Source organism: Peromyscus californicus, unplaced genomic scaffold (assembly GCF_007827085.1).
Source record: "Peromyscus californicus insignis strain IS unplaced genomic scaffold, ASM782708v3 Scaffold_4__1_contigs__length_199733344, whole genome shotgun sequence".
Taxonomy (NCBI): Eukaryota; Metazoa; Chordata; class Mammalia; order Rodentia; family Cricetidae; genus Peromyscus; species Peromyscus californicus.
The window spans coordinates 76224240-76294984 of record NW_026294562.1 but is presented as its reverse complement, the minus strand read 5'-3'; the positions used below and the strand labels follow the sequence as shown (position 1 = coordinate 76294984).

The following is a 70745-nucleotide window of genomic DNA, read 5'->3' as shown; positions in this document are numbered from 1 at the left end:
CCAATCAAATCTGATCTTCATTAATTTTGAAGGAATCCATAGCTTTTTGTTTTCCTATGGAAACAAAGGCACAACCTCTCCCCCAATGCAACACATTTTCTGACTTCCATTCTGAAGTTAAGACATCCTTAAAATACATAGGTTGGTTTAATTTAGTAGTTTCCATAATCCAGTGTCTCTCAGAAGTTACTGGTTTTTTTTTTTTTTACATTAGCATTTAAAAAATTCAAAGTCAACAAAGCACCATACAGGATCCAGACACCTTTGTGTTTCCCATCCTTATGTGGCTTATTCTTTTTATATTATTTTACTCTTTCTTTAAAGACTTTGTTATTTTTAAACTATTTTTTCTATGACTGTCTGTACTCCTTTTTTTACTGTATCTATTTAAAGGTTTTCTTGGTCTGGACCACTTTGCTGCATGCCTGCAGTCTTCTCTTACCACATGAGCCAAGCCTTAAACCCCCTGCATGACTCCGCACATGGCACTAGCTGGCTCAAGCCCACAGGCAGTGGCCGTGGCCGGGAGCCATGCCTCTGTACACTGAAGTCCACCTGAGAGACTGTGGTACTAGGAAACTGTGTTTGGTTCTGTGTTTTCAGTTTGGGAACTTTTTAAAAAACTTTCTCAGGTCCTATGTGGAAATAGGTGCTCCCACGCTGGCTGCCAAGTGTCAGTGTGTTTTTGTAGTCTTTCAGATGGGATTTTGCAATACTAAATAAACAAAAATCAAAACAAAACAAAACCAACCAAACTATTGAGATGCGTTGGGATAGCAAATGGCTCAGTAGGTGAGTGTACTTGCTGTCAAGCCTGAGGGACCTGAGTTATATCCTAGGATCCATATGGTAGAAGTCAAGAATTGACTTTCCCAAGGTGTCCTCTGACCTCCGAATGTGCATGGTGGCATGTGTGCGTACACGTGTACACATACACACAATAAAGAACTTTTGTTTGTTTGTTTTTGGAGACAGGGTTTCTCTGTGTAGCCCTGGCTGTCCTAGAATTCACTCTGTAGACCAGGCTGGCCTTAAACTCAGAAATCTCTGCCTCTCGAGTGCTGGGATTAAAGGTGTGCCACTACCACCTGACTTACTAAATAACTTTTTTTTTTTTTTTTTTTTTGGATTTTTCGAGACAGGGTTTCTCTGTGTAGCTTTTTGCCTTTCCTGGAACTCACTTGGTAGTCCAGGCTGGCCTCGAACTCATGGAGATCCTCCTGGCTCTGCCTCCCGAGTGCTGGGATTAAAGGCGTGCGCCACCACCGCCCAGCAAATAAGTTTTTAATGTGAGTAAAAAGTGAAAGGCTGTAGGTGTAGTGACACAACCCTGTAACCCCAGCACCAGGGAGGCAGCTGGAAGACTGCTACAATTTCGAGGCCAACACAGAGCATTTCAGGCTAGAAGTGATACATAGTGAGACCCTGTCTTGAAACAAATGGATAAGACTTGTGTTGAAATGCTGGTGGTGTGGAGCTGTGGTAAAGTGCTTGCTTAGCATGAGCACCACCCATAAACAAACATACAAACCAACACCCTCCTTCCCCCCAAAAAGAAAGACGTGAAGAAAGAGGAGGGGAAGGGAGGCCGATGACTCCATCGAAGTGCTGGTCGACAAGCACGTGGACCTGAGTTCAGGCCTTAGTGTCCACTTTAAAAAGCTGGGCACAGCACCGTGCACCTGTGATCTCAAGCTGGGGAAGCAGAGAAGATCTTTGGTGCTCACTAGGCAACCATTTTTGAAGAATCAGTGAGCTCAGTGTTGAGAGAGAGAGGGGGGGGGGGAGGAGAGAGAGAGAGAGAGAGAGAGAGAGAGAGAGAGAGACCCTGCCTTTAAAAGTTGGAGCCTGGCAGCAGGGACACATGCCTTTAATCCCAGCACTCAGGAGGCAGAGCCAGGCGGATCTCTGTGAGTTCAAGGCCAGTCTGGGCTACCAAGTGAGTTCCAGGAAAGGCACAAAACTACACAGAGAAACCCTGTCTTGAAAAAACAAAACAAAAAAGGTAAGTTGGAAGCTGGAAAGATGGTTCAGCGGTTAAGAGCATTTGATACTCTTGCAGAGGACCTGGGTTCAATTCCTAGCACCTACAAAGTGGCTCACAACCGTCTGTCATTCAACTTCTAAGAGATCTGATCTGATGTCTTCTTCCGGCCTCCTTGAACACCAGGCATGCTTATGGTGCACATACATACATGCGAGCCAAACCCCCGAACACATAAAATAAAAACTAGGGTGAAAATCAGTTAAGTAGGCATGACACGGACCCAGAGGTCCTCACACACACGTGCAAGCACTACATACCCAAACGCAAAGGTGGCCTAAACAATGCCGTGACAGTTATTCTCGTAGTCGTTACACTGTATTGGGCATCAGAGGTAATGGAGACATGAGACCAGCATGGTGGCTCGGCCAGCACTCCGAAGGCTGGAATGGGAGGATTCAAGGCCAACCTGGGCTACATCTTGAGTCCCTGTCTCAGACAAAACAAAATGAGAAGTACGAGGGCAGCTGGATGAAGTAAGAGCGGTGCAGGGGGCTAGATTGGCGGCACAGGCTTGCAGAGGCCCCGCTCGGGACAAGGACTGTGCACCCTCCAAGGAGCAGGCGGGAGGATGCCCCAGAGCGCTCTGGGAGCTGCTGAGCCAGTCCTCTCCACCTCTGGGTGAAAGCGCTGGGTCTGGGGCTTGGCTACGGGGCGAGCCGAACTTTAGTCCAGCGAGCGGCTGCTCGTTCCGGCTCCACCTTACTCAGGAAGCGCTTCTTCACCACACTGACCACATCCCCAGGTTGCCTTGGAGACACTCTATGGGGGCAGGAAGAGTTGGGGCACAGTCACCCAGCAACAGGTGGTAGCCTCCCTTCCGCCTTCTGAGGCCAGCCCCTCTAGAGCCTTTCAGATAGCTACACACACCCTCCCGGCATGCATTGGGAAGAACAGCTCTGAAGACAGAGAAATCCAAGATTAACTCCAGGTGAGAGGTGAGGTGAGGGGTTCAGAAGCAACTGCAAATGGGGGCGGGGGGCTTGTGGCAGAGACGTGGGCAAACACCAACAGGGGGGCAGACAGGCCGGTGACTGGGCAGAACTGCACAAACTGGATAGGAGCCCACAGTCCCAGTACAGCCAAAACCACAATGGGGGTTGGGGATTTAGCTCAGTGGTAGAGCGCTTGCCTAGCAAGCACAGGGCCCTGAGTTCGGTCCTCAGCTCCAAAAAATAATTAATTAATTAATTAAAAAACCAAACCAAACAAAACACAACAAGGCCAACAGCTGGGTCACCTCCGAGGAGAGTGATGAGGTGGCTGAAAGAGAGGGGACACAGACGGGACCGGGCCAGCAGGGAGGTTTTCCCTCATCCATGTCTGTCTCCCCACTTCTTCTGGGGCTGAAGCAAAACTTGAGAGCCCTAGACCGTGATCTGTCACCCCGGGGGCCTGGGAGGGGAAGTGAGGCCTGTGGCTGTGCAGAGGCGCTTCAGCAGCTCGGCTGCTCGTTCTCCAGGCTCCCCCCCTCCCGCTTGCTCTTGTCCTCTCTGGGTCCCCTTTGTTCCTCTCTATTTTTGCCACATCCTCGATTAGAAGAGCCAGATTCTCACACACACACACACACACACACACACACACACACACACACACACACACAGTCTGTCTCTGAGGCCCTGAAGTGAAATTACAGATTAAATAGAAGGCCAGTGATTCGCAGCTCCAGTCAAGATGCGGTCCCCGCCACTGTCCCATCCTGTGAGGCGGTCAAGTTGTTAGAACGGGGCTGAATCTCTTTCCAGGACACAGGATCCCCTCTCACTGGTTCCCTTTCCTTCTCTTAGCGGAGGCACACCCTGTCTCTCCTCATCACTGTGTCTCCCAGATGCCTTCAACCCCGGAGCAGCCCTCAGGGCAGACGGAGGGGCTCCCAGAGCCTACAGCGGAGTCGGCCATGTGGGCAGTACTCCCGTGTGGCCCCTGTATTCCCATCATGCTGGGCCTGGCCTCTCTTGCAGCTTTCTTCATTGTGACTACTGCGGTACTGGCCGAACGCCTGTTCCGCCGCCCGCACCCGGACCCCAGCCAGCAGGCACCCACCCTAGTATGGCGCCCCGGAGGAGAGCTGTGGATTGAGCCCACAAGCAGCGCCCGGGAGCGCTCTGAGGACTGGTATGGGTCCTCCATACCCCTGCTAATGGACAGGGCTCCAGATCCCCCGACTCCTGGGGGAACTTTGGAGGGCAGAGCAACGGCTCCACCAGCCCCTTCAATCCCTCACTCTTCTCCCTGCTCCTTTGCTCCCCAGACCCCACCAGAAGTCCCAACCCAGAGCACCTTCTGGAGACCTCAAACCCAAGAGGAGAGGCTCCATGCCACAGGCCTAGTGAGTTGGGTTGAGCCTGAGACCAGGCTAGAGGTTGGAATGCAGATTGGGAGCCCCAGGGCCTGGAGGATGAGGCAAGGGAGCCCTGAACCTGACTGGGGTCTCCAGCCTCGGGTCACCATGGAGCAGATCTCAGCGTTCTGGAAGAGGGAAGGCCGGACCAGTGTGGGCTTCTGAGTCTTCAGAGCCTCTTAAGACTAGCCTCCCACCTCAGGGGCTGAAAGGGGTCAGCTCCAACCTCAGGCCTGGACCTCACTCTAGATGTTTCTCTGGGCCCTGCCTAGAGCCTAGGGCCTTTTGTATGAAAATTTCTACCTTTGGCACCTGGCTGGTGGGCAGGCTGAGAGTATGGACAGCTCAGCTTTGGTTAAACTGCCCAGGTTGTGACTCTGAGAACTGGAGGCAAGGCTAGTTGGCTGTGAGCCAGAAGGCTTCAAGATGTCATGTCAGGGTACAAATTTACCTAAGCCACCATATCAGAACGAAGAGGTCCTGTATGGGATGCTGACCAATGACCCAGAACTGGCGATTGTGTGTCAATCACGTGGGCAGGAGAGGGCAGGAATCTTGCTCTCCAGAGACACAGGCTTTATCTGTGCCCAGCCATTCTCATCAACCACTGCAAGGCCCTCCAGCAAAAGAGAGGCCAAGTCCAGGCGGAGTCTTTGACAACATACAAACCTTGGCTTTGTCCACTAAATGGCAACATGGAATTTGCTGAGCCAAGCTGGAGAGGCCACCTCTTGCCTAGAATTGAGACATAGACTCAAAAGGCTCAACAGGCCCCTCTGTCCATTCATTGGCTTATTTATGGCTGCACACATCCTAGAACACGGAGTTCTATTATTCCATGGTAAAGCAAGCCTGGACTAGAAAGAATTGAGTTTGTTCCAATATGGAAATGAAGATTGTCCCAGAGAAGGGAAACTCCCCAAACACAGCCTCCGCCATTGTGCCCTCCAGCTTGCTGGAGTGGTCCAGAGAGGCAGATTTGCTACAAGACAGACTCACTTATAATGATCCATCCCATGGAAACAGAGCCCCAAATATCCATGGGCTCTCTAGCTGCCTTCCCCTTTTGGAGAGGGGACAGCAGTGGGGATAGCAATGGAGTTTCCATTCCCCAGAAATCTGAGTTCCCAAACTTCAGTCAAGAATATGAAGATCCTGCCATATCAGTTTACCTCTTGCTTTATTATTTACTTTATATTTTTACTTAAATTGGTTCACTATTTGCTTAATAAATTTGTTTTAAAAGGAATCTTTTTTTTTGGTATGGCCTCCATAAATGGAAAATCAGTATTACTCTCCAGAAGTAAAAGATGCCATGAAAATAAACCAGGCATGCTAGTGCACGCCTTTAATCCCAGCACACGGGAAGCTGAGGCAGGTGATCTCTGTGATTTCCAGGCTAGCCAACACTACATTGGAACCTGACTTGGAAAAACAAAAAACAAAAACATGAAAATAAATACAATGTAGACAATGAATTTCTTTTTTTTTTTTTTTTTTTTTAAAAGATTTATTTATTATGTATACAGCATGTGTGCCTGCAGGCCAGAAGAGGGCACCAGATCTCGTTACAGATGGTTGTGAGCCACCATGTGGTTGCTGGGAATTGAACTCAGGACCTTTGGAAGAGCAGTCAGTGCTCTTAACCTCTGAGCCATCTCTCCAGCCCCGACAATGAATTTCTAAGGAGACAATGTTGCTTACTGGATCCATTGACCTCAAATTCTGCTCCTAGTTAAAAGAGGTGGCCCATACCTGAAATCCCAGCACTCTGGAAGCTGAGGCAGGAGGACCCCAAGTTCAAGGCCAGTCTGGGTTAATTAGTAAGCCCCTGTCTCAAAGGAAAGAAAGGACAAGTGGGAGGGACAGAGGACGGAAGGGAGGGGTTCCTGCTCATCTCTGACTCATGAGCTGGAGGAATAGTCATTTCTCATTCGCCCTCCGCTAACAGGGCCGACTGAGCTTTGGGTTCTGTCTGTAAGGAGTGAACAGTTCCGGGTAAACAGAAGGTGCAAGGTTTGGAGCTTGTCCATCGACATCACAAGAACCCAGGAGAGGCATTGTGGTGTCGAAGGCAAACCTAGGCAGGGCTCCTGAATCCTGACCTGACCCTGTTACCATCCACTTGGAGACGTCAGAAAAGTGGTTTCTGGTTTTTTTTTTGGTCTCATACTCGCTATACAATAAGAGAGTCCAGAGGTGAACAGGTGCTTTATTAGGAGTCTCCAGGTGTGAAACTGGAGGGGAAGGTACTATAAATGAAGGATGGAAAGATGGATAGATGGATGGATGCAAGGAGGAATGGATAAATGGAAAGATGGATGGATGGAGAGAAGAGTGAGTCTTAGGGTTTCTGTTGCTGTGATAAAACACCATGACTGAAAAGCAGCTTGGGGTGGAAAGGGCTTGTTTTGTTTATACTTCCATATCACTGTTCATCAAACATCAAAGGAAGCCAGGGAAAGAACTCAAACAGGGCAGGAATCTGGAGGCAGGAGCTGATGCAGAGGCCATGGATGAGTGCTGCTCCCCACAGCTTGCTCAGCCTGCTTTCTTAAAGCACCTAGGACCGCCTACCCAGGGGTGGCACCACCCAACAATGGGCTGGGCCCTGCCCACAGCTATCCCTTATTAAGAAAATCCACCACAAGCAGAGCGGTGGTGGCGCACACCTTTCTTTAATCACAGTACTTGGGAGGCAGAGGCAGGTGGATCTCTGAGTTCAAGGCTAGCCTGGGCTACACAGAGAAGCCTTGTCTCGAACCGCACCCCCACCAAAAAAAAAAAAAACAAAAACAAACCAAAGAGTTGAGTGAAGGAGACATGAATGAGAGCACAGATCACTAGACACATCAGCTGGGATAGAGACAAGGCTCAGCAGTGATGAGCCCGTGTTACTCTAGCAGATGCTGTTGCCTCTAAGTCAGTTCCAGGGGTTCTGGGGCCCTCTTCTGTCTTCCATGGCGCGCGCGCGCGCACACACACACACACACACACACACACACACACACACACACACACACACACACACACAGAGTTAATAAAGAAAAAGAGCCCCACACAGTCTTGTTAGGAGTGAAAACGTTGATGGAGATGGGGCTCTGAACAGGCTCCCGATTATACTTCTAGTCCCTTCGACTTCAGTGTTCGGCTTTCACTGGTAACATCCCAGCAGAGCTCTGGGATGGCACCTGGTGAGGCCACCACACTGTCCTCTTACCACAAAGTGGCCTAGTTGGGCCTCAGCTCAGGTTAAGTCCTTTCCTCTTTTTCACATGAATGCACAAACCAACACACAGACACACAGAGAATTAAAACAAACCTTTGACAGTATAGATGCGCTGCTGTGGAATAATCTTTTTGTACCCTGGGAAGACTTGTCACTCGGATTGGTTTAATAAAGAAACTGACTGGCCAGTAGCTGAACAGGATAAGGTCAGGCAGGAGAGCCAGACTGAGAATGCTGGGAGGAAGAAGGGCGGAGCCGGGCAGTCGCCAGGCGACTCAGAGGCAGCAAGTCTCGCTGGAGGACAGGGAAAGCCATGAGCCACGTGGCAATACGTGGATTAGTAGAAATGGGTCGATTTAAGCCTGAGCTATTGAGTGAGCTTTTGCAATTAATATTAAGTCTCCATGTCGGTTATTTGAGAGCTAGTGGGACAGAAACTTCCACCTACAATGTGCTTTATACTCTTTCCTTCACTTTAAACGTTTTCATTGTTTTAAAAGATTTATTTATTTTTATTTTCTGTGTGTGAGTGTCTTGTCTAAATGTATGTATATCATGTGCCTGGTGCCCACAGAGACCAGAAGAGGTCATTAGATCTCCTGGAACTGGAGTTACTGATGGTTGTGTGTAGCAGGAATCTTAAAAGTTCTTATTAATAAAATCAAACCCAGTGCCAATTATTGGGATGAATGCTGGACAATCAGAGAAGCAGAACAAGCCACAGCCACCTACCTTGCCAATTCCTCAGCTGATCCTGTTTCCTCAGACTGGAAGCCTCTGTGTCCTCATCCAAATGGATCTCTGCTGAACTGCTGCTCAAAAGCCTAAAAGCTTTACCACCTCTAGTTCCCAGTCCTCACACCTTAAATACCTTTCTGCTTCCAGTCATCACTTCCTGGGATTAAAGACGTGAGTCACCATGCCTGGCTGTTTCCAGTGTGGCTTTGAACTCACAGAGATCCAAACGGATCTCTGCCTCTGGAATGCTAGGATTAAAGGCGTGTGCTACCACTGCCTAACCTCTATGTTTAATATTACGGCTGTTCTGTTCTCTGACCCCCAGATAAATTTATTGGGGTGCACAATATATCAACCACAGTTGTGAGCTGCTATGTGGGTGCTGGGAATCGAACCCAGGTCCTCAGAAGGAGCAGTCAGTGTTCTTAACACTTAAGCCATCTCTCCAACCCCCGTCCGCTCTTTTTTGTTGTGTTTTTGGAGGCCTGGAACTCACAATCCTGTGTGCTGGGATTGGTATAACAGGCATGCCCAGCACACCTTCTTCTCCTCTCTCTTTCGTTTTAATTGTGAATTTTGATTATTTTCTCTTGATGATTCCCTCTTGAAAGGCTTTAGGAATTGAAAACACAGTAAACAAACACAGCAATGAAGTGTCCATCCTGCGCCCCTATCCAGCAGCTTTGCCCTCTGGAATTCTAGATCAAAGCTAATCTTGTATGTTCACACTCCTAGGTGAAACAGACCACCCTCAAGCTTTGGAATTGGGGGCTGTGATTCAGCTTCATCAGGGCTGAATCAGAGGGAGGACTACAAAGGCCAAGCTTGGGGGCACTCTAATTTGGATCTTAAATGTCTGGAAAAGGCTCAAGTGTTACAGGTGTGGTCTTCAGGGTTGGGAGGACCTAGCTGAAGGTCGCCGGGGATGTCCCTCAGGAGGTATTAGTAACCTGGCCCACCCACTCTCTCTCTACTCTCTGGTTCCCACTCTATGAATTTGCTCTGCAAGCCCCCCTAGCAGGCTGTGTGGCTGCCCAGATGCAAGCCTAAAGCAACTAGTGATATGCAACTATTTCCTCTCAGTGGAAACTTTCCCTCCTGGAAGCTCAAGAACACCCTCCACAAGTAAATACAGATGAGTGATGAGCAATGGCGGGAAGAGGAGACTCCTCCCTGGAGCTGCTGGTCCACGAGGCTGCTCTCCTGAGTTATCCCCCGTGCTGAGGTGGGTCTTCCATTGACTGTAGCTGTTTTTTGGGTCATCCATGCTTCAGTGAGTAACCCTAGTAATCTATTAGGTTCACGCTGGACGCGGGTGGGTATTTTGTTTATTTGTTCTGTATTCTGTATATTATCTGGGGGTGAATAGACATTTGCTCACATCTCTTCAGGAAAACATGTGATAGAGAGCAACTGACCAATGGATTTAAACCAGCAGCCCTGAGACCAGGTATACTCCCATGTCTGCAGTTCCAGCTAGCCAGGCTAGTTACCAGGCTGGGCTGAGGGGACAGTTTGAACCTTTAAGTCTAGTTTGAGCAGCATAATGAAATTCCTTCTCAAAAGAGAAAAAAACAGGGCTGGAGAGATGGCTCAGAGGTTAAGAGCACTGGTTGCTCTTCCAGAGGTCCTGAGTTCAATTCCCAGCAACCACATGGTGGCTCACAACCATCTATGAGATCTGGTGCCCCCTTCAGGCCTGCAGGCAACATGCAGGCAGAACATCCTAGACATAATAAAATAAATCTCAAAAGAAAAAAAAAAAGAGAGAAAAAAACTATGAACTGAAAGGATTTTTCTTTCAAGCGGACCAAGGATTATGTTAGAGCTTTCTTTGTTTTTCACCACAGTGAATGGAGATTTACTAAAATAAAAATGAGGAAAAAACTCCCAAGATTGAGAGAGGTTCCAGGGGAGGAATGCCAGTTTTTTTTAATTGATTTCTTTTTTAGATTTATCTGTTTTATGTTGTGTATGAGAGGTTTGCCTGTATGTATGTATGTGCACCACATGTGTGCCAACAGACAGTTATGAGCCACCATGTGGGTACTGAGAACTAAACCTGATTTCTCTGCAAGAACAGAAAGTGCTCTTACCTGCTGGGCTATCTCTATAGCCCTTGTTTGTTTTTAAGATGAAGTCATGCTATGTAGCTCAGGCTGACCTGTAACTACCAATGCTCCTGCCTCATTCTCCCAAATGTTGGAGTTACAGACACACATGTAATGTGTGGAGGCCAGAAGTTAATGTAAACTATTTTCTTAGACTACTCTCCACATTATTAACACACACACACACACACACACACACACACACACACACACACACACACACTCATACACACATATGTGAAGGTCACAGGACAGCTTGAAGGAATTGGTTATCTCTTTCTACCTTGTAAGTCCTTGGAATTGAACTCAGGGTATCAGGCTGGCAGCAGGCTCCCTTACCCACTGATCCATCTCATTGGCCCTCCCCACTTTATTTATTTTTTTAAGTTTTATTTTATGTGTATGAGTGTTCTCTGCATATATGTGTGTGTACCACTTGTGTGCAGTGCCTGAGGAGGCCAGAAGAGGGTGTCAGATCCCCTAGGACTTCAAGTTAGAGATACAGTGATCCACTATGTAGGTGCTAGAGACGGACCCTGGGCCCTCTGGAAGAACACCCAGTGCTCTTAATGACTGAGTCATCATCCCTCAAATACCTTTGGTATTTGAACGTGTTGAGCTTACAATCTTCTCCCATCTTCCTCATTGAGCCCTCTCTCCAGCCTGGCATTAGATGTGTTGACCCCCGACGTGAGACCTTCTCTTCCCTCAGCTTCTGTGACCCTATGGTGCCAGTCCCTCCCTCGACCCCCCTCCCTTGTCTGCTTTCTTAGAGATTCATCTTGAAGAGCCCTTCCCTGTCTCCACATACTCGTCCTGGGCAATTTCACCCATGACTTCAACTTCAGCTGCCTCTTGCCTGAATAATCCCAGAGTTCCTACCTATAGCCACAGCAGATACAGCCCCTCTGAATCTATTCTCCCGTTATTCTGCAGAAACAATATGACAGTTTGTAATAGGTTTCATGGCCACCCCAAAGAAAGCACTTCCCAGAATCCATTGCAGCTAAGAATGGCTATGTAACTGCTCTAGAATCCAGGCATGGTATGAAACATCACAGATGAGGACAATATCTTAGGGACAGCTGAACACTGAGAAAGAACCAGAGGGCCTATGGAACACCACATCAGCCCCGAATTGCCTACTTGGTGCGATTGTAGTTAAAAACTAATGTTTTATTTTATATAAACTGTGGGGTTTTATAACCTGAAGTGAAAACCATGCCTTGACTAAAATGCTTCATGTTCCCACAGCCACTTTCCCTTCCATGAGTGACCTCACCCTTGGGTCTCTCTTGAACTCAAGAGCCACCTAGATAACACCTAGTCGCTCCCTCACAATTATCTCGGGTGCACTGCTATTCCACACACACTCAGGGAAGCTTCCTTCATGCCCACCTCCCCCAACCATCCCAAACATCCCGTACTCTGCCCACTTCCTTCCCTACCGGCCTCCCGGTTACCTTCCTGTATCCATTTGTCACATTGTATCTCGTGTTAGTTATTTGTCTTATTGCCGTGACAAATACCAGACAGAAATTACTTAAGGGAGGAAGGATTCACTTTGGCTCCAAGTTTGAGGGCGTGGTCCCTCGTGGAAGGGAAAGTGTGGCCTCGGGCCTCAAGAACTGGAAGCAGCTGCTCCCATTCAACCCACAGTCATATATTTGAATGCTCCGTTCCGGGAGGTGGACTGTTTAGGAAGGATTAGGAGGTGTGGCCTTGGAGGAGGTGTGTAACTGGGGCTGGATGGTAAGATTTCAAAAGCCTGTGCTTTTCCCGGTTGTCTCTCTCTGCCTCCATTTTTTGGATCAGGTGTAAGTTCTCAGCTGCTCTCCAGCCCATGCCTGCCAGCCTGCCTGCAGCCATGCTCCCTGCCATCAGGGTCATGGCTCACCCTCTGAAACTGTGAGCAAGCCCCCAATTAGATGCTTTCTTTTATAGGTTGCCTTGGATATGATGTCTCCTCAGTGACCGAGACAGACAGGAAGCAGGGATCGGTGAAAGCTAGCACGCAGTTCCCTTTCCCCTCTTTATTTAGCCCAGGTGCTGTCCGCAGCTAGGGTGTGTCTTCCTGCCTCACCTAACCCAATCAGAAACTCCACTACAGACATGCCCAGATGTTTATCTTCCAGGTGGTTCTAGGTCCTGTCACATGATCAGTGTTCACCACTGCCTATCTAAACTGAGCTTGCTAAAAAGGTTGTGTAGCAGGAAATCCTGCAGAGCATTGCTTGAATTTCCATGTGTTAGCAGCTGGGCTTTGAACTGCCTTTCGTGGTGCTGCCACCTTTTGAGTTCTTCCTGAAGGGTTCAGAGCCTTTGCAAAACTTGGTTATGAGAGAGCTTGGAAATCCAAGAGGTCTTGTGACTGGAGTTGCTTGGGCAAATAGTTCCTTCAAAAAACTCCTGATAAGAGGTTGTGGTAAGTGATAAATTGCTTGCTAAAAGTATAAATTGTGTAACAATGAAAAACTTCTTGTGAAGCAAGGGGCAGTCAGTTCACCAGAAGATGGCTCCCCTGCTGTTTTGGCTAAACCTGAAATTCATCTTGGAGGGACCGCTTACTTTCATGGACCCTCAAAAAACAGGATACCACAGTGTTCAACCCTAAATCTCAACAAACACTCCTCTCACTTGTTTTTTGTTGTGTGTTCATGTTTGTGTGAGTGTGTACACATGTGTGCACAGATGCAAGTGTGTTCATGTTTGTGTGAGTGTGTGCACATGTGTGCACAGATGCAAGTGTGTTCATGTTTGTGTGAGTGTGTACACATGTGTGCACAGATGCAAGTATGTTCATGTTTATGTGTGTGTGTGTACACATGTGTGCACAGATGCAAGTATGTTCATGTTTGTGTGAGTGTGTGCACATGTGTGCACAGATGCAAGTATGTTCATGTTTTTGTGATGTGTACACATGTGTGCACAGATGCAAGTATGTTCATGTTTGTGTGAGTGTGTACACATGTGCACAGATGCAAGTATGTTCATGTTTGTGTGAGTATGCACACATGTACACAGATGCAAGTATGTTCATGTTTGTGTGTGTACACATGTGTGCACAGATGCAAGTATGTTCATGTTTGTGTGAGTGTGTACACATGTGTGCACAGATGCAAGGACTCGTGTGTGTCTGTAGGCCAGAGGTTGATGTGTTTCTCAATCATTTCCACCTTATTTTTTGAGACAGGATCCCTCACTGAACCTGGAAATCGCCAATTTGGCTAGGCTGGCTGGCCAATGAGCTCCTGGGCTCCATCTGTCTCCACCTTCCCAGTGCTAGGGTTATAGACTCATGCCTTCATGTCTGGCTTTTATGTGGATGTTAGGGATCTGAACTCAGGTCCTACATTTGTACAGAATGTATGTTACTGAGTATCTCTGAACCCTTCTCCTGCTTCTCACAATGTAGCCCAGACTGGCCTCAAACTCTTGACTCTCCTGCCTCCATCTCCTGAGTGCTGGAATTATAAACAGGCACCAGCTCATGTTTCTGATTTTTTTGTTCATTTGTTCTTTCGTTTGTTTGTTTGAGACAAAGTTTCTCTATGTAGCCTTGGCTGTCCTGGATCTCACTCTGTAGACTAGGCTGGCCTCAAACTCAGAAATCCGCCTGCCTCTGCCTCCCAAGTGCTGGGATTAAAGGCATGTGCTACCACATCCCAGATGATTTTCTAGGAGAAAGACAGAAGTAGATTTTTAGGTAAAATCAGATTAAACAATAATTTCTTAATGTATATAAATTCTTTCCTCTAAGATCCAAATGAAATATATCTAGGACATATGGATCATGTCAACCATCAACCCGAAGTCTGTTCCATACAAAACTGAACAATTTGTCTGGAGAGGCTTCCCCAGTGGGTTGTGGGGTCCCCTGTCTTGGCCTTTGGTGTAGAGTGGGGGCAGCGGCTCTAAGGTCACCGCCCAACTCTTTTGCACTATTGACATGTTGAAACAGATTATTCTTCCTTGTGGCAGGCTTTCTTGGTGTTTCAAAGCCAGTAGCATCCTCTTAGCTGTGACAATGTGACACTGCCAAATGTCGCCCTGGCAGGGGAGGGAGCAAGAGACACTGACCTAAGTGGAATATTTTAACCAGTTCACAAAACTTCCTGGACGGCATGCAACCTGCTCAGATGCCAAGATAAGGAAGGTTCTGGAAACTACAATGACTGCAATAATAATCTTCTTTTTTTTTTTTTTTTTTTTTTGGTTTTTCGAGACAGGGTTTCTCTGTGTAGCTTTGCGCCTTTCCTGGAACTCGCTTTGGAGACCAGGATGGCCTCGAACTCACAGAGATTCACTTGCCTCTGCCTCCCGAGTGCTGGGATTAAAGGAGTGCGCCACCACCGCCCGGCTAATAATCTTAATAGTAATATTGGTACTGGGGATTGAATCCAAAAAGGAATATTTTTCAACACTTTTTATTATATAAAACAAAATGATTTAAAAAATGAGAAGCATCCAAGCATGGTGGCACACACCTTTAATCCCAGCACATAGGAGACAGAGACTGGCAGATCTCTGTGAGTCCAAGGCCAGCCTGGTCTACAGAGTAAGTTCCAGGACAGCCAGGACTACATAGTTGTTGGAGCCATGCAGCCTGATTTCAGACCAATATGTGAGTGCTTGTCCAACGAGTCTCCAGATGAGGCAAAAGCCCATGGGGACAGTCTCACTCAGCAAGGACCAGTGGACTTCAGGACAGCGCAGAATACTGCTGGGACCGTGCGGCCTGCACGCTCTGTTCTCTATAGTAATAGTGATGATTCTCGTGGCGGTTTTAGTGCCATTTTGTCAATCATGCATGGGACAGATGTGATCATTCCTGGAAACCCCATTTTTTTCTTGAACAGTTTCCCCTAAAATTCTTTGGGAGCTGCTGCTTCTCAGGATCCTTGTCTGGGGATGCCAGCTGTCGCTCCAGACCCCGGGAGCTGTTCTGATTCAGTGCTGACAGGATCAGAGGTGGATCACCCCTATTTCTGTAAATATGCTTTGAACGATATTGCTGTCAATCACCTTTTAGTTCTGTAAAGACAGGATGTACCTGGCTCGATATTTGGCCACGCTAGCAAAATGGCAAGTGTTGTTTTGGTTTAAAAATGTTTTGGTGTAAAAGTTGGGAAAAAACATATTTGATGCCCCTTCCCAGTCTCAGGACCTGAACCCAGGCTGCAGTGTGACTGAGGCACAGAGCAAGACCCTGCCTCAAAACAAAGACAAAAAGCTGATAGAAGATCAAGTCATTCAATATATATCTGACAGAATTTCCAAAAAGCAAAACCAGAGGAAATGGCGATGGGGAGAAAACCAAACAGGTGTCTATTCAGTGGAGGAAAGCTTCTGAGGCAGGAAAGATGGTGTGTGTTTGTGGTGTTCACCCAAGAGCACACTGGTATCATCTGGGATTTCACTCCCGGATTCTGGGACTCCGGCCTCCCGGCAGAATGGAGCATCAGTGGCTGGATTTCTGTTACCACCTCAGTGAAGACACAAGAATTCAGGAAGCAACAGACCATCAGCATTGACCAGGGCAAGGAAATTCCAGGAAGAAAGTGAACCGCCCGAGGACTTTCTCAGCTGGGGAGACAGAACAGATAGTCGGGGACAGCACCAGAGGCTTCAAGATGGTTCCCCAGAGGCCAGAGCTGAGCAGCCTGGAGCCCCGATCTTTATAGGACTCTTCTCAAGTGCTCAGCAAGGAATCAATAAGTATGTGTATGGAGCAAGCCACTCAAGGCCAGGGAAAGAGGCACCTGCAGGGTTAGCCAGACCAGTTCCAGGACTGACAGGGAGCCAGGGCAGCTCCAGCCAGGTTAGACACACTCAGAATTCACGAGACACTGGGTGGACTGTTGAGGAAGGCCTTGCCTCCCTGGTGGGGATGACTAACCCATGGCCGAATACTCCTTATCATAAAGATGATCATAATCATTCGGATTATGCAAAGGTCTGCTGTTTATCTGACCAGCAATAAAAGATTAACAGGCATAAAGAGCAGAGTGAAGAGATGATCTAGAGTTGGGAGAAAATATCTGCAAACAACGATTGATAAGGGGTCAATATTTGCAAAGCATAAGGAACTTAGGCAGAGGAGTGGAAACTACGCTCTGTTTACACAGAGTAAAACCCACCAGAAACAATCTGACTCAGAACCATCCTGACTGACTCACAGAGGCAGAAGGGAGAAGGGAGACCTTCGGGCTGGGGGTTAGGGAGAGGCGGGAGATAGAGTTAAGGCTGGAAGATTGGCGTGAGAAAGGAGAAGTCAATATTTAAGGTGGTGTGTATGTAACTTAATTCAATTATTGGCATTGTGTACACTGAGGCAAAATAGACAAAAGTTCTGGGGACGTGGGAAGGAAAAGAGGCCCCGGAGTCTGGGTAAAATTAGTCACAGAGATGTCTGTCTTCCTACAGGTCTCCAGTGGGGATGTAAAGAGCAACAAGCTAAGCAGGCCTGGTGACACACATCTTTAGTCCCAGCACTCCAGAGGCAGAGGCGGGCAGATCACTGTGAGTCTGCGGCCAGCCTGGTCTAAATAGTGGGTTTGGGGTCAGCCAGGGCTACATAGTGAGAATTTGTCTCAAACAAAAGAAAATGAAAAAACAAGCTGAGGACCAGTGAATTCACTCGGCTGGGTACTGTACTGCCACCAGGCCTGACAATTAGAGTTTGACCCTTGGAACCCACATGTTGGAAAATTTTAATTCTTGTTTGAAATGACAACCTTTGAATAATTGTAATTTAGAAAAATCACAAAACTCTGTTGAGTCACCACAGAGACACCAAAGTGAAATTCTCTCAGGGTCTCAAGACTTAAATGTCTACTGTCCTTTCTCAAGTCTCCCAGTCTCTCTCTCAATCCTGTTTCTCTGCACGCTGGCTCTCATTCCCAACACTCATGCTTAAACACAAAATGCATGTATATTCCTTACTTTTTTTTTTTTAGACAAAGTCTTACCATATATATAGCCCAGGCTGGCCTCAAACTCACAGAGATCCTCCTGCCTCTGCCTCCTGAGTGCTGGAATAGATGTGGGCCACCACACTCACCCTATCACTTATCTTAGCAAATTTGATAACGTAACTCCATTCTAACTTCATGAAATTCATTTCTGTGTTGTAGTCAAGAATCCAGCTTTAGGGACTGGAGAGATGGCTCAGCAGTTAAGCGCACTGGGTGCTCTTCAGAGGACCTGGGTTCAGTTCCCGGCCCCATGTGGTTCCTCACAACTGTCTGTACCTACAGCTCCAGGGGGCCCTGATGTCCTCATCTGGCCTCCACAGGCACCAGGCATGCACATGGATCACAGACACACATGCAGGCAAAACACTCATTTTTTTGTTTTGTTTTGAATTATTTTATTTTATGTGTATGGATGTTTTGTACATATGTCTGTGCATGTCACTCAGGATGCACTCTGTCACAGAGCTACAGCCCCAGCCCTTGGTTTTTTTTTTTTTTTTGGTTTGGTTTTTCGAGACAGGGTTTCTCTGTGTAACTTTGGAGCCTGTCCTGGAACTCACTTTGTAGACCAGGCTGGCCTCGAACTCACAGAGATTCACTTGCCTCTGCCTCCCAAGTGCTGGGATTAAAGGTGTGCGCCACCACCACCACCACCCAGTGGGATAGGTGCAAATTTACCAACAGTCTAATGATCAGATTGTAGTTCACAGTTTGGACTCACAGCGCTTCACTACTGGGGGCCTCCGAAGGTAAAGCTGCCCAAATGACCGATGTTCGGGGCACCGTGAGAACAAAGCCAGGAGACGCTGAAACGTTTGCAGATTTTCCCTCTGGCGAGAGCTCATGCTGTGTGTTCATATCATCGCACGATAGCGAGATCTTTTCAAGTGCAAAATTGTTTCCAGAAACATGGGTTTGCTAAAGGGTATTGCTGGTTTTAAACACCTCCACCCTTCATTGGCCTTGGCACATAAAAACTCCTGCGAAGACTCATGTGTGTGGAGAGGATCCTTCTCAACTAAGTTTGATCCTTTGTTGCCTCCCACCGAAGGCCTCCCGCTCTGGCCCAACGTAGCTTTAGTTGGTGACTGGGTTGAATGGTAGGACCAGAGCTGAGTAGATGAAAGTGTAAGTGGGTGGGTAGGGTAGATGGGTGGGTAGGGTAGATGGGTGGGTAGAAGCTGACTGGTTGGGGGAGAGGCAAAACAATGGAAGCCAGTGTGCAGGTGAGTAAATGGAAGGGAATGTTGATGAACTTGTGAGTGAATCAGTTTTAGCTGAACTTGGGCTTTGCATGTCACTGGGACAGTTGCATGAAGATCTGGACAAGCCGGCAAGTGGGTGGAAGAATTCCCCCAGCTTTCTTCTCCTTTCTGCCCAAGGTCTTTTTTGTTCTGTTTTGTTCTCAGGTTTTGGTTTTTTTTTTTGTTTTTTTTTTGTTGTTGTTGTTTGTTTTGAGACAAGGTCTATGCAGCCCATTTTGGCCTCCAAAATGTGATTCTCCTGCCTCAGTTTTTCAAGTGCCTGGATTCAAGGCTTCTTTCTTCTATCTCTTCTCCTCTGAAAGGGGTTCTCAGTCAGCAGCCCAGCTGGACTAGAACTGGCTATGTAGATTTGACTGGCCTGGAACAGGCAGTCCTCCTGGCTCTGTCTGGTGAATGCTGGGAACACAGGCATACGCCACCACCACCAACCCAGTCTTGGGAAACAGATAGATGCTGTATTTGGTGTCCCTAGCCAACTGGCCTATTGTCTTTTTGAGTCCCCGAGCTGTGTGGCTGCATTGCCCTCTGGTGGTCATAAGGGCATTTGTAAGAATGTTTCCTTTTCATTGTTCTTCCCGACTCCACCCTACCCCACCCCCTCAGATACAGTCTCCGTGAGGACAAATGGTTCTGTCTGCTTGCTCATTGTTTTATATGCAGCATCTACAATACTGTCTGGCATCCATTGAAAGGAAGGAAGAATGCTTTCAAATTCTACCCCGCCACTGTGTTATAGACTCCACAGTAATGCTCTTAACCTCACAGGCCTCAGTTTCTTTGTGGGTAACATGGAAATGTTGACACCCCACACCTCCCCATCATTAACTGAAGGATGGGACCTACACATTTGGGGCCAGAGCACTCAGTCCCTGCCTCTTCCCTTCTCATCCTGCAGTCCGCCCTGATGACGCCATAGGCGGACAGCAGTAGTCATCTTCACTTAGCAAGTCAATTTGGCCATTTGTCAAAGGCTTCGCACTGGGCATGGGCCAGCCTGGAGACGTGCTGTAGCCCTAGCCCCAGGCTGGCCAGGAAACCAACCACCAAGCGGGAAGGGAGACTCCTGCCATCTCCTCCCTCCAGCCCCCTGAGCCACACCCAGCCTCTCTCTGCCCCCTGAGCCCTCTAAGAGGTTCTAGCCTCTACTCCAGCATTTCTCAACCTGTGGGTCTTGACCCCTTTGGGGTTGCATATCAGATATTTACATGACGATTCATAACGGTAGCAAAATTACAGTTATGAAGTAGCAATGAACATGTTATGGTTGGGGGGTCACCACAACGTGAGGAGCTGTATTAAAGGGTCAGAGCATTAGGGAAGGCTGAGAACCACTGCTCTACCCACACTGGAGCCTGTTCCACTGGCAAGGCCCACATTCAAGCCTCCCCAGACCGCTTCCTTCCAACTCCCTGTAGCCGCCCTGCCCCTCTCCAAACGCATCTTCCTTCAGAGGACTGACTGCCCTGAAAATAGGCTTATCTCATTTTTCTAGCTTGAATCTGATTGTCGTTGGGACAGAGTCCAAAGCCTCATCTGACCTACTATTTTGTGGTCTGGAGGCAGCCTATCCCCTAGTCATCTTGCTTTCCAGAGCCCAGCTGCAACTATTTCAACACGCACTGCAAGCCATTACCTACCTCTGGGCCTCTGCCCATGCAGTCGCCTCTGCCCGGAAACCAACACCCTCCTCTCTCCTTCGAGGAGTGTGTGTGCTGCGTTGGCTTTCCTGGGATCTATTTGCTTTCCTCTGGTAATGGAATCCCTTCCCAGTTCACAGATTCAGAGAATCCTGGAGGGGCTACTCATTTCTGAGTTCAAAATTGAGCTTAAAATTCAGCCTGACGGAGTTCATTAAAAATAATAAGTGCCAGGTGGTGGTGGCACACACCTTAATCCCAGCACTCGGGAGGCAGAGCCAAGCAGATCTCTGTGAGTTTGAGGCCAGCCTGGGCTACAGAGTGAGATCCAGGAAAGGCACCAAAGCTACACAGAGAAACCCTGTCTCAAAAAACCAATAATAATAATAATAATAATAATAATTGGGGCTGGAGAGATGGTTCAGGGGTTAAGAGCACTGGCTGTTCTTTCAAAGGACCTGAGTTCAATTCCCAGCACCCACGTTGCAGGTCACAAATATCTGTAACTCCAGTTCCAGGGATCCGACACCCTCACATAGACATACAGGCAGGCAAAATACCAATGCACATAAAAATATATAAAAATAACAATAATTGCAACATTAGCCAAGCAGAGTGGCTTATGCTGGTATCTGAACACTTGGGAGGTGAAGGCTTAGGAATCAGTAGCTCAAGACAAGCCTTGGCTACATCGTGAGTCCTGGGAGAGCCTGGGCTACATGAGCTATATAAGTAAGCTACATGAGCTTGAGTCTTAAAGGAAAAACAGAACAGCAATGCTGTAGATGTGACATGTGCGGGATGCAATGTACTGCCACTGGGTACAGCCCACCCCCTCTGTTCCAGCCTCACTCGCTAATTTTAGATTCTGGAGCATGAGTTTGGGTCTCCTAACACACATTCCCCACTGTGGCCCCTCTCAGGCTCTGATACCACCCAGAATTCTAGATTTGGGGCTTGCTGACTACTGGAGCATCCCTGGGCCCATATTTCCTGCACTGGGCCCAGCAGTGCCCAGTTCTGTGGGGACTCGGTTCTCCTTCTTCAGAGGGAGGAAGGAGTTGGGGCTCTCAAAGACCTAAGGTCTCTGGAGTTGGACCACCTTGCTAAGAGTGTGGCCGTGCTGCCCCTGGAGAAAGGACAGGACCCAGGCGGGGTCAGAGAGGATGGGGGCAGTGTCATGTAGCACATCCAGATCATGATGTCCATGAGAACGGCCCCTTCCATTCAGAACAGCAGCCAGCTCTGTCCAGTATCTCTGCCAAGAAACTCTGGGCCTCCTGACGCACAGTCTGCCAAGAGCAGGGGTCTGGATGATGTGGGCCTCGTCTGTGGGGCTTCTGACTGAAGTAAGCTGAGTGTTTGCCTCTACACGCCCCCAAGGGACACCAGGCAGGAAATATTTCTCAGTCAACCTAGGGCCCTTTGGATAGGGACTTTGTGGGAAAGAGCTGAATTTTTCCTCTCCTTGTGGCAAGGCGTGAGAAGCATGGGCTCTAAGAGGCAGAGGGAGCCCTTGGGAAGAGTCACCTCATGGGCCACCAGCACCTAGGGCCGCTCATGGCCATGTTCCTCCTAGAACTGCCTTAGAAACTCCAGGCTTAGGTGAGGTCATGGTAGTGCCTCAGGCACCAGCCAGGGGTAATGTCCCAGCTAAAGGGCAAACCTGATGCCACACACCTTCAAATATAAGATATTGCTCCCGGTATAAGAAGAGAACCGCCATGCATTTCTACCCAGCGCCTTCCTAATGCTCACAATTTCTAATCTACACATGCAGAAAGAGCTGTTTTAAGTCAGGTGTGGAGGCGTGGGTTGAGCGGCAACACACAGGATCGCATTGAAAGCCAGAAGTACAAGGCCAGCCTAGGCTACATGATGAGGCAGAGGGGGGAGGGGAAGGAGGAGGGAGCAAGAGAGAAGGAGGAAGGGAGGGAGGACGAGGGCTGAGGACAGAGCTGTGTTCGAGCTCTTGCCTGGGGCCCTGGCCCCATCCCCAACACTGCAGGAAGAAAAGAGAGCTTTGGGCTGTGCTAGCCAGTGGCGGTCTCCTGCCAAATGTCCCTAGCTGCACATGAGGCCATGTGGTGTCAGCTGCCGCCTGCCAGAGGCTTGCTATGAGACACCATTCGTTAAGGGGGCCACCCTTCGAGAAGGCAGTGTTTGAACAAGTTTATGTCTTAAAATAGTTGAGCGGCGCTGACTTCTAGCATTTACTGACCACTCGTTATATGGTAGCTGGTATCAACAGCCCAGCAAGGCTGAACAGTTTATGAGACCTATTTTACAGATTAGAAAACTGAGGCAAGCAAAATCAAAATCAGTCCCGGCAGGTCACACAAGCTGGTGGCAGGCCCCAGTGTCAGGTGTATCTTGTTGACCTTTGAACCTAAAAATGTGGGACCTGAGGGGGCCAACAAGCCAGAGTAATGCATACTGGTGGTGTCTTCTTCAGCTTTAGGACCTGCGGGCATAAGGCACTGGAGTATCCCCTTCAGCAAACAGCTTGAGAGAGAAATCCAGGGCCGGAGCAGCCTGGGTCAGCATCCCCAACGAGATGACATCAATGTGGGTCCCACAGAACTGGGGGAGGTTGCCCAGTGTGACGCCCCCACTGGCTTCCACCGCCACGCTGGGGAACTTGGCTTTAAGTGCTGCCGCTGTGGGGTGCAGCTCCTGTAAGATACAGGTCAAGGGGAGGTGAGAGCGCCTCACCCCACCCCTCCCTCACCCCCCACCCTCCCACCCCCGCCACAGGCCCTGTCCTGGAGTCGGATCCATCTCACCTCAGGCTTGAAGTTGTCCAGCAGTACCAGATCAGCGCCAGCCTCTGCTGCCTGCAAGGCCTCCTTCAGGCTGCTGCATTCCACCTCTACTTTCAGAGCGAAATCAGCTGCCTGCCGGGCCCTCCGCACGGCCTGCCAGGCCAATAGAGAGAGGGTGAGGTTGGGTCGCCTGGCACTGGACCCTGGAGAGCCCAGAGAGCTGGGCTTTGAATCACAGGCAAAAAGGAAGTCGGCCTCCCGCATTTACAGATGCCATCCCTGACCCTGGGATCCCTTGTCACCAAGCAGTGGCTGGTAGACTCTGGTGGAGGGACTGGAATGAGGGTCAGAAGCGGACCAGAGTGAGAACAGCGTCTCATCCAGGCTCTCACCTTTTCCACGCCGCCGGCTGCCACCACGTGGTTGTCTTTCACCATTATCAGCCCTCCCAGGTCGTAGCGGTGGCCCGCAGCCCCTCCTACTAGGAGCCCATACTTCTCCACCAGTCGGAACCCCGGAGTGGTCTTCCTCGTGCCCGCCACATGCCCATTCCAGCCGGTGCTCTTGGCCACCTCCACAGCTGTCGCTGCCACACTGGCAGTCCCACTGCAGCGGGCCAAGGTGTTAAGGGCCACCCGTTCCCCCAGCAGCAGGTGGTGGGCAGGTCCCCTGACTTCTGCCACCTTGACCACAGGTACCAGCTTCGATCCCTCTGGGAGGAACCAGGACACTTGGCAGTTGAGTTGGGTAAAGATGGCATCAAAGAAAGGTCGCCCGGCCAGAACCCCCGGGGATTTGGCCCACAGCGCAGCCTGTGTTGGAGCCGACCCGGTGACCAAGGCTGCAAAATTGAGGCTCGGGCAGTCTTCCTGAAGCCAGCTGTTCGCCAGGGCTGCTAGGGTCGTCGAGGGCAGCAGGAGCTGCAGGCCTGCGAGGGAACCAGAGAGACCACGGTTGGTTTCGCACTTCTTCCCTGGTAGCCAGAGGCGACACGAATATATTCAACTGCATGGGCGCTAGCCAATCAGGGTGGAGATTGGGCTGGGACAGAGCGTGGGGTCTCCCAGCTGACGAGGTTGTCAGAGTAAATAAAAACACCCCGCACCCAGCTAAAGTTAAACCTTCAGTAAGCATCCAAGAGTGTTATAAGGAGGCTGGGTGTGGTGGTGCAGGCCAGTAATCCCCACACTCCGGGAGGCTGCGGAGAGGACCTCATCAGACCCCCTCTCAAAATAGCCACAACAACAATAACAACATGTAGACGTGGGGCATTTGCTCCTTCCTGTCAAACCATGCCTCCTTTTTGTAAATTTTTTTCTACATCGTGTGTGTGTGTGTGTGTGTGTGTGTGTGTGTGTGTGTGTGTGTGTGTGTGTATGCAGGCGTCATTGCTCTTGCGTGCAGGTCAAAGGTAACTTTCATCAATAGTTGGTTTTCTTTTCTTTTCTTTCTTTCTTTTTTGGTTTTTCAAGACAGAGTTTCTCTGTGTAACTTTGCACCTTTCCTGGAACTCACTTGGTAGCCTAGGCTGGCCTCGAACTCACAGAGATCCGCCTGGCTCTGCCTCCCGAGTGCTGGGATTAAAGGCGTGCACCACCACCACCGCCCAGCTTAATAGTTGGTTTTCTAAGGCATGTAGGTCCTGGGACTCTACTTCAGCTTACCAAGCTTGGCAGCAGGCACCTTTATCCACTGAGTCATTTCCCACCATACATCCTGTTTTTAACTTTAATTGACTTACAGTTAGAGAAACAACGTGAGACACATCTCCTAACACATTTGAGTCCAGCAGTCTTACTAACCCCACACAGCCTCCCCCCTTCAGAATTCAAGCTCTGTGCCCTGAACAGCAGCTGTCTCCTCCTCCTCCCCCCGTTCCTGCCAACTGCCCCTCTGCTCTGTTACGAAATCTGAGGACGAGGACGTAGGTTCTCAGCTCATTTTCCTGTATAGTATGTCCCAGGTGACACATTTAACGACTTGTAAGTAAATGTGACCTGCTATTTGAAATTCAAGCGTGACTTGGCGTCTTGTATTTTATATATCAAACCTACTACTGGGTTCAAAGCTATTTATTTACCAATAAGATATTTAATATCCGGTTGTTCTTTGGAGACATGGCCTGCTTAGGTAGCCCGGGATAGCCTGGACTCCCAGTCAGCCCACCTCCGGAGTGTCAGGGGTTACAGGCATGCACCACCAAGGCCCTCTGTATTTAGCAGCATGGGTAACCGACTTAAGCACACCTGAAGGTTGCCCGCCTCCATTCCAGCCATCTGTGTTTCCCAGAAGGATTAGCTATTTATGCCCTGAAGCCCTCCAGCGGGCCGACAGCTTATGTCTCTTTCCTCCTAGCTTTCTCTGGAACATCAAGTATTTTTTATTTATGGTGGGGATCTAAACCAGGGCCTTGAGCTTCTAGAAAGTGCTCTACCACCAAGCCTCACCCACAGCCGGAAGTTCAGGTATTTACAGCCACAAAGGACCACGTAGGAAAGGAAATCTGCTGAGAGCGCACGGCAGCAAGGCGGCCGCAGGTTCAGAACTAGACGCCTTAGCGCGGCTGCAGACTAGGCTCGGTTGTGTGTTGTTCCAGAGAAGGTGAGGGAATAAAGGGTAGGGGCATGGTATCGCTAAGGTCCTTCACCAACTAAAGGACCTTTCAGCCTTTAGGGCTGCAGAATCTGGCCACTGCAGAGACAGACCCAGACACGATGCAACATTGCCACTTGCCGGTCTGTAGAGGAGCTGCAACCTTCACGCAATTTGTCTGGTTCCCTTAACACCCGCCCCACCCCACCCCCTCTCCTTCGCCCCTGCTGTCCTGGAATTCACTATGGAACCCAAGATGACCTTGAACGCTAGGCAGCCAAGGGCTGGGATTACAGGTGTGAGCCACCGCATCCAGTTCCCCAAACAGTTGTGGACTTCCATGTTGGTCTCTGAATTGCAGTTTTGCTGAGAATCCTGTTAAGTTGGTGCTGTCAGAATGCCTCCTGACCTCTAGGACTTCATGTTAGTAATTCCGCACCACTGGCCCCTGCTGGGCTCCTAGGCTGCGAACTCCCACTTGCCTGCACTGTCTTCAGAGTTCTTGCTTTACAGTCAGAGTTCCGGATGATAATGCTCTATCATTTACTTCCTGTCCCCGTCCCCCTTTTTTTTTTTTGAGACAGGGGCTGTCCTGGAACTGGATCTGTAGACCAGGCTAGCCTCGAATTCAGAGATCCCCCTGGCTCTGCCTCCCGAGTGCTGGGATTAAAGGTGAGAGCCACCACTTCCGCTGTCTTTGAGAACTCTGCCACTGTGAAAACTCCGGTTCACATCACTGCACCTGCCACTCTTCACTTTACCCCACTTCCCATTGGTTGTGTTGACACTCCTGACTGAGCAGCGGCCCGTGGAGATGGCGGTGGGTGGGTCTTCCTGCCACTCTCAGACCTCATAGTCCCTTCCCTGGCTCCAGTCATCATTCTCCTCTCTGATCTTTCCACAGACCCTGCTAGGCCAAAAGGTCCCTGTAATCTGCACCACACTCCGTCCAGTCCTCTGCTGTATTCCAGCTACTTGGCACAGCTAGGGACTCAGACTTGTAATCCCAGCTTGTGGAAGGGTAAGGTAGGAGAGTTTCAACAAGTTTGAGGCCAGCCTGGGCTACATACACAGTTCCAGAACAGCCTGGGCTACTGTGTAAAATTCTGTCAAATAAATAAATAAAGCAATCAAATGCATAGTGTGCTGAGCATTTGCAAAATGATCCAGGCAGTAGTGGCATACACCTTTAATCCCAGTACTCGGGAGGCAGAGGCAGGTGATCTGAGTTCGAGGCCAACCTGGTCTACCGAGTTTAAGGACAGCCAGGGCTACACAGAGAAAGCCTGTGTAGAAAAGAAGATAAGAAACAAATTTGTAAAAATGGCCAAATATTGGCAAGTTCATACTGCTATAGCAAATATGCGGTGGTAGTTATGCCGTCAGAGAGGCCACTTGGTGGAGTGACTCAGCCCAAAGACTGCAGGGAATGACCTGAGTTTCAACAGTGTCTCAGCCTCTCCCACCTCAGGCCACAACTCAGCCTTTTATTGTCTGTAACAGGGATAATGATGCAGAGACTCCGGACTGCTAAGCTCCAAGGGACGTCATCAGGCAAACAGTAGGTGTGTTGGCTAAAGAAATGTCTGAAGCATCTCGCAAGTGTGGTGGGTGCTGGAGGAGGTGACTGCGTGTCCCTGAGAAGGATGAGTCATGTTTGCCAGGCAGAGGTATTTGGGGTCAGAGGGATTTGAAGCTGAAAAGCTGAGGATGAGACTCAGGAGAAATGGGAGGAGCCGGAAGCTAAGAGGAATCTGGGCCGATCCAGGAACCGCCACAGAGCTGTAAGTGAAGCGCCGGGATTGTTTTTACTGGAAAGTTCACCTCAGCCACCAACGATGCACCCAACAAAGAGTGGCAGAGCCCCAAACCTAGGCGGCAGCGTAGGGAGGGAGAGCAAGGGACGATGTGAGAACCAGCTGCTTCTGGGGGGAATCTGCCGAACTGGCAGCTGTTAGGTATCGAAGCCTCGGGTTCGTCTTCCAAGTGGTTGAACACAGACAGCAGGAGTCATCCCACGAGAGAAGTTTGGGCAAGAGGAACATCAGGGGAAGGTGGGAAGGGCATGGGGAGCCCTGGCATGTGGGTACCACAGAATGCCGCCTCATCTTAGCCTCCCCACAAGGGTTATTCCCATTTCAAAAAGCGTAGAAACCAAATCTCAGTGTTCCGGGGTGGTGCTGTGTGGTGAAGCCAGGCTCACAGCAGCACAGCTGGGGGGGGGGGGGGGGAGGCGGCTTTCTGCAGGTGTTGACGTCGCCACCTACGAGAAACATGAATGGTGCATAGAGGAGGTAGATGGGTCTGTTCCCAGGAGACACGGGAGTGAGGAATAGAGACTGTGGGCATGGTGTCTGAGCACAGCAGGGAGGAGGTGCAGGCCGAGGTGTGGCTGAGGTCGCATAGAGAAGAGTCAAGAGCGGATGTTTGGGGGTTGTGGAGAGGAGATTCAAGTGGAAGACTGAAAATGGGTCATTGGACTTAGCAACTTTGTGACTAAGAGGCCTTGGCTAAAGCAGTCTGGGTAGTGTGTGATGGAAACAGAGCTGCAAGGTCACAGTCAAAAATTACACCGTGAGGTGAGGAAGTGGAGGCGGTGTGAGCCGCTGGCTTCGGGTGCTGAGCAAAGGCCCTCACCCAGAGCAGCGTGGCTGGGGTCATCTGGAAAGCCTGTTTTAACTGCCAGCTGCATCAGAATCTGGGGGTGGGGGATCCCAGGTATCTACGTGTTCCAAGTCTCCCTCACATCCCAATGAAGACTGATACATAGAAGGTTAAAAGCCAAGGTCAGAGCCAGAGAGTTGGCTGAGGGTGAAGGTGCCCACTGCCTAGCCTGATGACCTGAGTCTCATCCCTGCGACCCACATGGAGAAAGGGAAGAATTGACTTTCACACAGGTTGTCCTCATGACCTCCATGGGGAGAGAGAGAGAAAGAGAGAATAAGTGAATGTTCAAATGCAGCATAAGAACTGGGATGCGCCAGGTGGTGGCGCCGCACGTCTTTAATCCCAGCACTCAGGAGACAGACAGAGGCAGGCGATCTCTGTGAGTTTGAGGCCAGCCTGGTCTACAGAGTGAGATCCAGGGTAGCCAGGACTGTTACACAGAGAAACCTTGTCTTGGATGTAGCTGCTGCAGATCCTGGCTAGGCTCCAATCCCAGGCTCAGAGGGGTTCACTGCAGCACTACTCAAATATCTCCAAGTCACAGAGTCAGCCCCAGTGCCCACCAACAGGATGAGTAAAGAAAACACGGTGTAGATGCATAGGGAAGCCTTAGCCTCAAAGAAAAACACAATTATACCATTTGCAGAAATGGTTAGAACTGGAAATCACATTAAGACAAACATTGCATGTTTCCTCTCAGATGTGGAGCCTAGATTGAAAAATAAAACAATAAAAGGAGAAGGAAGCTGTCTGGGGGAAGACGAGGTCGAGCAGGGGGCATGAGAAGGCCAAGAGGATGATGGGGAGGAAGGTCAAAGTTCACTGTAGTCATGTATGAAGCGTTTTGTTCGGTACAAATAACATATGCTAATAAACATAAATGAAAAGAGGGAGAAATAAAGACAAAGAAGCAAGGCTGGGCGTGGAGGCCACGCCTTTAATCCCAGCACTCGGGAGGCAGAGGCAGGCGGATCTCTGGGAGTTCAAGGCCAGCCTGGTCTACAGAGTGAGTTCCAGGACAGCCAGAGCAAATAGTGAGACCTGTCTCAAAAGAAAGAGGGGGAGGGGGGAGAGGAGGGGAGGGGGAGGAGGTAGCGGCTCCAGCTGGAGAGGCAGGTTCAGTGGCAGAGCACAGCTGTAGCTGTGGATTGTACAATCCACAAGTCTGGATTGTAATCAGTGCCCATCCCAAAGAGCCGGTGCTTAAAACCCGTGTTTAAATTGGTGGTGTAAACCAGGAACTTGGGAAACCCAGGAAGGAGGATGAGAAGTTTATGGCCGGCCAGGCATGGTGGCACATACCATTAAACCCAGCACTTCAGAGGCAGCAGCAAGTGGATCTCTGTGAGTTCCAGGCCATCGGGGCTACATAACAAGACCTTGACTCAACAAAACAAAACAACAACAACAAACAAACAAAAGTTTGAGGCTAAGGCCAGCGAAATAGCTCATTCAGGAGAGATGCCTGCCACCAGGTTTAACCAATTGAGTTGGTTATCATCCCAGGCCCCTGCATGATAAAAGGAGAGGCCCACTCCTATCTTCTGATCTACATACCCAAATAAACAAACAAATGTAATTTTAAAAATTAAAAAAAATTAGCTGGGCATGGTGGTGCATGCCTTTAATCCCAGCCCTCTGGAGGCAGAGGCAGGTGGATCTCTGTGAGTTTGAGGTCAGACTGTTCTACAGAGCAAGTTCTGAGACAGCCAGGGCTATGTAGAAAGACAATGTCTAAAACAATAAAAATAAAATTACAATAAAAAATACAAAAAAAGCCGGGCGGTGGTGGCGCATGCCTTTAATCCCAGCACTCGGGAGGCAGAGGCAGGCGGATCTCTGTGAGTTCGAGGCCAGCCTGGTCTCCAAAGCAAGTTCCAGGAAAGGCGCAAAGCTACACAGAGAAACCCTGTCTCGAAAAACCAAAAAAAAAAAAAAAAAAAAAAAAAAAAATACAAAAAAAATTTAAGAACACAAATGCTTGTGTAATATGACACCATCCACGTGACTCCAGTGGGTGTCAGAGGCTGAGGCTGAACTAACAGGCTGGGACCTTCTTAGGGTGATGAAGGCGTTCGACTCAGTTCAGCTACTAAAACTCATTGACTTAACCACGTAAGTGAACAGGAACCAGTGCTGCGACCAATGTCACAAGCCGTTTGCCAATCACACAGAACAGTGGCCCCGAACTGAGCACGAGGAAGACAGCACTCAGAAGACAAGATACCCCAGGAGAGTTGGTACCCTCACTGACCTCGGCACTTCCGAGGCTGAGGCATCAAGAGAGCTTGAGGCCAGCCTGGGCTGCTGACTGAGAGCCTGTCAGGAGAGAGAAGGAGGGGGAGATCAAAAGGAGCCTGAGCCTGTGAGTCTAGACACAACCACCTCCTTACCGATTGTCAGGTAGGCACCCACCACCAAGCTGCACCCTTTCGGCGGCTTCATCACACAGGTCTGATGGGTTATTACCTCATTCTTCGGCTTGGGAAATGAACGTTCTCAGCTTCTTTCTGCTGACCCCTCCCAAAAAGCTTCCAGTGCCAGGAAACTCAGATGGATAAGGGGATGCGCTGGGAGACTGAATATGAGAACAAAAGATTTTTCTAGTCCTCCCATGACTCAGGGTTGCAAGAATAAGATGGTCAGGAACCAAAACATGCATTTCTCATTCTAACTTTTTCTTTTTTTTTTTTTTTTTTTTTTCGGTTTTTTGAGACAGGGTTTCTCTGTGTAGCTTTGCGCCTTTCCTGGAACTCACTTGGTAGTCCAGGCTGGCCTTGAACTCACAGAGATCCGCCTGGCTCTGCCTCCCAAGTGCTGGGATTAAAGGTGTGCACCACCACCGCCCGACTCATTCTAACTTTTTAAAGATTTTTTTATGTATATGAGTGTTTTGCTTCCATATGTGTGTATTCACTACATGTGTACCCTCAGAGGCCAGAAGATATTGGAGCTCCTGGAACTGGAGTCACAGATAGTTGTGAGACAGCGTGTAAGTGCTGGGAACCAAACCCCAGTCCTCTGCAAGAGCAGCAAGTGCTCTAACTACTGAGCTGTGTCTCCATTCTCTGTGTTTCTAGCAAAACAGAATTAGTGGAGAGCTGTGCAAAATGTTGATCCCTGGCCGGGTGGTGGTGGCGAACGCCTTTAATCCCAGCGCTCGGGAGGCAGAGCCAGGCAGATCTCTGTGAGTTCGAGGCCAGCCTGGTCTCCAAAGCGAGTTCCAGGAAAGGTGCAAAGCTACACAGAGAAACCCTGTCTCGAAAAACCAAAAAAAAAAAAGTTGATCCCTGGGCCCCAGCTCCGGGGGAGGGAGGGGGCGTGTCTTAGGATACTCTGTGGAAGGCACAGCCTGAACTAATTGCTAGCAGAGTTTCTGAGTCTGGGAAGGTCAATCTCCACCACACACTGGTGTCCACCATACCAGGGCACTGGCTGTGTGCTGTCATAGAGTCTACCCACGGTCCTCCACACTACACAGCTTTCGTGTTTATAGATGGAAAATTGAGGCTGGGAAACGGAAGAGAACCTTCCTAAAGAGCAGAGTTGGAGAGTGATCCATGAGATTGGAGCAGGCAGCCATTGCTCTACCCTCTCCACAGTGAGTGCTCTCAGGAGAACCCAGCTGCTTCAGCCCCCACACTTCCCACACACAGACAGCTTGGAGATGAGTGGACCTGGTTGCCTGGTGTAGGGCACACTGCTCACACTATTTCCACTTGGGGGAATAAACAAACACATCTGGTGTTCTTTAAGCCTCATTGGTTAACATTTCCAACAAAAGGGATTCCCGAGAGTGGTTCTGAATATCCAGGCTCTCCTAATTAGCAGCTGCCACTGGAAGGCACTAACTCAGAGAGAAGCTGAGCTTCAGGGGGTAGCGGTGGAGCCGGGCTGGTGCGGTAAGCTGCCTGGTGGGGACAGATTGCAGAGGATAATTTCACCCAGCTGTAAACCTGACCTCTCAAGGGATACCTTTTTAATTGATTATTTGAGGTGAATAAAACTGATAAAATTTACATGGCACGGATAGGGTATAGCTAATTTGGTGGAGTTCTTGCCTGACATGTAGGAAGTCCTGGGTCCCATCTCCAGCACACCTGTAATTCCAGCATCCGGAGATGGAGGCAGGAGGATCGGAAGTTCAAGGTCACCCTCAGCAAAGTAGAGGGTTTGAAGCCAGCCTTGGCTATATTAGACCTTTTCTTAAAAATAAATTAATAATAATAAATAAATAAAATAAAAATGGTAAAAAGGTGTTTCCAGTGTGGTGGTATGAGCCTGTAACTCTAGCTACTAAAAACAATGAGATAGGAGAACGTCATGTTCAAGACCAGCCTGGGCCATCATTGGGATCTTCACATGAGGTTTAGATTTAAATACAGGGTGACTACGCAGTCCTGGTCAGGGGTGGTCCTGCCCATCATCGCTGTCCCCCCTGCAAGGTGCTCTGACCAATAGCCTGGGGCAGTCTCCCTCCTGCAGACCTGCTCCTCTGACTGGTCCTGAGCTTCAGCATAAGCTGCCCAGGACATTCTAATGTTTTAGAGATCATTATTTCAGCAATGTCACAGCCAAAGAGAAGGCACAAGTGTCTCCTTCGGGTGTCTTCATTCTGGCCTTGGGAGATGGCCCAGGGGTAAAGTGCTTGCTGGGAAAGCATGCAGATCCCCAGAACCCACATATAATGCACACAGAAAATCAAACTAAGGTGAATGGCTCCTGTGGAAACACCTGAGATTAACCTCTGCCCTTCACATACATGCACCCCCTACCACGCACATGTGTGTGTGTGTGTGTGTGTGTGTGTGTGTGTGTGTGTGTGTGTCACGCGCTCGGGTGTGCACACATACACACACACACACACACACACACACACACACACACAAGCATACAGATGCAAAAGGATTCTCACCAGGATATTTACAATTTAATCTTCACAACCACAATTATACCCATTTTATAGGTAAGGAAATGGACATACAAAATAGTGTAAGTTCATACAACTGGGAAGGGTGGGCTTGAGGTCATAAAGCTGGGCTGGTCCTGTTAAGGACTCATTCACACACTTCACCACCAAGAAGAAGGGATGGGTACAGATCTAGCTCAATTTTATTCCTCCTTTTCCTCTGAGTCATGCCTGCAGTCACCTTGGATCCCAGGAAAGACAGGGCTGAAGATAGAAACCTGTAGAGAAAGGACTCCACCACCCTCCTGTGTCTGTGATCGTGAGCTTGCTCCAGAACTGGAGCAGTCCTCTTAGAGAACCAGAGTGCTCTGGTGAGCACTTCCTCCGGGTCAGAAAAGACAGTTGTGAGGGCAGGGGACAATTCACATCTGTGTCTGAGACCAGGCCTGGCCACCAGCCTCAGGACTTTAGTGTCACAGCTTATTTGTTGATTCACTCAACAAACACCAGGTGGAGACAGAGGCTAGTCCACACTGCAGCTTCCTGACAAGGTCTTCCCATGGCCCTCTCACTTCCTAGGGAACAGAAATGACTTCCAAACAGGACCCAGTAAAGCCCCCTATACCGAGTGCTGAAATGGTACACATGAGGGTGAACAAAGATTTGTTAATGAAGTATGAGGGCAAAGGTGAGGCTGCAAACCTCACCTGAAAATAGGTTAAGGCTTTGACCAGGGAAAACGCTCAACGGGGGAGGGCATAGGCACCTGGGAGGGGTGGTAGGATGGTAGATACTGGTAGATGTGGTTCTGGTACTGAGAAAGGAACGAGAGAGAAAAGGTTGAGTCATGGAATGAGCCAGGCAGAGCGGGCTTGGAGGAGAGTTCAGAACCGGGTTCTGGTCCCTGGGCAACAGGAAGTCACTGGATAAAGCCATGAAGATTGAAGTTTTAGTATTTAAGGGCCAGTGAGATGTCTCAGTGGGCAAAGACACTTGCCTTCAAGTCTGATGACTTTCGTTTAATCCCAGAACCCACAAGATAGAAGAGAGCTGACTCCCGGAAGGTGTCCTCTGACTTCCACTCCATGTACATGCTTGCCCTCACACAGACATACACTTAAACTGTGTCTCGGGTTCTTGGTTAGGAAGCTATTGAAAGGGCTTCGGCAAGAGGCAGTGAATCAGAATGAACTGTGACAGCAGGGAAGGCCTGCGTCTCAAGGTCACGGGACAGTGCTTGGCCACCACGATGCTCACACGGGTTCAGCGTTCTCACTCCAGTAGAACCTCTCGGCCTTTGCCTACTGGCTCCCAGCTGCTTCTGCCACACTCTGGACTGGCACTTTGTTTCCCTGGTTCCCCAGCCTGGGCTTCACTCCCTTTCCTTGTTTACCCTCTCTTGACTTATTTCATGCAGGTCACTCACTGGTCCTCACCAACCTAATGGCTGAGCCCAGAGGCGAGCATCAGATGTCACATGTGTGAGGCAGCAAGGCACCAGAACCTTGAGGATAGGATGCTCTGAAGAGGCAAACAAAAAAGATAGGCCCGGGATGCTGTGGAGGTAACTCCAGGGGATGTAACCACTGGATAGTGGAGGGCCATGAAGTGAGTGGATACACTCCATCCTCAGTTTAGGATGATGATGAAGGAGGAAGAGAAGAAACATCAGAATAGCTGCTCAAAGGGAAAACTGTGAGTCTGACACACCAAACACGGGGATGGAGAGTTCGGGGGTTCCAAAAGTGGAACCTAGTCTCGGGAGGCAGAGGCAGGCGGATCTCTGAGTTCGAGGTCAGCCTGGTCTATAGGGTGAGTTCCAGGACAGCCAGGGCTACACAGAGAAACCCTATCTTGAAAAGCAACAGAAAGTGCAGAGGCAGAGTTGAGGGACTGTTGTGGAATATTCCTTTACACTGTGTGAAGATGTGTCACTGTGATTGGTTTAATAAAAAGCTGAATGGCCAATAGCTAGGCAGGAAGAGGATAGCTGGGACTTCTGGGGACAGAGAGATCCCGGAAGAAGAAAGGTGGAGTCGCCAGCCTGACGCAGAGAAAGCAGGACATGTAGGAGGAGAGGTAAAAGCCACGAGCCGAGTGGCAACACATAAATTAATAGAAATGGGTTAATTCAAGTTATAAGAGCTAGTTAGAAACAAGCCTGAGCTAAGGCCAAGCTTTCATAATTAATAATAAGTCTCTGTGTCATAATTTTGGGGCTGGTGGTTCAAGAAAGCCTGCTATAAGGGACCCCTCACTAGCCTGTTTCTGGGTACCCGGCCCTTTGTGATGGTCTTTAATTCTACCCATCCTTTGGGAAGGCACTATTTTTAATTTACCAACAAGGAAACTGAGCACAATGAGATTAAGTATCTAGTCTAGGTGACATGGCGGTCAGGTGGCAAGGATGGGACTTTATGAAGGTGACTCTGAGGTTGCCTCTAAACTGTGTGCTAGGGAGGCCATGGAGATGTCCATGAGCATTTGTGTGTGTGTGTGTGTGTGTGTGTGTGTGTGTGTGTGTGTGTGTGTGTGTAGACCAGAGATTGGTAGACTAGTGTATTTTCCTTTTTTCTTTCTTTCTTTCTTTCTTTCTTTTTCTTTCTTTCTTTCTTTCTTTCTTTCTTTCTTTCTTTCTTTCTTTCTTTCTTTCTTTCTTTCTTTCTTTCTTTCTTTCTTTTTAAATACTAGATCTCTGAATGAACCTGGAACTCACAAACTGGCTAAACTGGCTGGTTACTGAGCTCAAAGGATCTGCTTGTCTCTCCCACCACCACAACCACCCTCCCGCCAGCCCTTACCTCCCCCTCACACACACATACTCAACATGAGGATTGCAGACCAGCTTTTGTGTGGATCCTGGGGAATCTGAAATCAGGTCTTCCTTCTGGTGAGGCAAACAATTTACCCACTGAGCCACCTCTCTAGACCCCATCCTTGAAGTTTTTGAGGTTTTAAATTGTTCTTAATTTGGGTCTGGGGCCTGGTGTGGTGCACACACCTGCAAGGTCAGCACTTGGGAGACTGAGGCCGGAGGATCCTAAGTTTCAGGTCAGCCTGGGCTACATAGTGCATTTCAGGCCATTTTGAGCTGTGAATTTGGACCCTGGAGATGTGGCCCTGCGTAGCAGTGGCACCAGAGAGATGGCTCGGAGGGTAAGTGCACACAGTTCTTGCAGAGGATCCAAGTTCTGTTCCCAGCACACCCATCAGGTGGCTCACAACTACCTGTAACTGTAGGGGGATTCAATGCCTATGTCCTCTATGCCTATGAGCACCCCCAAACATGTACACACCTCCTGCCATGTATACACAGAATTTAAAATAACATAAATAAACATTAAAAGATAGCATGTCTTAAAAATAAATGAATAAAAGGCCTGAAAGACAGCTCAGGAGGGACCTGAGCTCCATCCCCAGAGATGTGCAAAGGTGGCCTCTGAAAAGGTGCCCTCTGACCTCCATGCTGTGACACGTGACACCCCCCACCATGCACTCATTCACAATAATGACAAGTTAAAAAATAAGTTTAGAAACCTGGATCTGGTGAAAATTATCATTAAGAACCCCCTTTCTCAGAAAAAAAAAAAAGAGAATATGTGGTTATTTTCTCTGAACTTCATATTCATGTTGGGCATTCATGGACTCCCTGGAAACCCATCCACGGTTCCTCAGTAAAGAACTCATCCCTAAAGGACCAGCCTGGACATCTGCAAAGGTGATTGATTGAGTTTCCCTGCAGCCCTGTAACATCTTCCAGACAGAAACCAGGATCCTACCTACAAGGTAAATAACTTCCCAGAGTTCCCACAGCTGTGAATACGCCTGGGACTCAACTCCATGTCAGTTTACTTTGACTGGAAGGGAAAGGGAAAGGCAGACCAGACGGGTGGGTGTTGACCCAGCGCTTGGGAGGCGGAGTCAGGCAAGTTTGAGGCCAGCCTGATCTGCACAAGGTGCTCCAGCTGTGCTAGGCAGCGCTACAAATCCAGAGCAGGCCCCACAGTCAAGATCGGAGTTACAAACCAGGATTGGGGACAGAGGATGGGGAAGGAGACCCCAGGGAGGGAAAGGAAACACAAAGATTCAAGTATGAGCCGTCTAACCGCCAGGGTGGGACACGGGGGTGGAGGGGGGGCGGGAGCTTAAACACGAGAGCAAATGCCGGACCACCGAGCTGCATTCCAGCCATTGTCATGTTTACAGACGCGAGAAAAATAGGCTGTGAAAACGTAGAGGCCTGGCATTGTCCTGCAGCCTGTCCTTACTGCACTCTGGACTCAAACAGGTACTGGACTCCCAAGCCTGACTCCGAACGGCCTGAGCACAGGCTCGGACTTCATCCCCTGCCCCCACCCTGCAGGGATGAGACAGGACTTTGCCTCTGCTTCTCTTGGCTGCTAACGGGGCAGAGTCCAGGACTGCTCCCCTTTCCAGGTTCCCACTACCAGTCCATTTGCCCCCAGCACCTCGGCCTCCTCCATTCCATCCTCCAGCTTCTGCCCTTAGGACTCAACACAGAAGGAAGAGTAAGCAAGAGGACTTTGAGGGTTCAGCCCAGTCAGAGAGAAGTGGGGTTGGGAAGAAGGTCTAGGAGAGAGGAGAGGGAAAAGGGGGTCTTTAGAGAACGGAGAGGGATGGAGATGGCGGGAATCGGGAGAGGGACAGGCAGTAGGGGACATGGGCGACAGGGACACAAAGCGAGACGTATGTCACCTTCAGGGTCCATGGTGACTTGGAGCAGCCGGTCAGTGTGTCCACCACTGTCCAGATCGATGATACCAGAGGCTGAAGCTGGGGGTGGGGCTGCCAGAGAGAGTGGGGAGGGGCCGAGCTGGGCTGGTCTTCCGGAGAGGCCTCGCGGTCCTCCTCCCGGACCCTCGCTGAGCCAGCCCCATTGTGAACTCCAGAGTCAGGGAGACCTGCTCAGTTGTGAGATTTAGAAATTCTGCCCTTTCAGGCACCAAAGAGGCCCTGTTTTCTCCCACTTCCAGCCCTCCTGGAGTTCCCTCGGAGTGCATGGCTATGAATGCCGGACCCCACTCTCCTGGGAGGGCCAGAAAGCCTTGTTAGTGGTGCATTGGGGAAATCATGGGTCTTAGACCTGCAGTCAAGTCCCAATTCCGTTTTCCCCATCCCAAGCCCTGAGAGAGGGTCTCACTGTGTAAATCCACCTGCCTGGGCTCCCTCCCACCCCACCCCACCCCCGCCTCTATGCTAGGATTAAAGCATGCACCACCATATCCAGGCCATTCTCTTTTTATTTCAAATACCTTTTCTTGTGTCTCCGTTTTTTTTAGCTGTAAAATGAAACACTAGCCAAGGAAGAAAGTATGTGAAGGACAGAGAAGGAACCCCACAAATGTCCCCTGATTCTCCTTTCCTCTTCCTGAGAGCCACAGTTTGAATGAGTTTCTTCAAAGTCGGTGTGTTGAAAACGTATCCCCCAAATTTATACAGTATTTGGAGGTGGGGTCTTTGGGAGATACTTAGAGTCAGATGAGGTCGTAAGGGTGGCCGTGGAGACTTTGCATCAGTGGCTTTAAAAGACAGCAATACCGAATGTTCTCGCTCATACACGGCTCCTAGCTCTAAATCTTCTGCTGTAATGTTTCACCTAGAGTGTGTGTGGGAACCAGAAAACGAGAGATGGACCCCAGGGTGGATACCTAGGGGCTGGGCCAGTAAATACAGGTAAAATTAAAGGAGAGACAGGGGCCCTGGAGGGGAAAGGTTCAAGCTAGCTGGGGATGAGGTCTTGGTGGAAGGTTTAACTGAAATGAAGGGTATATGAAAAAGCTATAGGGAAACCTACGACCTCCCAACTCAGGAAAAAACTATTAGTGGAGAAAGTAGGACACTGAGGACATGGAATGAGAGGAAATGAGCTCTGGGTTAAGTGGAGATAAAGGATTCGGGACAGGAGAGGGTAGGGAAGGAGGGAGGGTAACCAAAATTAAGAATATATAAAGAAGCCTTATGGAAATCCACTGGTTTAAAAGCTATTTTTAAATTTATATATATAGTTTGTTTGTTTTTGTTTTTTTCAAGATTGGAATTCTCTGTGTAGCCCTGGCTGTCCTGGAACTCACTTTGTAGACTAGGCTGGTCTCGAACTCAGAGCTCCGCCTGCCTCTGCCTCCTGAGTGCTGGTATTAAAGGCGTGTGCTGCCACACCCAACTAATATATAATGTTTTTTAAAGAAGGAGTTTGAACAGAAGTACCCTGCATGGGTGGACAATGCTTCCCCAGAAGACGAGGGTTATTAAATGAAAACCTCAGTGCCAGCGACAGGACACCTCCCTAGGAGTTATTGCTCAGGGAGGCTCCAGATGCCCCCACAACAACACAGACTATTGCCACTGCTCCTGGCTGCCCACCATAACTTTGTGGGTAAGACACTACTGCTGAAAATATCACTCAGTCTGAATGCAGAACATAAAGAAAGTAACCTTGAACTTACTAGGAAACTCTCTCTCGTTGGCTAGCCTACATAATGTCTGACGGTGCTATGCAGGCTGCTGGGAGGAAAAGATAGCAGTGTCTTACCCAGTGCTGAACCCTACACGGTATAACACTGCCCTACTGATAAGACGTGTCCTCTGATGCTACACAGCACTACAGTTACAGGGGTAACCAACCTCTTGATTTTCTAGATATGAAGCCTTCTCCATAGGAAGGATTTCTTGCTTGGTACTGTAAACCTGGTCCAAAGTCTATGACTAGGGAGAACATTGGCCTTATCGTGGAATCTACTGTTGTTATTTTGTTCAATGATCATGCTTTCAAACGCATTTTTTCTCTCTCTCTCTCTCTCTCTCTCTCTCTCTCTCTTTCTCTCTCTCTTTTCCTGAGACAGGGTTTCTCTATGTACCTCTGATTGTCCTGAAACTCACTCTGTAGACCAGGCTGGCCTCAAACTCACAGAGATCCATCTGCCTCTGCCTCCTGAGTGCTGGGATCAAAGGCCTGTGCCACCACGCCTGGATGCATTTTAATTTATGGTTGTACCCGTAGAGCTGTGCTGCTCTGCACCTTAGTCAGAGAAGCTTCTTTTTGCAGCAAATAGTGGTTAATGCAGAGACTCCTAACTGGTCCAAGTGCTGGGTATAAATAACTGAGTTCTCAGCTGCGGATGGGTCATCTATACCGACCCCCACCACGCAAGGCTCAGGAAGAACCATGGAATTGGGAGTGGAAAGACTTTAAGAGTCAGAGGTTAGGGAAGAGAGCTGTGAATGCCAGCTTCTGGGCACAGCTGTTGCACAGATCAACTCACAGAAGCTGTGGCTGTCTGCACAAGAGCAAGCGAGTCAAAATTTCACCGTTGAAGGGCCCCGCCCATCAAAGGCGCTATTGGCAGCTGCTGATAGATGCTGAGGGAGGGAGAGAAAGTCACTCTCCCACTGGTAGTTTGCTCGTGTCCCAGGGGACAACCACACACCGTGTGCATATGGGCATACCAATTGGACTCAAGGAGTTACTGATAACAAAACAAAAAGAGGACAGGAATCTGGAGGGAGGTGAGGTGGAGGCACTAATGTATCCCCACTACCCCCTCTCTCAAAACAGGATTTCACTGTGTAGCTGTGGCTGGCCTGGAACCCACTGTGTAGACCAGGCTAACCTCAAGCTCCCATTGATCTGTCTGCCTTTTCCTCCCAAGCTGAGAATGAAGGTATGTGCTACCACAAGTGGTTAGTGTATGAGCTTTCAAATAATAACAAAATAGTAATTAAAAAAAAAGCAATCGCCAGGTGGTGGTGGTGCACGCCTTTAATCCCAGCACTCAGGAGGCAGAGGCAGGCGGATCTCTGTGAGTTCAAGGCCAGACTGGTCTACAGAACAAGTTCCAGGACAGGCTCCAAAGCTGCACAAAGAAACCCTGTCTCGAAAAAAATCCAAAAGAAAAAAGAAAAATTAGGGAGGGAGGAAGAGGGAGAAGGAGAATATTTGGGGGTCAGGGTGGGGGTGGGGTGGAGCTGGGAAACCTTCACCGTCCTGAGAGAAGTGAGCTCACATCTGAGAACCGGCAGGGTCTCCATTTCCTCACTGGAAACCGTTCTTGCTACAGTCTTTTGGGGACTGATTGCCAACCGCCACCATCACTTCCTCTGCCTCCTGACTGGGGACTAGAGAGGCAAACCAGGCATGGGGCAGGGGTTGCCGGAGTCAAGGTTCCTCACTTCATGGGCCTTTCACCCTGGCACCTTGCCTGCCTGGCTTCCCACTGCTTTGCCCATCCTACCCAGCCACCGTCATTTTCTCCTGGTTGATCTTTTGTTGCTATGCTTCGTTTTGGTTTTTGAGACAAGATCTCGCTGTGTAGATCAGGCTGGCCTGAAACTTACTATGTAGCCCAGGCTGCCCTCTCATTTACGGCAATCTTCTTGCCTCAACCTCCCAAGTACTGGGATCACAGGTGTGTGCTAGGCTCGGAGTCACCTTTGAAGCTTTTCTCCCCCGTGTCTTGCAGGCCCTTCTTCCTATGGCAAGTCTTCAATTTTGGTATTCCCTGAGTGTGGTTGGGATTATTTCTCCTTTGGTTCCAGGACACACAACTAAACTACATTTCCCAGCATCCTTTGGTGCCGAGGCTGACACAGGACTGAATCCTGGTTCATCAGAGTGTGGGTACAAGTGCTATTGGCCTCTTCCAGACCTGGGCTATACAAGCTGTTGGACTTTCTCTTCCTCCCTCCCACCAGCTGGTAGACAGCAGAACAGTCCCTGACCCTCGCAGAATGACAAGAGTACAAAATGGAAGGAGACTGAGTCCCAGATGCTGCAAATGCCTGCAGTAAAATGTTACATAAATAGAAATGTCTCTTACTCTTTCCTTTCTTCCCCTTTGCCTCCTCTCGCCATTTAAAATTTTTAAACATTTATTATCTTTAAAATTAGAAAGATAGGTATGTGGGTGTTTTGCCTGAAAGCATGTCTGTGTACCACCGGCATACACGGTGTCCAAGGAAGCCAGAAGAGGATATCCGACCCCCCCGGGACTGAATTACGGTTATGAACCATCATGTGACTGCTCAGAACCAAACTGGGTCCTCTGGGACTGCAGCCAGCGCTGTTAACCACTGTTCTGTCCCGTCTTCGCCCTTTCAAATTTTTAGTTTTTTGTTTTGTTTATTTTGTTTATATTGTTTATTTATTTTTGAGACAGGGTCTTTCCACGTAGCCCTGGCTATTCGAGAACTCACTCTGTAGACCAGGCTGGCTTCAAGCTCACAGAGATCCACCTGTGTCTCCCTCCAGGCTGCTTGGATTAAAGCTTGCACCATGGTTCCCAGCCTCTAGACCTTAAAAAAAAAAAAAGAAAGAAAGAAAGAAAAGAAAAGAAAAAAATCAGAGTCTTGATGAGTATGTAGTTCAAACTGTTCATGCCTCAGCCTCCTGATTGCTGGGACTATGGGGCAGTCTCCGCTGTAACCAGCACACCCCAAATGTCAACAGTTTAACCCAAGGGAGTTTTTCTGCTGGCCACAGTGCATAACTGTGTTCAGTAAATGATAGTATTTCTCTACTTATACACCACACCACTATTACCTCTGGTCACCAGCTGGTCACCGTAGCTCATGGCTGTAATCCCAGCTACTCTGGAAGGCACTTGAGCCCAGCTTGGGCCACCCAGTAAGACCACTCAAAGCAAAACAACAAAACAACTAGAAACCTATCTCGAACCCTGATGGCCCCCTCAGTGCTAGGCCTCTAACCACCTCCAAAAGCGTGTTTTAGAATTCATTCATGCACTTGTAAGTCTGTGTAGTAACCATGTATTCGGCAGCCCTGGCTGTTGGGCTCCAGCGCCGCAGAGATAAAGTACATGGCAGTATTGGAGGCCCTGCTGTGGTATCTTCACAGCCACACACCTGGCTTTGGAACTCAGTTGGGGCACAGAGCCCTGAGTGTGACCCCCAGTACTACCTGTGCCAGGCATGGTGGCACACACCTGTAATCCCAGCACTCAGGAGGTGGAGGTAGGGGGATCAGAAGTTCAGGGTCAGGGGCTCTGTAGGTAAGAGCACTTGCTGTACAAACTTGAGGACCTGGGCCTGCATTCCCAGCACTTATGTGAAAAAGCTGGGTGTGGCCATGCTCTCCTGTCACCCTAGTGCTGATAGGTGGTGGAGGTAGAGGGTCACTAGTACTGGCTGGCCACCAGTCCAGCGCCCCCCCCCCCCACAAAAAAAAATACCTGAGAGCTCCGGGTCCAGGAAGAGACCCTGTCTCAAGGGAATGAGGCAGAGACTGTCCATGCAGCATGTGTGACCACAGTATCTGTCCACCACAGGAACACATACACAAGTTCAAGATCATCCCCTGCTGCATAGTGAGTTCAAAGCCATCCCTGGGTTAGATGAGACTGTCCCCTAAAACAAACCAACAAACCAAAAATCAGAAAACCATACGGCCTAGTCATCCACAGCACCACAGGCGGTGCCGTAGGAGTGGAACAGAGACAGTGAGTCTGTTTGCAGAGCAGGCAGGGCAGGAGGACAGCTTCACTAAGGCATTGACATTTGAGTCAGATCTTTATGGTCGAGGAGGAGTTTGATGAGAAGCCACGCTGGGTGTACTGTGGGGACAACCGGGGGTGGGCTGGCTTTCGGCAGAGCCTGTACAAACGCAATGGCAAGCAGGTGGCTTTCTTGGCCAACAGTTGGTTCTGTGTTCACTGGGACCTTGGCCAGCAGGGTGCAGCCAGCCTGTCTTGATGTCACAATTACAGGGAGGGAGCTGGGCACACAGGGTCTACTTGTACTCACTGTTGAGATCAACTTGTTGGCTCACCCCAAGCTCCTACCCACTGGACAGGTTCCGCATCCTAACTAACCCATCGGGGTTTGGACATTTTCTCCTGGATTTGTTGCTACTTTGGGATTTTAGAACCAGTTTGGTTATATTCCTTTCTTTCTTGTTCACAGTGGGAGATCTGCCTTCTGCCACACAGTCTGAGCACGGTGGGTCATGGCTGGGCCTGTTTGTCAGACCTGATAGGGAACCTCCATCCCTGCCCCAGGGAGCCCTGTCTCTCCTTCCCAGGTTTTGCCTCCCCACACTGGACAAACACAGTCAGGGTCAGAAATGGGGTGGCGAAGAGAAAGAGACACCGCTGCTGTGAGCGCTCACTGTTAGGACAGAGCTATGGCTGCTGAGCGCGTAAACCTCCGCTATCCACATCTCTCTGTGGAATTTTCACTTGGGAGAATAACACTTACTTAAAGCCATGATTCCCTCCCTCTCCCTCTCTTCCTTTTGTTCTCAGAGTTAAGGATAGAATTCAGGGCTTTGTGTACACCCAGCAAATGCTCTACCTCGGAGCTACATCCCAAGTCCCAGAACCATGATCTTAAAGTGTGCCTTTGAGAGTAAACCGAAACCTGAGTTTTATTTATTTGTGATGTTTATTTTTTTCGTTGACACAGTGTCTGATGTACCCCAGCCTGGCCTTGAACTCACTATGAGTCCAGAAGAGCCAGAGCTTCTGCCTCCTGTATACTGGGATACAGGCGTGCACTGTGTGTGCTTATGTTTTATTTACGGATTTGATGTCATTCTGGGGCTAGAGATAAGCCCTGCGTCACTGAACTACACGAACTATACTGCTCTTTGTGGGAGTGTGTGTGTGTGTGTGTGTGTGTGTGTGTGTGTGTGTGTGTGCATGCATACCTGTACATATATGTGAATTCTGCTCTTGAAGAACTTTGGGGCTCGGAATACAGCTCTGTGGGAAAGTGTTTACCACATAAGTGTGAAAATTGGAGTTTGGATAGTCAGAAACTTCATTAAAACCAGATGCAGTGGTGTACACATCTGTAACCCCAGCTCTGCCACGTTGAGGGGGAAGAAGAGGCAGAAGAACCTCTGGAATCTGAAGGACCACTAGCCCTGCACAGGAAGCACAGGTGGACAAGAGGACTTGTCCTACACGAGATAGAAACAAGGACGGACACCCCAGGCTGTCCTCTGACCTCCACATTCATGCTGTGCCATTTGCACGCTCACAAACACGAACACGCACACCTCATACACAGAGAAAGAGTCAGGTGGGTGGAGAGAGAGAAAGAATGAACTTGGGCCAGACCTCATGCCTGTAATCACAGTACTTAAGAGGCTGAGACAGGAGACTTGCCTTGAGTTTGAGGCCAGCACGGTTTACATAGTGAGTTCCAGGACACAGTGTAATACCCTGTCTGAAAAACCATATAAACCAAGTAAGAGTGGCACATGCCTGTAATCCCAGCACTCGGGAGAATTAGAAGTTCAAGATCAGAGCTGGAGAGATGACTCACAGGTTAAGAGCACTAGCTGCTCTTCCAGAGGTCCTGAGTTCAATTCCCAGCACCCATATGGTGGCTCACAACCATCTATAAAGAGATCTGGTGCCCTCTTCTGGCATGCAGGCAGAACACAATTTACATAATAAATAATTTTTTTTTTTTTAAAAAAGAGGCCGGGTGGTGGTGGCGCATGCCTTTAATCCCAGCACTCGGGAGGCAGAGGCAGGCAGATCTCTGTGAGTTCAAGGCCAACCTGGTCTACAAAGTGAGTTCCAGGAAAGGCGCAAAACTACACAGAGAAACCCTGTCTTGAAAAACCAAAAAAAAAAAAAAAAAAGTTCAAGATCATCCTTTGCTTTACAGAGTGATCAAGGCTGGCCTAGGATACATGAGACTCTCTCAAAAAGCAAAAACAGGGCCAGTGGGTAACGGTGCTTGCTGCCAAGATTGACAGGCTGAGTTCAATCCCAGGATCCATATGCTAGGAGATCTGACTCCTGCAAGTTGTCCTCTGACTTACACACACACACACACACACACACACACACACACACACACACACACACACTGTGACACTCGTGTGCCAGTTTATACACATATACAAATAAGTAAATAAAGAAGAAAATATAAAACAAAAAACAAGGGGTTGGGAGAGACCCAGCTTGCCTAACCTGCTCAAGGCCCTGGGTTCAACCCCTTAATGCTACAAAAGCAAAAACAAAGACCTTAGAATAGTTTGGTAATTAGCTTTTTAGTTTTTGTTTTGTTTTGTTTTGTCTGTTTTGTTTTGTTTTGTTTGTTTTGTTTTGTTTTGTTTTTTGAGACAGGATTTCTCTGTGTAGCTTTGGCTGTCCTGGAACTAGCTCTGTAGACCAGGCTGGCCTCGAACTCACTGAGCTCCACCTGCCTCTGCCTCTCAAGTGCTGGGATTAAAGGCGTGCGCCACCACTGTCCATATGTAGTTAACATTTTTTAAAAATGTATTGTTTGTTTGTTGAGACAGGGTCTCTCTATGTAGCGCTAGATGGCCAGGAACTCACTATGTAGACCAGATTGGCTTCAAGCTTACGGAGATCTTCCTACCTCTGCCTCTCTAGTGCAAGATTACAGCTGTGGGCCTATGGCTTTTAGAAAAGGGGGAAATGTGTATTAGTTTAGTGTTTGGACAAAATAAACATTTTCACATTGCCTAATCAAGGAGCAACAAAAATTGATGAGACTGGACAGCATGGGGGGGGGGTGCTGACCATAAGGGATGAGCAGAGGAGAGGCAATACCAGCTTTAAAAAAATTCAGTACATTTATTGTGTTACTGTTTGGGGAAGTGCACACATGTGGAGGCCAGAGGACAACTTGCAAAGTTTGAGACTCTTTTTTGGGGGTGTGTGGTGGTATTTTATGTTAATAAATAAAGTTGCCTGGGGTCAGAGCTATTAGAGCCATAGCAAGTGCGTGGCAGTGGTGGCGTACGCCTTTAAGGACCTGGAGGGCGGTACATACAGGCAGTGACAAGGCAGTCACATGACTGGGTTTACAACCAATGAGAAGGCAGAACAAAGAAACTAGAGAGACAGACACACAGGAAGTAGGGCTCTCTTTCTTTTGGAGAGCTCTCTTGGCTGAGGAGGATCCCTGAATCAGGAAGGGTGAAACTCTTGGCTCTGACCTCTTGGCTTTCTTCTCTGAATCGGCTCTGTGTTTCTTGTCTGATAAAACCGTTGGTTACATCTACACTGAATTACATCTACAGGGGTGTGGTAGCACACACCTTTAATCCCAGAACTCAGGAATCAGAGGCAGGTAGATCTCTGTGAGTTCAAAGCCAGCCTGGTTTACATAGAAAGTTCCAGAACAGAGCCAAGGCTACATAGTGAGAAACTTTCTTTAAAAAAAAAAAAAAAAGAAACAAACAAAACCCCCCAAAAACCTACTTTTAAAGGCTGACTCTCTCCTCTCACCACTATGTCTGAAGGGTTGAACTTGGCAGCATTGGCTTGGTGGCAAGCTCCTTTACCCATGGAGTCACCTTGCTGGCCCAGAGCCAGCTTTTGGGAGGTGTATATACCATGCTCAGGAAGGAGGGCTCTGTCCTGATGGCCTGTGATACAGGCAGACCCTCCCAGACAGAGTGGCCTTTCAGGAGGATCCTTGGTGGCCTTCAGATCTTGGTTGTTATGAAGAGTGCCACAGATGTCCTTTCACAATTGCTATTTCATTTCCTTTGGATATTTACACCCACAGTGAGGCGGCTGGGTCATACGGCAGTGCTGTTTTAACTTTTTGAGGAGCCTCGTTCTCTCTTCCCATCAAGTCACATTCTCACCTGTGTGAGAGCCTTTCTCGTTCCAGCCAGTACTTCTTGTCTCCTACCCCCGCCCCGCCCCTTTTTTAAGATATGTATAGGTATTTTGCCTGCATGTCTGTCTGTCTGTGTATCACATTCTTGCAGTGACTGCTGAGGCCAGAAGAGGTCACTGGACTCCTAAGGGACTAGATTTACAGGTGGTTGTGAGCCACCAACCATATGGGTGCTGGGAAGGAACCTGGGTCCTCTGGAAGAGCAGTTTAATGCTTTTTCTTTTCCTGTTGTGTGATCTTTTGATTGCTCCTGAGACTGACCATAAAGTTTGTTTTGAATCAGGTGGTGGAGCTGGCTATAGTAGGGCGGGGCTTAGGGGGGGATCTCGGCCCTTTTTGGATGGAGGAACAGCAGTGATAGGAGATCCTGGGGGCTTCTCCGCCGCTTCTCTGATCATTCAGGTTCTCACCCTGATATCTGGCTCCCAAGTTTTTATTGATAAAGAGTAATTAGATAAACACATCCTCTGGCGTCCAACTCGGGGCACAAAGTCACAAGATAGCCACACGGCCCTGGCTTTGCAGCCACTGGAGCTGCCGCCGCCGCCGCCGCCGGCTGGCTCTTCCTTCCTTGTCCCAAGCCCTCTGAGTTCGCCTGGGATTTTCCTGCTGCAGCCTCTCTACAGCAGCCTCCCGCTGCCGCTCATTCCCAGCCCCAAACTCCACAGGCTCCAAACTTCACAAGTTCCTGGGCTCAACCACCACACACTCTCAGCTCCCAGCTATGCACAGCGCTGTAGCTGCCCTCAAACAGGCTGTGCATCCTCCGTGTCATCTGCCCGATTGTGCTATGCAGGGACAGCCAGCCTGGTCCTGTTGTCATCGTCAACAGATCTGGTGAGACACGGGGACTTCTGGGGGGGGGGACTTAGTTGGTGGCAAGTTGCAGGTAGGGTCATAGAACAACAAGGTAGGGCTACAAGTCATGAGATTTCTAAAGATCAAATTCTTGGTGAGGGCTATTAATGCTGATTTGCAAAGACAGATTACATTTGATGATCGAACCTTGGCTCTATGCCATACAGCAGCTTTGAATGCTTGGGACAAGACTGAAGAATCAGGAAAGAGGACTGAGTCCTTTGCTAAAATTATACAAGGCCCAAAAGTAGCCTTCACTGATTTTTTTTTTCAGTGATTGACTTTGCCTGTAAATAGAATTGATGTCAGATCAAGAAGTTAGACAAATATTAATTGAATCTTTGGCTTTTGAAAATTCTAATTCAGAATTAAAAGAGTGATTAGGCCTTTAAAGGCAAGATCAGCACCCATAGATGAATGGATTAGAAATACAGCTGATATTGGATCTCACGCTTATGATGATACTTGGATAGAAGTGATTTCTAAAAATTTTAAGAAAAATCAAAAGGTTAGATGTTTTAATTTGTGGTAAATATACCAGGTCATATGAAAAGGGATTGTAGGCAAGGCATCCCTAGAGACAAATGTTTATTCTATAGATTTTCTAAACAGAAGGTGTGGCAAAGGCCAACATTGGACTAATGAATGCAGATCAACATGGGACAGGCAAGGTAACCCTTTACCATTGGGAAACACCTTAGGGGGCCTCTTGAAGGCTCCTGTGTCAAATTTGGTTCAATCGTTCCCTGTCAGCTTTGGGGAAACTCCTTAGTGCCTGTTGTGAACAACCATACTACTCTGGATGATGGAACAGCTTTAGAAGATAAAACCAAATTTTCAGGAGAAACCATAAAGCAAATATTTTGGCAAGCTTCTATAAATGATCAAAGAATAAAGTTAAAAATACAAATAAATCAAATAAATGGCATTGAAATTGAAGGTTTAATAGACATAGGGACAGATGTAACAATAATTGCACCAAAATCTTAGCATCCAAATTTTCCTCTTCAGGAGGTAAATGTTCAGCTTCTAGGAATTGGAACTTTATCTGAGGTAAAACAAAGCACAAGATGGATCAGGTGTATTATAGGGTCAGAAAGACAGATAGGAAAATTAAAGCCATATGTGGCTAACATAGCAATGAATTTATGGGGACAGGATTTGTTACAGCAGATTAATACCAGATTAACATTCCTCCATGTTTCTTTCTTTTCTTTTCTCTTTCTTTCTTTCTTTCTTTCTTTCTTTCTTTCTTTCTTTCTTTCTTTCTTTCTTTCTTTCTTTCTTTTATTTTTTTAGACAGGGTTTCTCCATGTAGCCTTGGCTGTTCTGGAACTTGCTCTGTAGACCAAACTCATCACCTACCTCTGCCTCCCAAGTGCTGGGATTAAAGGTGTGGGCCACCACCACCTGACTATAGCCAATGCTCTTAAAGGCTAAGCCATCTCTCTAGCCCCATCTCTTATCTTTTTGAAAGTATCCACTCTGACTAGGGTGAGGCATCATCCCAGTATAGCCTGATTTACTTCAGGATGAGTGGTATGAACTTTCCCCCCGCAGCAGACCTGCATGTTTTCTTTTGAGAAATGTCTATTCTGGTCTTTAATCGTGGTTGGATTATAATTTTTTATGTACATGAGTGTTTTGTCTGCATGTATGTCTGAATACCATATGTGTGTCTGATGCCTGTGGAGGCCAGAATAAAATCTTGTCATTGGTAACAAAGTGGAGGAGTCTGGAGACATTGCATTGAGTGAAATTAGCCAGATACAGAAAAATACTGTGTGACCTGAAGCTAGCTATGGTGGTAACACCTGTGTGGTGGTTTGAGTAAGAATGGTCCCCATAGGCTCATATATGTCAATGCTTGGTCCCCAGTTGGTAGAACTTTTGGGGAAGGAGTAGGAGGTGTAGCCTTGTTGGAGGAGGTTGTCACTGGGTGTGGGCTTTGAGGTTTCTAAAGACCACACCACTCCCAGTTGTGTGTGTTCTCTCTCTGTGTCTGTGTGTATGTGTGTCTGTCTGTCTGTCTGTCTGTGTGTCTCAAGATGTAAGCTCTCAGCTACTACTGCAGCACCATGCCTCCCTGCCTGCTGCCATGCTTCCCACCATGATGATCATGGACTCACCTTCTGAAATTGTAAGTGAGCCCCCAGTTAAATACTTTCTTTTATAAATTGTCTTGGTCACAGTGTCTCTTCACAGCAATAGAACAGTAACTAAGACACCCTGTGATCCTAGAACTTGAAAGGCTGAGGCAGGAGGATCAAGAGTTTAAGGCCAGCCGGGCGGTGGTGGCGCACGCCTTTAATCCCAGCACTCGGGAGGCAGAGGCAGGCGGATCTCTGTGAGTTCGAGGCCAGCCTGGTCTACAGAGCGAGATCCAGGAAAGGCGCAAAGCTACACAGAGAAACCCTGTCTCGAAAAACCAAAAAAAAAAAAGAGTTTAAGGCCAGCTTGGCCAACTAAATTGAGACTCTGTGTCAGTACTGTGTGTGTGTGTGTGTGTGTGTGTGTATCCACATATATTCAATTACATGTGGAATCTATAAAAGTAAATCTTATTGAGTAGAGTAGAGTTTCTCAGAAGCTGGAGAGAGGATGCTCAGGGTACAGAGCTGTGGCCAGGAGGAGGAAGTCCTACCATCCCAATAAGCGTGACTATGGGTCATAGTTTGTTTTTGGAGACAGGTTCTCACATAGCTCAGGATGACCTTAAACGCCTGATCCCGCTGTACCCTTCCCCAAGTTCTAGGAGCTCCAGGCAGGTTTGTGCCAGCCGGCTGGCTCATAGTTTATGTTTCAAAATGACTAGAAGAAAGGATTTTGGATGTTTTGCTACAAATAAATGTCTGAGTTGTTGACAGGCATGTTATTGATTTGATTACTATGCATTGTGCATACACTGATATATATATATATACATATATACACACACATATATATATACATATGATATATATACACATATGATATATGTACCCCCAGAGAACTGAATAATTATTGCATGCCAATTCAAACTAAAATAAAACTTTAGCCAGGCCTGGCTAAACACTCCTGTGCTCCCAACACTTGGAAAGCTGACAGGAGAGTGAGTTCCAAGAGACCTGGGCTACATGGTAAGACCCTGACTGTCTCACAACAAAGGCAAACAGTAACTCCAAATAAACCTTACCTCCTCTAAAACATGAAAACAATAGCTGAACGTGGTGCTGGAACCTTCAGAGAAAGCAGGGCCCCAAGTGGGAGGAGCCAGTGGCGGCAGCCAGTGGCAGCTGGACCTAGGACTGAGGGAGCAAGCACAGGGGAGTGGTCTGAGGATGGCTCTAAGATGTGTTGCTAGGCAACTGAAGGAAGAATGGCGCTCATTATCTGCAGAGGCCCGCCTCCTCCATCTCAACACTCTCAGAAGCCAACTCAAGCTTTCCAAGACTCTGACCCTCTCCACAGCTCTCTTAAGAAACATCTGTTTCACAATCTACCTCTTTAAGATTTATTTATTTTTATGTGTATGGATGTTTTGCCTGTATGTATGTATGTGTGCCACATGTATACCTAGTGCCCTTGGAGGTCAGAAGAGGGCAATGGATCTCCTGGAACTGGAGTTACAGACAATTGTGAACTGCCATCTTAAGTGCTGGGAACAGAACTTGAGTCCCCTGGAAGGGCAGCCAGTGCCCTTGTCCTCTGAGACATTTCCCAGCCCCCTCACCAATATTTTTCATAACTGTAAAAGTGAAGACATTCATTGTGTAAAACTTGAAAACCACAGAAAAGACGAAAATCCCATTTAAATTCCCCGCCTCTCAGAGGACCACACTGAACATTTGGGATGTAGCTTTTATTATAAATGAGAACCACATGTATTTACAGATTAATGACCTTTTTTTTTTTTTTTTTCCAATTCCATATCAGCTGCAACCATTTCTGAGGTCATTACAGTTTCTGAAAACATGGCGAGGCTGTCACGAACACAAGCCACTTACAATCATTTCATAACTGGTGGAGCTGAAACTGCTGTCGTGTTTTACATTTCCCTGTTTCTGTTTACCTTCTTTTTTTTTTTTCTCTTTCTGGTTCTATTGCTGGTTTACTGTTCTTCCTCTACTAAGCTGAAGGACATCCATCTATTCTGTGTCCCGTCCCGTCCCCCCCCCCCCCCCCCCCCCCCCCCCCCCCCCCCCCCCACCCCGTTCCCTACTCCACTTACTTACACACGTTTGCATCCTCTAGGTCTTGTGCTAAAAATGCCTTCTCCCTTCCTAGCTTTCAAAGCCTCATTTCTTCATTCTTTCATTCATCATGCATTTACTCATGTGAATGCACACTGAGCACCTGCTTCTGCCAGGCACAGGAGCCAATGGGAAATGGGATGCGGCTGAGACCCTGGGACAAACACTACGCCTCTTGTCTTCCTTCAGAAGCAGGATGGCACCTCCTTCTTCGGGTGCCCTTGTGCCATTTCCATCTGTCACTCACTTTAGCACTCAGAACGTTCTAACCCTGTCTGGGCCGAAGCCCCGCTGGGTACCATCCCCCCATCTCTACCAAATTTCCTTCAGTCCTTCCTCCCTCCCTGAACCTGAAAACCAGAAACATCCAGGAAATGACTTTGGAACTAGAGGGAGTCAAAGCCCTTAGCCTCTCAGTTTGGTGACATTATCCTCTAAACCTGAAATTGGGGCACTCAGCTTGGCAAAATCTACCACAACAGCTGCTCTGTCCTTTAAGGGACATTTGCAACTCATTTCTGCCGTCTCTGTCACAGTCGGTCCACACAGCCCCTAGTGACAGTAGAAACAGGTTCAATGTGGCCCATGGGTTCCCTTCTCAGCCCTTCCTCTTCCCCACAGACAGGGAGGGAGCAGTGACAGCTCAGTGTGGTGGCGGCTAATCTGTGCCCCTTTCCGTTCCTTGTCTCCCCCGCCTCTCCCACATACACCAGGTGAGCCACCTGGGCCTCCATTTCCCACCTTCTCTCCTATCCAGGCCACGCACAACCACCCTCATACATCTCTTTTTGTAGGTCAGTCTGTTCTCAAGGACTGTGCCCTCTGACTCAACAACTTCCTCTTGCAAATCTCCTCCAGCAACCACCTCTGGACCACATGCCCTCTTGGGCTGTAGCCTGGGCGGGTATCAGAAGCAGCACAATTAGGGTCTGTCCCCTCTCTCTATCTCAGACCCCCAGGGAGTCCCTGGCATCCATGTTCCCACACACCCGGGGCCTGTCTTCTCATCTGAGTCCCTCTTACTCCACTTAGAAAGGGGAAGGGCTGCAGCCTTGGAATGAAAGAGGAAACAGTCAAACCGAGTCTGTAGGGGAAATGCATCGAGACGGGGGTTTGTCCCCACGGTCCCTGTGCTGGGCCGACTGCTATCCTCTTCTTGCATGTGTGCATGGGGTGGGTGTGTGTTGGTGGGGGGGAGCCTTTGAGGGGAGGATCTGGCAGCCTAGTCCCCATCAAGCTTGCAGTCTTTCGGAGGCTACAGACAGACTTAGGTTCTCCACTGTTTCCACCCTGTCTGAGCAAGATGAAGAGACCTGTGTTCCCAGCAGCTCCTGTGGCCCTCACTTTGGGGTAACACTTTCCCAATCCTTGCCCTGCTCTTCCCACCCACCATCTGTACTCACCAGGACCGCTCACAACCATCACCCAAATCAGATCTTGCGCACACACTGCACCTCCGAGTGGACATGACAGGTGCCAGGACTTCTTAGACCCAGAAACTCTCATCTCTTCCCCAAGGAGACTTAGTCGGTCTCCGGCCGCCTCCCCTAGCAGCTACCAGGCAGCCCAAAGCCAGAGTGCTCCGGGGAAAGTCACAGGTCACAGTTCACCCAAGAGCAAGCTGGAGGGCCCCATCCAGGCTCTAAGCTGGCCCCTGAGCAGATGGGAGTCCTGAAGGGGGCCCCTACGGGAGGAGGGAGGGCATGGGGGGCACAGTAGGGAGTTGGGGGTGAGGTGGGGTGGGGAGGGCGTGCCGAGTTCTTCACAAAGTTTCATCCCAGGGAGTTTTCTGGTTTGTTATTTCATTCTTCTTATCAGATCCCAGCATCCCAAGGGGGATCCTTGGAGAAACTGTGAGTCAACTAAGATCTCCTCGGAGATTCAGCAAGTGGTTCCAAAGGGAGCATGGAGGAGGGAGTGGGGAGAGAATGGATGAATGGATGAATGAATGAATGAATGAATGCACTTGGTTCACAAATATTCACAAGTGTAGAGTTTGAGGATGCTGAGAGCAGGATCCAGGCTTAAGGAGCAGGTCGGACGAAGACGTCCTGTTGCTCATATGCTTTGAGGTGCAGCCCCGTCTTTGGCTTCTGGCCCATCAGAAGTGGGGGTTTCCACAGCCTCATCCTCGCTGCCCACCAGTGGCTCTTCCTCCCCCTTTTTGGGACCTGGCGCAGACTTCAGCTCCTCCAGTACTAAAGAGCCCTGGCGAGATTTCCGTCTGCTGAAGAAAGTGGTAAGCATGGGCCGCGGTCCCGACCCCTCTGTCTCCTGGGCCCCCGAGCCCTTGTTCCCCGCTGGCCCTGATGCGGTTGCTGTTGTGGCCTCTTCATCAGGAACCCGGGCTGGCCCAGCCCAAGCATCCACGACCCCATTGCGCTTTCCTCCTCTGTTCAGGGTCAGGGCCCCAGTCCTCTGATTCTGCCGCCGGCGCCACAACACCAGTAGAAACAGAAGGGCCAAAGCCAATAGAAAGGCCACAAGCATGGGCACTAGCAACGTGCCGCTGGATTCCTGGCGTGGCTTCCTGGAGGTTATAGACCCTGGGGTAGACATCGTGGATATTTTTATGTTGGAGACTGGGGTGCCACCGGCTACGCTAGAACTCTCCACAGAACTGGTTGCTATGGTGGCAGCGAGTCCATGAGTCTGACTGGAGAGCCCCAGAGACCCAGTAGTCATGGTGACAGGGGGACCACTGGACTTGGAGCTTACTGTTGTAGACACAGAGGGTCCACTGGTCTCCTTGGAGCTTGTTGTCATGGTGATAGGGGGTGCACTAGTCCCATCAAAGGTGTCTAGAGAGGGAAATGTCTCAGTTTTGTCTATCATAGGATTGGCTGTGGTGGTAGGAGGGTCGCTGGCTACATCTGATGCTTCTGGAAGCTGCACTGATGTCTTATTGGAAACTTCCTGGGAGGGTGTAGGCTCTGGTACAGGGGTGCTCATGCTGGCATCCGTGGGAGCCCCAAGAGAAGACAATTCAGTAGTTTCAAAGGGGGTTGAGAAAGGTGGGGGTGGGGTCTGACTCCACATGTGGGTAGTCTTCTGAGGGTCCTCTGTCTCTGGCCTACTAGAGATTGTCGAGCTGACATTCAAGGCCTCAGAAGTAGTTGGGACCTTGATATGTGGGGTGGTCATCAACATCGTTGTGTTCTGCAGATCTGAGTGCAGATCTGAGTTGCTCAACACCGGGGTCCAAAAGCCCCCAAAGAGAAGGAGAAGCAGGGCCATTTCCAGAGCAGGAGCTGGGACCTGAATGTAGGGAAGTTACAGAAGAACACACAGGGGTTGGGGAGGGAAACCTGGCCAGCACCCCTCCTCCTGCCCACTTCCCTGCCAACTGCCAAGCCTAACTTGTGGTTTAACGGTTTGTTTTTTTTTTTTTCCATTCTTGCTTTTACTATTATCAGAAGCAGCCAGGGACCAGATGGTGGCAGAGACTCCCCACCCACCCTGGCCTTGGCAGTTCAGACTCCAGCAGCAGCCATGTCCTCCTGGCCTTCGCTCATTCTGTTCCAGCCAATGGCCCTTGACCTCCTTTTCCCATCACCCTACTCATCTTTTCAAACTATAGGTACATCCCCTCATCCTCTGAGCATCCCCGCACCCACCTATATCATACGGTAGTCTTACCAGCTTAATGGATACGGCACAGGGTCCTGGAGAGCACCTCCAGCTCCTCCTAAGGCTTGGTCAGGACTGGGGCAGACTGAGCCCCAGGGGGAAAGGAAGTGGGTCTTGGCTCCACCCACTCCACCCCTGCATCCTGCCCCACCCATTCCTACTCCCACAGCTGCCTGGGCGACCCAGGGACTCAGTGGAGGCATGAAGAGATGCTCTGGTCCAGAATGGGAATTTTCAGTTTTCACTGGAGTATAGAATGTAAAACAGTCAGAGCTGGGAGATGAGAAGATGTGCTAAGGGCTAGGGGACAGAGAGGAGGATATGGAGGGGAGAATCATTTCCTTTCCATCTTTTGTCCCCCAAGCTGTTTGGCCAGGACCTGAGGTGGTGCATTTCCTGCAAAGAGCTCCCAGGAAGTCGTCCCTCCCCCTTGTGTGTGTGTGTGTGCGCAAACACACACACTCACATACACTCACACACACAATCCACAATCGACTCTGCTCATGGTCCTGAAAGGTTTTTTAGGTGTTGAGCCCTGCCAGAGCCACAAGAAGCTGAGGTCCCTCCAGTGGCCCCTTGTTGAGGCCAGTACTAACCACTGCATATCCTATGGTCTTAGAAAACCATAGGGGCTGGAGAGACAGCTGAGAGGTTCGGAGCATGGGCTGCCCTTGCAGATCAGGGTCAGTTTCAAGCACCCGCCTGGTGGCTCACAACCACCCGTAATCCAGGGAATCTGACTCCCCTTTCTGACCTCTAAGGGCACCAGCATACATAGGCACAGACAGACACTCATGTACACAGAAGAAAATAAAGTAAATTAAGATTATTGCCGGGCGCACACCTTTAATCCCAGCACTTGGGAGGCAGAGCCAGGCAGATCTCTGTGAGTTCGAGGCCAGCCTGGTCTACAGAGTGAGTTCCAGGACAGGCACCAAAACTACACAGAGAAACCCTGTCTTGAAAAACAAAAAACAAACAAACAAACAAAACAACAACAACAACAAAAAGATTTACTTACTTAAAAAAAGAAAACTTCTAGAAAGACCTCTACTAAGAAATTAGCCACTCTTGCTTTTACTATTATCAGAAGGAGCCAGGGACCAGATGGTGGCACTCTTCAACTGAGTGCGAACTGGGGGGTTTGGGATCATCTTTGCAATGCGCAGATCGATCCCAGGGTCTTGGTCCCACATAAGTTCTCTACTCTGAGTACCATTCCCAGCCTTGAGTAAGGGGCTCTTGGCATTCTTTCTTCGAATGATTTCTGTTACCTGACTTGAGTTAGGCAATGGATTCTTTTGGTTTGTGTTTGTTTGGGAGCCTTGCCTTGCCTTCTAAAAACTCATAACTGGCTGGGCATGGGGGTGCACACCTTTAATCCCAGCACTTGGGAGGCAGAGGCAGGTGGATCTCTGTGAGTTTGAGGCCAGCCTGGTCTACAGAGCGAGTTCCAGGACAGCCAGGGCTGTTACACAGAGAAATCCTGTCTCAAAAAAAACCACAAAAAAACAAACAAACAAACAAACAAAAACTCATAACTGGTTTTAATATTGTAAAAACAATTCTATACAATAAAAACAATAAAATACTAAAATGGGGTGACTCTCCTTTGAGGAGTCCATACCCACTCTCTTGGGTATGTCTCTTTTTCTGAACACTGTTCTTTCTCTGAACCATAGTGCTTACAGATCTACATTTAAAAATCTCAAAAGCTAAGCCGGGCGGTGGTGGCGCACGCCTTTAATCCCAGCACTCGGGAGGCAGAGCCAGGCGGATCTCTGTGAGTTCGAGGCCAGCCTGGGCTACCAAGTGAGTTCCAGGACAGGCGCAAAGCTACACAGAGAAACCCTGTCTCGAAAAACCAAAAAAAAAAAAAAAAAAAAAAAAAAAAAAAAAAAAAAAAAATCTCAAAAGCTGTCTCAACACCCACCCCCAAAAAAGATAAATAAATAAAAAATAAATAAAAATCTCAAAAGCAGAAAAGAATTTTAAAATATCTATAACTTAATAAACCCCAATTCTATAACAACAAAAAGACTGAGATCAGTCCCTGGCAGAGACTGGGCTCCTACTGTAGCTCCTCACTGTTGACATGAGACTCCAGGGCAGAAGCAGGAATGTACTGCTCACAGGACAGCAGGCAGTGTGAGCATTTGTTTGCATGGATATCTGCTGTGGGATGTTCTGTATGGCAAATGTGTTGCTGATTAGTCAATAAATAAAACACTGATTGGCCATTGGCTAGGCAGGAAGTGTAGGCGGGACAAGGAGGAAAATAAAGCTGGGAAGTGGAAGGCTGAGTCAGAGAGACACTGCCAGCTGCCACGATGACGAACACCATATGAAGATGCCGGTAAGCCACGAGCCATGTGGCAAGGTATAGATTTATGGAAATGGGTTAATTCAAGATAGAAGAAGTAGATAGCAACAAATAGCGTCCAACGTGGTGGCAAGAGTTTCCACCTAAAAACTGAGAAAAACGATTCTAAAACGGAGCTAAAAACAGCTTCCTAATTGTCTCTCTCAAATGAGCGGCAGCTGCTGGTTTGAGCTACTGGTGGGTTCCTAGCATACGCCCTATGGCAGGAATGAGGCCTCTGCAAGTGGCACATTAAGCTGCATGGTGGATTTAGACTTTGCTAGTACAAAATAAAAAAAAAAAAAAAAGAGGTTTCTGGGCTACACGCTGCTTGGCTAAAAGCATAGACCCACGATAGCTCCCAGAGCTGGTGGTAAACTACCACCACCATGTTGGGAAGCTGAGGTGGGCGGAGCCAGCAGCCACAGCTGCTTCAGTTTAAAGCGATAGATTCACAATAAGACAGATTCAGATGGAATAGTTTACAATGTGTGTAAAAATGTACGTAGGCTTGAAAGAGAGAGAAAAAGGAATATATACAGTTATATAAAGAAATAAATAGTTTTTAAAAATAAAGTCTTTAAAGAGACAGTAAAATTAATATATAAAATAAGCCACGTAAAGATGAATATTACACAGAGAATCTGGATTGTGTTATCTTTGGGATTTTTTTTTTTTTTTAAATTTATTTATTTATTATGTATACAATGTTCTGTCTGCACGTATCCCTGCTGGCCAGAAGAGGGCGCGAGATCTCATTACAGATGGCTGTGAGCCATCATGTGGTTGCTGGGAATTGAACTCAGGACCTTTGGAAGAACAGCCAGTGCCCTTAACCACTGTCCCATCTCTCCAGCCCTATCTTTGGGATTTTTAACTGCTGAAAAACATTTGATTGTAAAAGCTGTTGAGTTATGCCAATATGTATATTTTAAAGATACCTTGACTTCAAAATTTGGATGTAAGGATGTGTTGCTTTGGAAAGGAGATTCTGCTTTTGTTCGCACAGAAAGCCAAAGGCTATGGATTTGTTCCAGATTAAGATACATCAGGTTTGACCAGCCAAGACCCCCTGAAAGGTCTCCGATGACACCATGGCCCAGATAATCCAACATCCAGAATCCTTTCAAGGCAACTGGCTCAGACGATACAGCCTCACAGACTACTCCATGATCCTTAAATTTTCTTTGTGTCCCTATAAGATACAGTGCCCCCCTCCAGCAGGAAGTAGTAAGAGAAGCTACGCCCAAATTCCCAAATTATATGTAATTTTACTTTGTTAAGGTTAAAACCTTCCTTTTTAAAAAAAAAAAAGAAAGAAAGAAAAGGGGAAGTGCTGTGGGATGTTCTGTATGGCAAATGTGTTGCTGATTAGTCAATAAATAAAACACTGATTGGCCATTGGCTAGGCAGGAAGTGTAGGCGGGACAAGGAGGAGAATAAAGCTGGGAAGTGGAAGGCTGAGTCAGAGACACTGCCAGCCGCCATGATGAGAAACAGCATGTGAAGATGCCGGTAAGCCACGAGCCATGTGCCAAGGTATAGATTAATGGAAATGGATTAATTTAAGCTGTAAGAACAGTTAGCAAGAAGCCTGCCACGGCCATACAGTTTGTAACCAATATAAGTCTCTGGGTTTACTTGGTCGGGTCTGAGTGGCTGTGGGACTGGCAGGTGAGAGAGATTTTCCTGACTGTGGGCCAGGCAGGAAAACTCTAGCTACAGCTATCCCTCACTCAAGAGTCCTGGGAGACACAATGGCCCAGACTTCTGCCCTGCACACAGTAGGTCCACCCTGGAATACCAGGCTTGGGGTGAGGCGCTTCATTCACAGCATGGGTAAGCAAGCTGCTCTGTGTCTCTTTAGGAAAGGTCACCTTGCTCACTGCAGACTGGAAATGACTTGAGAAATAGAGATCTGGGCCTTGCATCCTAGACATGCCCAGCAAGCATGCTTGGGGCCGCTCAGAGCCCGTGGTGTGCTTCTCCCAACAGTCAGCAAAGGCTCAAAGAAAAGAAGTTTCCATATAGCAGTTAGGCAAAGTGACACATGCTGTGATCTCAGCCCTATGGAGATTTAAAGAAAAAATAAAAATAAAAAAAATCCAGGCCTAATAGCAAACACCTTCAATCCCAACACTCGGGAGATAGAAGCAGGTGGATAGGTGGATCTCTGTGAGGGCAAGGCCAGCCTGGTCTACATAGTGAGCTCCAGGGCATCCAAGGTACACAGTGAGACCCTTTCTCAATAAAACAACAAAACCAGCTTCACACTCAGCAGCAGATAAAACCCCCACCAGCTTTGGTGTGCGTGCAGGGTCTACAACCCCTTTACACTTTTGTTACTGAATGTTACTTCAGAGACGTATTTCTGTGTACTTATTGGGCGCTTATTTCATTGTCTATCTGCGTAGCTACCGGTAGTTCATGGCATGCATCACAGTAGGCATCTCTCGTGATGAACGTTAACATTGGTTACATTGTTTCCAAAGTTTCCTGGTTAAAACAAAGCTGCAGAGAGCCGCGTGGTGGAGGTGGAGCACACCTTTAATCTCAGCACTAGGGAGACAGAGGCAGGTGGATCTCTGAGTTCAAAGCCAGCGAGTTCTAGGACAGCTAGGGCTACCTAGAGAAACCCTGTCTCAAAGCACCAAATAAAGAAATAAATAACACTGAAAAGCCACAAACAAGAACAAAACTGCAGAAAATGGACTTGTTTTCTTTTCCTTCTTTTGTAGTTTTGTTTCTTTGGACAAGGTTCCTGTATCCCAGGCTCAATATGTATCCAAGAATGACCTGATTCTCCTGCCTCTGTGTCAGCGTTTTGGGAGGTGTGCCACCTACCCTAGTTTATGTGGTCCTGGGGACTGAACCCAGGCTTCTTGCATGCTAGGTTAACACTTAGCCAGCTTAGCTATATCCCTAGCCCAGCAATGGTTATTTTCTGTTCTGCTTTTTTAATATGTATGGGTGTCTTGCTGACAGGTACATCTGTGCACCATGTGAGTGTGGTGCTCCAGGAGGCCAGAAGAGGGCGTCAGATGTCCCTGGGACTATGAACAACTGTGAATCCACCAAGTAGCTTCTGAGGATTAAACCTGGGTCCTTCCTCCAGAAGAACAGCCAGTGCACTTAACCACTGGAACATCTCTCCAGCCACATATTGTTTTAAAAAGAAAGACCCAGGAATGGTGGAATACACCTCTAATCCTCCCACTTGGGAGGGAGCAGCTGGAGAATCAAGAGTTCAAGTCACTCTTGACTACATAGTAACTTCAAAGTCAGTCTTGTCTGATACATGAAACCCTGTCTCAAAAAGAAGAAAGGGGGAGTAGCAAGGGGTAGGGGGCACAGAGAGAGCAAACAAGAAAGAAAGTGGGGGGCTGGAGATGGCTCATCAGTTAAGAGCACTGGCTGCTCTTCCAGAGGACTTCCCAGCACCCTCATGGCAGCTCACAACTGTCTGTAACTCCAGTTGCAGGAGATCCGACACCTTCACAGAGACATACATGCAGGCAAAATACCAATGCACATAAAATAAACATAAATAAATCATTTTAAAAAGTAAAAAGAAGAAAGAAAGTGATGGAGAGAAGGGAGGAGGAAAGGAGGGAGGGAATAAAGAGGGTGAATGGGGGGGGGTAAGGGAAGACAGAGGGAAAAGCACCCTATTGTTGGGTATATGTTTCGTTTCCGCTGCAAACAGAAAAGCAATTGACTGCAGAGTTAGCAATTGCTAATTAGACATGGGAAAATGATTTAAAACTGTAGACTATGGGGCGTGAGATGGTTAGTGGTTAAGAGCATTTACTGCTCTTGCGGAGGACCCTGGCTCAGTTCCCAGCACTCACATGGCGGTTCGCCTGCCCTTTTCTGACCTCTGCCAGTTGTACACATATACACACGCCAGCACACACATACACACACGCCAGCACACACATACACATAAAACAGAGCTCTTACCATTTTTTGTCTTTTTTTTTTTGATAAAGGGATAAATACAGAGCCAGAGAGATGGCTCAGGGACTAAGTAAGTGCTTGCTGCTCTTGCAGAGGACCCCTGCAATCCCGTGTGGCTCAAAACCATCTATAATTCCAATTCTATGGGACCTGACCCCCCCTTCTGACTTACGGTACCAGGCATGCACATAGTACATACACATATATACAGGCAAAACACTCATACATATAAAATAATTTTTTACAAAAAGTGTAAAATATAGAAAAAAAATGTTCAAAGACAACAAAAGTTCCCAACTTTAGAGAGAGAGAAAAAAAATCACTGAGGCAAAAAAATGTGTTTGGCAAAATGGCCATGTTGTAGGAATTCACTCTGCCACTGACCTTGGGGTATCTGGCCTGATAGAGGCGTAGTTTTCTCTGGGTACATGACTGCTTAAAACTGAGGAGAAGGCCAGTGCCCTCTCTCTTTTGTGGTGGTCAGAGACTGGACTGCTGGTTCCATTCACTTCAGAGCAAAACGGAAGGACTCTGCAACTGGATCTACCTTGTCCTGTATCCGTGAGTCTGCTTTCCCATAGCACCCATTAATAAATTGATATATAGTCATATATACACCCTTTTGGCTCTCATTACATGGTCATTTCATGCTGCTGCTGATGGAGTTGAACAAGAGTTGTACATTCCCAATGTGTGCTGAATATCAATGACCCTCGACTCAAGAGCGAACAGAGAGGGAGAGGGTGAATCAGGCTCCAGCACTCAACAGACAGGACAACAGCTGTCTGTCTGTCTGTCGGGGAGAGGTGCTGAGACCAGGAGCCAGGGGCACACAGTAGGGAGACACCGAGGAAGTGGGTTGGAGCGGTGTGGGCCACACTCAACCTCAGCCGGGCCCAGTGCAGACGGTCCTCTGCCTGATTTCACCAGCTCCCTGCAGCAAGCCTGTCTATGGTGAACAAGGCAAGCCAAAAGAAGCTAACTGGCCGCCGGGGCCTTTGGGGCAGGCCAGGCTCAATGGCCCACAAGCTCCAATCGCACAGCATTTACTCCCTGAAACAGTCCTGGGATATACCTGTCTTTGCCCTAATTTTCCAAGTGAATAAGACAAGAAACAAGACAGCCAAGAGATTTGCGCAGACTCCCTTAACAGTAGACGCTAGAGATGAGATTCAAAGCTGGGTTTGCTTAAGGCTGGAGTCCACGGGCAAGGACCTGAACTGTGCTGGTTGGGGATCACTGGGGCTTGAATAAATTATATAATACTTATTAAAACCGGGGCTAAAGTTGGCTTTAGAGAGTGTCAAGGAAGACTTCATAAACAGAGTTTTTTTGAGATGGGTCCTACTGAGTAGCCAAGGCTAGCCTCAATCTCCCTGCTCCAGTCCCCAAGTTCTGGGGTCATAGGCATGTGTTGCCATTCCCAACCTCTGAAAAGCAACATAGTTCAGATTTATCTTTAGAACACTAGAGAAAACCGGGATTCCTCTCCTCTGATACCCACATACAAATGATATAAATTCTGCCATTTCTAACTTCAAAATGGATGTGGCACCTGCCATCAAGTTCTTGGTTTCTGAATGCCACTGTCCTTGAAGAGAGTGCACACTCACCTGCATATGGACACATACTCATCATACACATAATTTGTTTGTTTGTTTTTGTTTTTTTGAGACAGGGTTTCTCTGTAAAGTCCTGGCTGTCCTTGAACTCACTCTGTAGACCAGACAGGCCCAAACTCAGAGATCCACCTGCCTCTGCCTCCTGAGTGCTGGGATTAAAAGGTGTGCACCACCACTGCCTGGCTCACACATAATTTTTTTTTAAAGAAAAACATATAAAATTTATCTGTGAGAGATACTTCAAGACATTGCTGCTTGAATGTGAAATTTCCAGAAGCATGTAGTGTTCTTCTCCAAATTGGCACAGTCCAGCAGCCCTAAGAGGGACTCACACATGCAGCGTGATGAGCTAATGCACTTTATTGGGAGTTTTGTACAGTTAGTGGCAGGTGACTCTGGGTGACAGCCCAATCAAGTCTGACCCCCTCAAATACATCTTTCTTTTCTCTAGAGGCAGCAGGAGCAAGCAGGGATGAGTGATGACAGTCACTCTTTCCAGGAGGGTGGTGCCTTACAGCATCACACCCTGTTCCCCCAGAATGTTCACGGTGTCTGTGTCCATCAACCTATTTGATGTGTAGTTTATGTTCTTGCTTTACCTTCAGGCTGGTGGCAGCTCCTCTCCCAAAATGGTGATGGTCAAGTCAACCCCAGAAAACCACAGTTCCCACACCTGTATGTGAAGCTGGCCTGCATTTACCTCCTGCCTCCACCTCCCCAGAGCTGGGATTATAGGCCTCTCTCACCCAGTGCTTTGAACCCCCACTCTTACTTGAACCAGTCGGTTGTAAAGCTTTCCCAGTGTGAAAGAGCTTAACCTCTGACCTCCACGTAACACGTGTGTCAGGTGCACAGGCCATAGTCCCAGCCACTTGGGAGGCTGGGGCAGCACTTGAGCCCAGGAGTCTGAGCCCAGCCTGGGCAACACACTGAGAGCTCTTCTCAAGAGAGCGAGAGAGACAGAGACAGGGGGGACAGGAAGGGGACTAGCTGAAGAAGCTCAGGCTGAGTTGAGTGTCTTAGTTACTTTTCCTGTTGTGACACCCAACCAAAGCGCCACCTTAAGGAAGGAAAGGACTCCACTTACAGCTGGAGGGCATGGTCAGCTGTGGTGGGTTCTCGGCAGCTGGAGCGTGAGGCAGCTGCTCACATCACATCCACAGCCAGAAAGCAGAGATGAGCATTCCTGCTCCGCCAGCTTCCTCCCTTCTTTTGTGCAGCCCAGGACCCAAGGCCACGGAACTGTCTGTCACAGCTTGCATCTATGCTGGGTCTTTCCACGCCACCTAATCTAGATAACACCCCTTACAGATGTGGCCAGTGGCTGTTTTCTCGGGGATTCGAGAGCCTGTCAAGTTGACAGACAATACTAACCATTACAGTAAGAGACTTTGTCTCAAGGGGATAGGGCAGAGAGTGAAAAAGCAGTATGTCCGATGTCCTTCCAGCTGTCTGGCATTGTGTGCCCCTCCACCTACCCCACCCCCACCCACCACACACACACACACACACATACACACACACACACACACACACACACACACACACACACACAGACACACAAAGGAAAAGAGCAAAACATCAGGTACACTACATGAAGGACAGTTCACAAAACAACCAGCCTGTGCTCTTCAGGTCAGAAAGGCACAAACGGGGGTGAGGTTGCGGGGATATTCTTCCAGATCCTAAAGCAGAGACAACTAACTGTCAGGTAGAATCTTAGATGAAGTAAAAATGTTATCCAGAAGGGACAGGGACGCATCTCAGGAAAGTGCCTACTCTTCACACACAAGGCCCTAGTTCAGTCCATCACCACCACGTAATCAGACAAATAAGTGGTTGAGGACATCACCAGAATAATTAGCAAGATTTTAATATAGATTATAAAGTAGAAAATAGTATTGAATTGGTATCAGCATTCCTGACTTTGGTCAGTCCGTCAATAGGTTATGAAAGGGAATGTCTTTGTCCTTAGGAAATATGTATTTGAAGTATAAAGGAGTGAATGGCAGTGTTGGCAAATGCCTCTTAAATTGTTCCTATAGATAAATAGTAAATTATAATAGTAGTGGCTGGAGAAGATGGCTCAGTGCATGAGTGCTTCCTATGTAAACATGAAGACCGAGCTCAGCTCCCCAGTACCCACACAAAGTGCTGGATGTGGCTGCACACCTACCTACCATCCCAGGGTGGCAGAGACAGGAGGGCCAGTGGGGTTTTCTGGCCAGTTAGCCCAGCCAAAAAACAGCAATTTGTTCAGTGAGAGACCCTGTGAACTGAAAAATAGCAGTACGTTCAGTGAGAGACCCTGTGAACTAAAAAATAGCAGTACGTTCAGTGAGAGACCCTGTGAACTGAAAAATAGCAGTACGTTCAGTGAGAGACCCTGTCTCTCCACAGACAGGAAAACAACTCAACATCCTTCTCTGGCCTCCACACACCCACAGCAGACACATGCACCTACGTTCACTACATACAGCACAGACACACAGAAAATGTTTTTTTAACTTAAAAACGTAATAATACTAAAAATAATGTAAGAGCTAAAAGTGAAGCTAAAGGGGCAAAGTGTTTATAAGTAAGTGTTAGGTACACTGCAGAAACTCGGGGAAAACGGCTGAGGTGCCTATTAACATATCAAAGCAGACGCTGGCCACCAGGCTCTCCCAGCACTGGACCTACCTGTTACAGAGTCCAGGCTCCTCTCAGCAGGTCACACTCCGCCCTCTCCCCTAAACCTCTCCAGCCCCGAGTTTCGATTTCCTTCCCCCAGCTTCTTTTTTTCCTGTATAACCCAGGCATTCTGACCATATGCTCTTTTAGTTCTTGGCTCTCTCTCTCTGCACCCTCTCTCATGGCCCTGTGCAGTCTGGAGCCTTCCAGATGCCTCTGGCTGTTTTCTCCCTCATGTCTACCGAAAGGGAAAAATAAGTAGCCATCTTGAGAGATGCTTCCCCCTTCCCCTCCCCTCCTCCAAAGGTATTTGCTGACCAGAAGTTTTAGAAGTGACCAGAAGTTGAACTTAAGGCTGGGACAATAAATCTATGTGTCCTGGACTTGGCAAAACGAGATATGGGGAGTAATGGACTCAACTGACCAGAAGCTGAACTCAGGGGAGAGTAGGACTGGAACAATTAATCTGAATGTATATAGCCTGGGTTCAGCAAAAGCAGGACATAGGGAGTAAAACATTTATGTCCCTAAGATACCCTGAATCCTGTTAGCCATCAGTAACCTCATGCTTATAGTTCAGCCAGTAACTTCAAAGAACTGCCTCACCCCCAGCCCCTCATCCAATCCCAAGCTGCATGTAAACCCTTCCTATATATAAAAGTGAGTGCTCTGGGCCGTTCTCCTCCACCCACTGTGTCTGATGTTGGATGGCGGACCAAGCTTGCTTGTTTTGTTAATAAAAACCTCTGTGTGCTTGCATCGGATAATGGCTCTGTGGTGGTCTTGCTTGGGGGTCTTGCGACCTGGGCACAACATCTACAATGCTCTCCTTTTCATTCAGTAGGAACTAACACACGAAAGGGCTCCAGGTATCTGTTGTAGCTTGGTTTTGGTTTGTTTGTTTGTTTGTTTGCTTTTTTTTTTTTTTGGTTTTTCAAGACAGGGTTTCTCTATAACCTTGGAGCCTGTCCTGGATCTCTCTCTGTAGATCAGGCTGGCCTCGAACTCATGGAGATCCACCTGGCTCTGTCTCCTGAGTGCTGGGATTAAAGGCGTGTGCCACCACCACCCAGCAGCTGTAGTATTCTTAAGACTTATCTGTAAGCTTGACTTTTTAAAAATAAAATAACAGGGTTTCTCTGTGTAGCTCTGGCTGTCCTAGAACATGCTTTATAGACCAGACTGGCCTGGAACTCACAGAGATTTGCCTACCTCTGCCTCCCCCATGCTGGGATTAAAGGCATGGGCCACCACCATCCAGGAAATAACATGGTTTTTTTAATGCAAAGGTTATAATCAGAGCACTTATCCCCACGGCCCCAGCTGCTGTCCTGTCGTGTGGACCCATACAGTCACCTCCAATCTGACCTCCCCTGTGCCTGACCTCTTCTTCCCTCAAGCCACTGTTCACGGCAGCCAGCCACCTGATCAAAACACCTAACTTCACCCTTCTTTCTCTCTAAGCCATGACACAACTCCCACCCAGCTCGGAGTAAAAGCAGAACCCTGATTGGATTCATCCCAGTGTCTACTGTCCTGGTTCCTGCTTCTGCCTCCAGATTTTGAGTTAGTTACATTTATTGCTTTTTTTTTTTTTTTTTTAAGACCTGACAAAAGCGACTTGAGGGAGAGGGGTTAATTGGCTCACAGGTCAAGGGTGCAGTCCTGTGGCAGGGCTGTTCCTGCAGCAGCAGGTCACTCTATCTGCAGTCAGGAAGGGGTGACTGACAGGCTGTCCACTTAACTCACCCAGGGAATGCAGTACCCTGTAGTGGGCAGCTGTTTGAGCCGTGCCCTGAAGCACCACCCCTGGTGAGGCAGCTGTAACTGTTACATCTGCCTATGACCTTGGGGTACCTGCCCCTGGGGCAGGGCCACCAGGACCCTAAAGACCAGGGATACTTCTTCTTGGCTACCTCATGGTTCTGGATGCTGAGATCTTGGACCAAGCCATTCAGCGTGGGACGTAGCTCAGTTTTCTCAGACCCTACAATAAATCTCCCGTGGTTGTGAGTTTACCCCCAAATAAATTCCTTTGACCATTAGACTCCGTGGATTATTCCCAATAGTACCCCTCCCTTGAGGTTCCAGTCTTCAAACTGTGAGGATTAAAGTTATGTCTTAAATTTAAACTACTGTGCTTAAGAGATCTATAAAACAAAAATGTCTCTAACCTGTAAACCCCACTCAAGGACAGATAACTTCCTGGAATGCTGGGGCTGTTGTTCATGTTAGATAACAAGCCACATGTTTTCACTTCTATAAACAAAGATTGGTTGCCCCAACTGCACAGGATGTGCTCGATCAGACAGATGCAGACAGGAAGTGTGTTAGGATGCATGCTGCCCCCAATTGGAGAAAGGCAGAAAGTACATAGCCTTGTGAGTTTTGCCTTTAAAAGGACCTGACTAACATGATTCACAGGCATTCTCTGGAAAACCTGGGTATGCACCTAGCCAGTGTCCATAATCCTGGCCAGTATTTAATAAAGCTTGCTTCAAATGTGGCTCAAAATTGTATTAGTGGTCTTATTTTCACTCAGTGGGATTAACATAACATAATATAACACATATAATATATATTATATATTATATAATATAACATAACAACATAATCTGAGAAGCAGGGGATTCGCCAGCTAGAAGCGGAGGAAGTCAGACATTTTTTTTTGTTGTTTTTTTAATTATGAAAGCTTGGCCTAGCCTAAGCTTAATCCCAACTAAATTAGCTCTTAAAATTTAAATTAATCCATTTATGTTAATCTACATTCTGCCACATGGCTTGTTACCTCTCCTCAGGACCATACATCCAACTTCCTCCTCATCTAGCTGGCTAATCCCCTGCCTCTCAGATTTTTCCCAGAGTTCCTAGCTCGGCTCTGCCTAAAAGTCCCTCCTATCCTCTCCTGCCTACCTATTGGCTGTTCGGCTTTTTATTAAACCAATCAGAAGGTGCCTTAGGCAGATGAGGTAAAACAGACACATCTTCACAGTGTACAAAAAGATTATCCCACAGCATCATCTGGTCACTTCAAAAGACACTACTTGGACAAAAGCAAATTGGGTAGAGAAGGGATGAACTTTGACACAGTAAAGGCCGCACAGTTCAAACCCACAGGTAGCGTACAAAACGGGGGGCCAGAGGAAGGGAAAGCTCTGAGATCTGGAATAAAAAGTTGGCTACTTCTACCACTTTAATTCAGCATAGTACTGGGTGGTCTAGCCAGACCAGTTAGGCAAGTGAAAGAAATAAGGGCACCCAAACCGGAAAGGAAGAAGTGTATTTTGCATGCCAATGACATGATGTCTATAGAAAAACTTAAAGACTCCACACACACACACAAAAAATGTTATGATGGATAAATGAATGTAGTAATGTAGCAGGCACTAAACCAGCATGAACAAATCACAGGGTTTCTACACACGACAGCAAGTTGCAAAAGAAAGTGAAAAAGGGTCCCATGGGCCACGCGTGTCACTAGGCA

At 48.3% G+C, this 70745-nt stretch overlaps 3 protein-coding genes across 4 annotated transcripts; 1 reads left to right on the top strand and 2 right to left on the bottom strand.

Moving 5' to 3' along the window:
- Positions 1-2870: 2870 nt before the first annotated feature.
- Positions 2871-5634, top strand: CUNH16orf54 (chromosome unknown C16orf54 homolog). Of its 2 annotated transcripts, none has more exons than XM_052762888.1 (2): positions 2871-2975; positions 3832-5634. In XM_052762888.1, exon 2 carries the CDS (start codon positions 3873-3875, stop codon positions 4548-4550), a length of 678 nt encoding a protein of 225 aa, XP_052618848.1. In that variant the 5' UTR covers positions 2871-2975; positions 3832-3872; the 3' UTR covers positions 4551-5634. The 2 variants fall into 2 exon arrangements, with proteins under 2 accessions (XP_052618848.1, XP_052618847.1); XM_052762887.1 differs by having other exon boundaries at positions 2875-2982.
- Positions 5635-17943: 12309 nt separating this feature from the next.
- Qprt (quinolinate phosphoribosyltransferase) lies at positions 17944-38093 on the bottom strand. Its single transcript, XM_052713582.1, has 4 exons — positions 37992-38093; positions 23500-24035; positions 23129-23260; positions 17944-23018 (listed from the first exon to the last, which is right to left on the bottom strand). The coding sequence occupies exons 1-4, from the start codon at positions 38002-38004 to the stop codon at positions 22800-22802; spliced, it is 900 nt and encodes a 299-aa protein (XP_052569542.1). The 5' UTR covers positions 38005-38093; the 3' UTR covers positions 17944-22799.
- A 14890-nt stretch (positions 38094-52983) lies between these two features.
- Positions 52984-56923, bottom strand: Spn (sialophorin). Its single transcript, XM_052762432.1, has 2 exons — positions 56654-56923; positions 52984-56272 (listed from the first exon to the last, which is right to left on the bottom strand). Exon 2 carries the CDS (start codon positions 56249-56251, stop codon positions 55073-55075), a length of 1179 nt encoding a protein of 392 aa, XP_052618392.1. The 5' UTR covers positions 56252-56272; positions 56654-56923; the 3' UTR covers positions 52984-55072.
- Between the last annotated feature and the right edge of the window lie 13822 nt (positions 56924-70745).

Coding starts and splice junctions, on each gene's coding strand:
- CUNH16orf54 (XM_052762888.1), top strand. CDS start 3,873: ATGCCTTCAACCCCGGAGCAGCCCTCAGGGCAGACGGAGGGGCTCCCA.
- Spn (XM_052762432.1), bottom strand. CDS start 56,251: ATGGCCCTGCTTCTCCTTCTCTTTGGGGGCTTTTGGACCCCGGTGTTG.
- Qprt (XM_052713582.1), bottom strand. Junction 23,261..23,499: donor CAGCCGGCGGCGTGGAAAAG/GTGAGAGCCTGG, acceptor TTGGCCTGGCAG/GCCGTGCGGAGGGCCCGGCA. Junction 23,019..23,128: donor TGGACAACTTCAAGCCTGAG/GTGAGATGGATC, acceptor TGTATCTTACAG/GAGCTGCACCCCACAGCGGC.